The sequence below is a fragment of the Eptesicus fuscus genome, chromosome 1 (genome assembly GCF_027574615.1).
Source record: "Eptesicus fuscus isolate TK198812 chromosome 1, DD_ASM_mEF_20220401, whole genome shotgun sequence".
Lineage (NCBI taxonomy): Eukaryota > Metazoa > Chordata > Mammalia > Chiroptera > Vespertilionidae > Eptesicus > Eptesicus fuscus.
Genome location: NC_072473.1, coordinates 8,101,972 through 8,174,060, shown reverse-complemented (window position 1 = coordinate 8,174,060; position 72,089 = coordinate 8,101,972). Strand labels below are relative to the sequence as shown.

General features: G+C 43.1%; 1 protein-coding gene across 1 annotated transcript; it reads right to left on the bottom strand.

Annotated features, from left to right (window-relative positions):
* Nucleotides 1-42,740: 42,740 nt before the first annotated feature.
* On the bottom strand, nt 42,741-43,569 carry LOC129149000 (claudin-34-like). Its single transcript, XM_054715561.1, has one exon. It carries the CDS (start codon nt 43,553-43,555, stop codon nt 42,911-42,913), a length of 645 nt encoding a protein of 214 aa, XP_054571536.1. The 5' UTR covers nt 43,556-43,569; the 3' UTR covers nt 42,741-42,910.
* Nucleotides 43,570-72,089: the final 28,520 nt, after the last annotated feature.

The window sequence follows — 72,089 nt, the reverse complement described above, 5'->3', positions numbered from 1 at the left end:
CAGGCAGTCAACTGGTTGACCACTTGCTGTGACCTGCACTGACCACCAGGGGGCAGACACTCTGACTAGTAGGTGAGCTTGCTGCTGGGGTACAGCCGATTGGGACTGAGCAAGATGGGCCAGACATGCCCTGGAGCCCTCCCACAGTCCCTCTCTGGCTGGACAACCTCCCGCGTCCCTCCCCGGCCCCAATGGGGTCCCTTGGCCTGGCCTGCGCCCTCTCGCAATCCCAGACCCCTCGGCAGATGTTGGAGAGCCAGTTTTGGCTGGATCCTGCAGGCCAGGCCGAGGGACCCCACTGGTGCACAAACTCATGCACCAGGCTTCTAGTATATTAATAATTTTTAAATAGCAAGGAAGATCTTTATGTTTTTTATTTTCAAGAACTTGAATTTTTTACTTCTGAATGACTACATTAGGTATTCATTTATGTGTGAGGGTAAGAAGCCAATTAAGGCAATGAATAGGCCAGTATGTACTGGGAATGAAATGTGGTTTTACTTTCCCTGTGTGTGTGTGTGGGGGGGTGATGGTGAGAGTTGTGTAGGGGGAGGGAATATAGTGATTGCTTCCTGGAGACCTCATAGAGGACTCTAAATGCAGAAGTCATGTGGTGGGGTGGTAGGAAGGATGTGAGCATGAAAAAAATAGGAGAAATCTTGCAAGGAAAAAGTAAGTTGGGCTTCAAGGGCCTGCCTCCAAACTGGGGGCGCTTGGGGCTCCTCAAACTTTCTTTGCAATGGCAAATGAGGGGTAAAACTAAAGAAGGAACTCTTTGTGATGGTGTAGAAGAAACTTAGCATGTCAAAATTAGCCTCATTGAGTACCTTGCCCAGAGTAAGCATTGACATGTGTACCAGTAAATATGTTATAAACAAACTAGCGTTCCTGTTGCAGGAAAAATCCTGCAATAGGATTTCCTGCTGCACTCTACCCCGTGTCCGTTCCTCCCTTGTCGCCCGCCCCGCCTTCTCGGCCAGCCCGCCTGCTTTTCCCTTCTCCCCCGGCCCTGACTTTGCTCCTCCCTTCTCCTCCCCCCCCCCCCCCCCCGGCTTGCTTGCTTCTTCGAAGCTTTACTCCCTTCTGCAGCTCTTGGCTTCTTTCCACGCTGTCTTGATATGCAAATTAGCCGCCATCTTTGTTGGGATAATTTGCATACTCATCCTGATTGGTTGGTGGGTGTGGCTTGGCTGTGGGCGTGGCTTAGGTGTAGCAAAGGTGCGGTCAATTTGCATATTTGTCTATTATTAGATTAGATTTAACTTAATACCTTTGATGATCTCATTGATTTATTGAGCCATTCATGAGTCAGGCAGCATCCCATCTAGCAAGTAGGAAGGAACTGAGTATAAAATGGAAGGCTTTTATAGGCAGAAATGGGTGAGACAAGGAAGTTATTAGTAAAAGGAAAGATTGTTTCAGGCAAGGTCCCCTTCTTTTGGAGGAAGGATGTGTGTGGGGGTGTCTTTGATTCAGATTACTTTACTATTGCTGATCAGGAACTTCCAGATTGACTGGTTAAAGGTCTCATTCCTGAGAGAGGTTGAAACTTCAATTAAGTCTTGGTTTTGTGAACAAAAAAAAAGGGTTCCATGGAAAGTAACCTCACTGGGTGATCTGATCATAAACTAATTGGGTAGGTCCTGGTCGGTAATCATGATCCAGGCCTATAGCAAAAGGTTTATCTTTGCTTTAGGCAAGCTCTGTCATTGTTTCTGTGCATCTAGGTTAACACACCTTTGAAAAGAGCTATAAGCACCCTCAAGAGAGCACATAATCTTGTTAACTATCCTGTAATCCAATCCCCACCTTGCTTTTTTCCACCTCTATTCGATCTTCTGTTTCCTTCTTAATTTCAAATGCATAAAAAGGAGCTGCAAAACCATTATTGTTGGGAGCATTGCAGTCTTGCTCCCTAACATGTCATCAGTTTGGTTCAAACAAACTCTTATACAAATTCTTTACAGGTTTGGATATTCTTACATTGACAGTTGGCTACTATGGGCTTAGCACAAGTGACTCCATTTGGGGCCCATTGTTGCTTTAAAAAATATATTTTTATTGATTTTCAGAGAGGAAGGGAGAGAGAGAGATAGAAACATCAATGATGAGAGAGAGTCATTGATCAGCTCCCTCCTGCACGCCCCCCACTTGAGCCCACAGCCTGGGCATATGCCCTGACCAGAATTGAACCATGACCTCCTGGTTCATAGGTTGATGTTCAACCACTGAGCCACGCCGGCCAGGCTGTTGTTGCTTTTTAACAGGAGTATTGTGAGAATAAACAAGTCATCTTTTCTGTCAAAGAACAGTTTAGACAGCTGCCATTTTTGGACTGCGTGACTTGGCAGCCGCTATGTTGGCCGCATGACTTGCAGCCCCCCTGGGGCTGCCATCTTGAAACGGCAAAGGCCAACCCCTCCCCTTGAATTAGCCAATCTTGAAAGACTGTGTGCCTGAGCTCCAATCAAGAGTGAGGACAGGTCACGTGCATCAGGATTAAAAAGCCGAGCGTAAAGCTTCATCGGTGTGTGGGTGCTCCCAGACCATGTGTGCAGCCTCCTGCAGGAGGAAAGATATTTGCCTTGCTGCCTGACTCCTGAGTGTGCTTTGTGTTCTACCAGGACCTCTGGTTTGGGGCTAGCCTTATTTCTAACAGTATGAGTGACAGAACCAAAAGGTGGAATCCAGATGGTTTATCAAGATGGGTATGGAGCTAGGAGGATTCTCTAACCCTGGCTGGAAAGTTGGCAGTTTCTATTTTGTGTTAGCAAAGAAGTTGGTTAAATGGTTGCCATGGCATCTTGGGACTCACACCTTATATGTACCGAGACTGAAGTTTTTGGGTAATTGGTAGGAAAATAAGTCAGGGTATTGGGATATGTTAGAGATTATCCTTGGTTCCCAATAGTTCTTACAAGAAAGAGAAAAGCATCTCAACTGGAAGCTATTTCAACTTGACTATTAGAGGTCTTTCTGCCTGCAGCCAGCATCGAAGCTGCCTGAAAGTAAGAACATCATGACCCATGCAGGATTGGAAAAGGTGAATTCTCTGTTAGAAGCTAACGTGAAAAGAGAGAAAGACAGGAAATAGGAGGTAATAAAATTGGAGCCTGGGAAACACTCCATATTCTTGCCCCTCCTGGGCATCTTCTGCAGTATGCTTCCTCCCTGATAAAGTCTTAGAACATGCAGCCTGAGGATACAGAGTAGCTGTGCCTCCCCACTTCTGCTACTGTTTTTCATTTCTCTGAATCAGATGTCAAGATGGAGGCCATTAAGCTGAAGGCTGGAGGCTAGGCAGAGCACAGAGATTTGTTACTGAAAGATAGTAATTCTTAGGTTAAAGTCCAAATTCATGAGCTATGACTTGACAAGATCTCTTCAGTTCCTAGCTCCGAGAATTAACTGGATGAATACAAGCAAAAACTTCTCAAGCTTTTAGGGAGGTTGTATTGCAGGAGAAACCCTAAGTTCGGTGAGCAAAGGTCTGTGATTTCCTGTTTAACCTAAAAGGTTATTTTCAGGCTCCCTATAACTTGCAATAATGGGGATTAAGCTGCTAAAAGGTGCAGCCCCCTAAAAGGAGACTCTTCCACCAATGCCCATCTCAGATGCAGATATGGAGGACAATGAATAAGTGGGCTTCTCCCAGACAGCAAAACCAATTAGGATCTATTGCTCATGATCATTGTGGTTTTTCCCTCCTTTCCATTATTTTCCAAATGAGAGTTGTTTTAATAACAGTGGTCCTGTTTTCCACTCACCTGTCCCCTAGCTTTTGTGTACTGGGTCTGTTGGAGGTGGTTAAATAACCTATCCATAGGCTTTCAGACAACAGCATGTAGACTTGTCTGGGAGATATCGCTCAGAGATCTTGAGTATAATAACGTAATGAGACTTGGCATTGGGGCACATCCTTTTGGGAAGCGGGTGAATGCAATTTGGTGGTACATAGAATAATTGCATATGGTTGGGAGAATACATTTTTAAAACAGTATGTTTGAAAAGAAAGATGTATAGATGTTAAGAAGTCAAGGTGCCCTATCTGGTTTGGCTCAGGGGATAGAGCGTAGGCCTGTGGGCCAAAAGGTCCCAGGTTAGATTCTGGTCAAGGGCACATACATTGGTTGCAGGCTCCTCCCCAGCCCAGAACCTGGTTGGGGTTCGTGCAGGAGGCAACCAGTTGATGTGTTTCTCTCACATCGATGTGTCTCTCTATATTTCCCTCTCTATTCCACTCTCCCTAAAAATCAGGTGAGGGTATAAAAAAAAAAAAAAAAAAGGAAGTCAAGGTGTGGACTGTAGAGAGTCCTGATGCCACTGTTTGATATAACTGTTGCTGAAATGAGAATTCCTCCCTTCTGTAACCAGACAAGCAATGTGTCCATGCTGCTTGTCACTACTTGAGCCAATTCAGCAGAGACAGGGTTGAATCATATGAGCATTTAATCCAATCCTGCCGGCAGGATTGGGGAGCAGCAGGTCATCCAAAAACATCTGCTCTGCCCCCCACCATGAGCCAGCTGCTTATATAGGGTAGAAGGACAAAGGTTACAAGGGGAAGTAGACAAAGGGTATGCCAAATGGGCAGTTTACAGGTAATACAGGCTGGAGATTTGCAAAGGTCTGTGGGTATGCAAAGGCTGGGGGTCTTCAAAGGGCCTGTGATATGCAAAGGAATGGGGGCGGGGTCTTCAAAGGGCTGGCAGCTCTGGTTTCCACAACAAGGTTGTTAATCTTTCCATGATAATAGGCAGCTCCCTGATGGGGAGGATGGGCTGCATTTCCAGGTGAGCTCCCAGCCAGGCTAGCATGTGCCTTCCTTAATCCGAACAAAACAATCACGGTTAACAGAGCATGATGAATATTTCTTACAATTATAGTTGGTGCCCAATATCCTATTTCTGCTCCTATCACTTCTACTTTTCAATTAACCTAGCCGAAAATTTCTCTTTTTAATATAATTGAGGCACTAGCTGGCTTGGCTCAGTGGATAGAGCGTTGGCCTGCAGACTGAGGGGTCCAGGGCCTGTCAAGGGCACACACTTGGGTTTCGTGCTCGATCCCCAGTGGGGAGCACGCAGGAGGCAGCCAATCAACGACTCTCTCATTATTGATGTTTCTATCTCTCTCTCCCTCTCCCTTTCCTCTGAAATCAATAAAAACAATATATTAAAAAATAATATAGCTCTGGCTGGTGTGGCTCAGTGGATAGAGCATCGGCCTGCAGACTGAAGGGTCCCAGGTTCGATTCTGGTTAAGGGCACATGCCGGGGTTGCGGGCTTGATCCCCAGTGTGGGGCGTGCAGGAGGCAGCCAATCCATGGTTCTCTCTCATCATTGATGTTTCTCTCTCTCTCTCCCCTCTCCTTTCCTCTCTAAAGTCAATAAAAATATATTAAAAAAAAAATAAAAAATAATATAAATGAGTTTGAGTTGGTTTTATGATCACTTGCAACCAGAAATGTCCTAATACAACACATATATATTGAATAAATAGTATCTTATATGTGGGTTTTAAACATAAGGGGATCATATAATTTGTTATGCTCTTTAAAAAATTATATTTTATTATTAGTAAATACATTTAGGGGTTACAATCTAATTTTTATGATCATTTAAACTTGCTGGACATAATAGATTAGATCCTTGGCCACGGAAATTTTACAAATAGTTCCCTAAGCTGTGAACCTTTCTTATGCAATTCACAGATGTCTGCAGATATTTTGAATGGCATATTAATGCTGAAAGAAAGATAATTACTTTCACTCATAATTAAATTAACGTTTCTGATAAAGCACAAATATTACTTCTCTGTTCAGGTATTGAAGACTGTTCCACACCACAGACCATTTCATTATAAGTGAAATCTGAAATGTAAAAGATTAGGTTACCTAACTTACTCACTAAAATTCACTATTAATAGTATTATTTTCACCCTGGCTGGTTTGGTTCAGTGGACTGAAGGGTCGTGGGTTAGAATCTGGTAAGGGCACGTGCCTCAGTTGCAGGCTCAATCCTCAGCCCTGGTCAGGGTGCAAGGGGAAGGCAACCAATTGACGTGTCTCTCTCAATCTATGTTTCTCTCTCTCTCTCTCTCCCCCTCCCTTCCACTCTCTCTAAAAATCAATAGAGAGAATATCCTTGGGTGAGGATTAACAACAAAAAAAGTATTCTTTTCAAAGAGTGTCTCAGTACCTTGTTTGGTATTTTCCCCAACTTTCACAATTTTATGTTGTTTTCTCCTCTCCTTTCTCTCCACTTTAAAAAAATCATTCCTTGATAGTTTTAGTGTAGTTTGGGGGAAGGAACAAAATCAGATGTGTTTTTAATCTGTCATTTTAACTTAGAAAGTACCATGATATATTCAAAGCATCTGGCCCAGAATAGGAACACAATAAATTGTAGCTATTATTACTGGGGCTAGTACAGCACTAGGAATTAATGAATATATTTCATTCATTGTTGTTTATATGAGATTGAACTTTTGATAAATTTGGATGAGTCTATTAGTATTCTACCTGGTACATGTAAAATGTACATGGGGGCAACTCACTTTGGGCTACCTCCTTGCCTGCTGCTGGGAGTCTGTCTATTTCTCAATAAACTTTGCTTCCTCTAACAAATAAAATAAAATAAAATAAAATAAAATAAAATGTACATGTTTCTTATGCTTTCATGAATTTTTGAATTCTTTATTTCTTCTTACTTTTGTAATGAGTATTCAATTTCAATTGATCTTGTGAGAAATACAAGAAAGCAGGATCTCCTCAAGCATTGTTGGTATTATGGGGGGTGGTATTTGTGGCATCAGACGTGGTCCCTGCCATTACTTCTGTTTAGTCTCAGTAGATCCCTCATCTGAGTTGTACATTTGCATATTATTTCAAATTCCTTTTTTATCTACTTTTATTTTACTGAATTATTTTCATCTTTGTGGCTTCATGCCATAGTAAAAATATTCCCTGTGGGGCTGGATGAGGCCTCAGTTTGGGTGGATACTAAATTATATGGAATTATGTAGGCATTTATTGTTAAGCATCTTGCAAATGTGAGGCCCTGCAGGAGAAATATCAGTACAAAGATGTGATCCCTGTCTTCTGACGTCTAAAATGTAATTGAAAGGATAAGACAAAATGCACAGGTGACTAAAATAAGGGAAAATATGATAAAATACATACTATTATATAAAGTGCTTATTTTGTGAGTCTCTTTTAAGCACTTTAAAAGAGTTATTATCTTCATTTGCATATGGGGAAACCAAGGCACATAGAGGTTAAGTAATTTGTCCAAGTTACTAAAGTAGTAAGTGGCAGATGTGGGATTTAATCCCAGAGTCCAGTTCTAGAATCAGCATGCTACCCTGTCTGTTAAGCTAAGTGCTATGCGCCTATTCAAATGAGTGAATGATCACGTGTGCACATGCATGACTCTGTGTGTATGTGTGTGAGTATGCACAGGGAACAGAATGGGATTTAAAGAGGATGTGGCCTTTGAGCCATTGAGATATATCTTTCTGGTTTCTTGTGCTTCTATGTTGAATTGATTACATCTTGATTATTTTCTTAATATTCCAATTGTACTCTGTTTGAAACACTTCAAAACCCTTGGACCTCTGATTTTTCTCGTTGGCTACCCAAGTCTAATCAGGTCAGAAGTTTATGACTTTGGACCAATGCCTCCTGCAAACTTTCCAGGGCAAAGGAGAGGTACATTGTGTTTTTCAGAAAAGATGATAGGGTTTCAGACAGGACCAAATGAAAGTCACTGAGTTGATTTAATGATGGGGATTACCAGACCGATTCATCACTGTATCCAAAATCACTTTAGCTCTGATTTTTGAGGTCAATTTAGTAAAGATAGAGAGTGTGGATGATGTGTATGGTCTCCGTTTGATACTAGGTGAAGCGCGGGTCCCTCCTGGCACATAATCTATACTGACTGGTCCTGCAATTCACATACACATGGGAAAGACGATAATGGTGCATCAAAGCTCTCTCAGCAAGAGGGTTTGGGGAAGAATACGATCAAGGGAGCTTAGGGATGATTACGGGAAATGATTTTGGTAAAGACAGCAGGGTACCATCTTGGAGATGCTCTCCAAAATGGCCCCATGGGTTCATGGTTGATATCTGTGTTTGCTGGGACTGCAGACAGCAGATACTAGAGGGGCTTTTCCACAAGGGGTTGATGTGACTCTGGAACACAAACAATACCAGTGTGACAAAGGCAAGGAAAAGGACACTCTTTCCCCTTCATGTGGAGCTCAGTGTGACCTCAGAGTGGTGAGAAACACAGAAAAGGGATGGTGATCTTCCCTGGGGGCAGTGGACAGGGTGCAGAAGTAGCAGGGACCCGACTGCCTTGTTTGCAACATACATGAAACATGTTCAGGGATTTCTGAAATTAACTGAGGAGAGCCTGAGGAGAGAGTGAGGTGTGGCTCACACTCTGCAGAGTACCCACTCGCTATTGCAGCCAGGGATGAGAGATGTAGTAACTTATTTTGTACAGACTAATTCTTGAATTTATTGGAGTTAGTAATGCAATTCAAGTTTGCCATTGTTCTAACTTCATAGAATAGGCTGTTTTCTGAGTGTGGGCTCCCTCAAGAAGAAGACCTTGAGACAAAGATTTTATGCAAACAGTTAACTGGTGAGTTAGTTCTAAGAATCACTGGTAGGAAGTGGAAGTGAGATGGAAAAAGAGGGCAGCCAATAAAGTGTGTATTATTAAGCCAGTTACTACTGTGGGCAACCGGGGTGCAATCTCACTGGGGAAGCCCTGGGAAACTAAGTAGAACATACACCTCGAAGTCAGCTCTCCTGAGAGGCAAAGGAGCTGGGGTATTTATTCGCCTATTCTTGTCAGTCATTGGTGGAGAGTTATTCCCTGGGGATGCTATTCCCCCAGCATTTCCAGCAAGATAGCTGCTCTGGCCCCAGATAATGGCAGGTACTGGCACCTGGAAGCTGATTGGTGTGCATGGAAATGGTAAGAGTGGGGATGTGGTTTGGGTGCAGACAGCATCCGCTACTACTTTGGCATGGAAGAGCTTCCAGCTTGTTAGTTCTATTGTTTGACATTGGTTTGGTCATGTAATTGATTTCCCCACTGACCCCAAAACTTCACTGACTCTTCTGTTCCCACTTTTGTTCTGTGTGATCCTTCCTACTTGTCTTTCCATTTCACTCTGTTTATCACCATTTGGCATCAGAAGCCTGTAGAAAGTTACTTCCTTTTCCAAGTCTCACTTTTGCTAGTGTCTAAAGTGAGGATAATATATTTTTAGGACTGTTGTGTATATTGAGCTATGAGCCAACATATGAAAAAGCACCTCATAATCTGTCCTTGGGAAAGGCTAATTCTTTCTATGGCCCTACTTGTTTTTCCTTTGGCAAAGCCAAAACAGGAGGACCTATCTTTCTGCAACCCCCAAAAGCTGAGATGTGCAAATAAAGGCTGAATTTGTCCTCTAAAAGAAAACTATGCATTTTATTATTTTTCTAATATTTAATATTATTTAATTTGATTATATTTAAATTTTGATATTTAGTGGAACAATGCAAAACATACTTCATTAATATCTAAGCATATTGCATTTATCTTGCTGTGTTTCATCCCTTAGCTTACCCCACAAATAGAAATGGGGCAAAAAATGGAGACTTATCTTATACAAAACCACAGCCATAGCTTTGCTCTGAATTCAGGCCAATCACAGAGCCATTTATTGCCTCAGGAGATTGTGGTCTTTTATATTCCTGGTATTTTGTGTCTTGTGGTGTCTATATTGGTTATTGAGTCGATGGATTATTGCTTTTTGCTTGAAATGATTTAGGATGGAGGGAGGGGAAGGGAAAGGGGGGAAGAACAGGAGAAGGGAGGAAGAAGGGGGCTGCTATTGTTGACTTCTGAATAAGTGGTAATTATTATAATGACACTTTCCTATCTATGCTTGTGCTATACATGATTACAAAGTCCTTTTACATACATTTTAAAATTTAATCCTCATAACAATCCCATTAAATGAGTAGGAAGAAAAGAATCTATTAAGTACAAAGGCTTGTACTAATCCTCTGGAGGAGGCAACTGTGAAGAAAAGGAGACTCAGGAAAAAATAGGATGCTTATATCAAGGCAGTGAAATCACGCTTTTTATTTGTTTGCAGAAGAAAGAATGTGCCCAGGGGGTTTATGTGAAGGTCTTCATTGCTTTATATGCTGGCGAGGTGAAGGGTGGTAGTACTGAGATTGGAACCAGTCTTGGCCCTGGCAGTTCTGAGAAGTCATTTTGAGAAAGGCCTTGGATCACCAGGATTGGTGCCATTCTAATTGGTCATATTTTGTGATAAGTAAAAGAACTTGTGCTAGAATGTATATCAATTTAGTTTTTTCTCTATTTAAGAAAATATATGTATTTAAAAAATATTTTTATTGATTTCAGAGAGGAAGGGAGAGAGATAGAAACATCAATAATGAAAGAGAATCATTGATCGACTGCCTCCTGCACACCCCACACTGGGGACTGAGCCCACAACCCAGGCATGTGCTCTGACTGTGAATCGAACTGTGACCTTCTGGTTCATAGGTCAATGCTCAACCAATTTGATATCTTACTTTCTACTGTGTCCAGAACAAGTTGTAACTTCCTGATCTCTTTATTTTCCCCTATTAATCCTATAAGTTTTTCTTTTAAAATAAGAAAAAATTATGGCTCATTCTGTGAGCAATAAAGTCCTTTTCTCTGATCCAGGGGTCTTATTTCTTCTGCCAGCATCCATGAAACTGGCAGGCTTGTGGGAAATGGCTCACTTGTCTGAATTTCAAAATACGGACTGGGAAATAGAAGCATGGCGAAAATGAGACTTATTAATACTCTCGAGAGTGGGCACTCGTACAGGAACACAAGTTGGGCAGGGAATATAGCCTATTTATTTACTCTCTCATTTGGTTCCTCATTGGCTGAGTACTATTTGGTCACCTGTTTCCTAATATGTCACCTAGGTCTTTCTGTCTTCCATTGGGCCATTTAAAAAATTGGGCTGAGACCTTTCTAGCTGTCTCCACCTCCCTTTATGGAAGGTTTGGAAGTGGGGGGGGGGTGGAGAGGATGAGAGTGGGCTAGAAGGGGTTAATGGGAAAAGGAGGACCTATGTAATATTTTCAACAATAACGTTTTTAAAAACACATTGCAGGTTATTTTAGTGGTGCAGAATTGTTCTTAGACCACAAGATGTGTCTATAACTTGATTGAAGGTTAATCTATCTATGCAAAATGGAGTTTTGTCAGCTGTAGAGGGAGTGGGAGGATAAGGCAGAGTGAACTAAAACTTCTACCCCACACTCCCTTCCTCCATCATCAGAGTCGGAGGTAGGAAGAACACTGAACTTTAGAAAACTACTTCACTGTGGTACCATTCATCATTCATTATCATGGAGAAGTTTCATACTGAAACTCAAGATGTATAAGCAATGACACCCCCCCATGGCTCAGTAGTTGAGCATCGACCTATGAATCTAAAGGTAACTGTTCAATTCCCAGTTGGGGCGTGTGTGTGGGTTGCGGGCTAGATCCCCAGTGTGGGGTGTGCAAGAGGCAGCCAATCAATGATTCTTTTTCATCATTGATGTTTCTGTCTCTCTCTCTCCTTTCCTCTCTGAAATAATAATATATATATATATTAATAAATTTTAAAGATCTATAAGCAATGGATATAGGAACATTAAGGAATAGCTCCAAAGCCATATTGATATTATTACACAAATTTCAAGTAGTCTTTGGAAGGCAATTAATGCCTTAGGATGTGAGTGGCATTTTTTAGGAACCTAGGAGGGAAATCATCTACAGCTTGTCATCTTTTCCCCATCACATTCACAGGACCAGAGCTAGTATCAGCTAAAGTAGAGGGAAAAATTCTTCACTATTGGGAAGTCTGAATTCAAAAGTCTCAAGAAGAGATAGGGACTTTATTACTCTACAGGGAGGGTTAACAATCCCTAGGGAGGTCTTAGAAGGGGCACTCAATGGAGAAGCTCTTAAAGAGAGAGGACTTAAGGAGAGGTGGGAGAGTTCAAGAACAAGGGGACATCCACATGAGACATAGTCCAATGGCTTTAACAATGATGATTTTGCCTCTATGTATAAAACAAAGGACAAGAGAGCCAAACCAGGATCATAATACTTGATCTCAATCCCTCCCCCTCTCATGCCATCCCCCAACTCTATACACTGGGATCATTTCCTCAATCACTGAGTAATAAAGTGCAGTTCTAGCAGCATTGACTCAGTGGATAGAGCGTTGGTCTGTGGACTGAAGGGTCCTGGGCTCGATTCTCATCAAGGGCACATGCCCAGGTTGTGGTCTCAATCCCCAGTGTGGGGCATGCAGGAGGCAGCCTATTAATGATTCTCTCTCATCATTGATGTTTTTATCTCTCCCTCTCTTCTCTGAAATCAACAAAAAAATATTTTAAAAAAGTGCTCACTTCTTCATGAGGGCGCTGTGAGTATTTGGCTTGAGGAAAAACAGAAATGGCAGGACTCAGAATGGACAGATGCTGATTCCACTCCATAGTGGCCTATGGTAGCTCACTTGGTTCCTACACTCCCTGCTGGTGGTGATAAGGTTCCTCACAAAGACTTGCCTTGGACATGACTAGATGGTGCTGAAAGTGTGGACATATTTACCTGGGTTAGTCAGTGGATGATATTTTTACTGCGGTAACCAGAACCAGAATAAACTTGTTCATTTAATTATTAGTTGAAAAAACACTTAGTGGGCACTATAATATGCTAGGTCCTGTGCTAGGATTTGAAGATTTGGAGATAAAATGGGACCTAGGGCTCCTGGTGTGGTGGGGAGACTCACATGCCAGATTTCCAGAAGAATGTTACTATTGTTCATTGAGTGAAGGATTAAGAGAGGAAGAATAAGTATTGGGGGACAATGCATTTCATTTTTAAAATGTTGATTTTGTGAAGTCTGTAGAGCATTCAAGTAGAGATACCTCATGGGCAGTTGGAACCATATATAAATCTTAGGGGAGAAGTTCAAATGGGAAGTCTAGATCTGTGAGTCATCATTTTCAGATGCTAATTGAAGTCATTGACATTGATAAAGTCACACAGATTTTATAGAATAAGGAAGAGAGAAGGATTAGAGCTGAATCCCTGGAGAATCCTTCCATTTCACTGGTGACATCTGATGAATGCTATTGTCTGAATGTGCATTACTCTCACATAATTTAATTTACATTTGAAAAGCATGAATAAACTTGCAAAACACATTCAAAGGAAATATCACAATGAATACAGACAGAGGACATTTCAAAAGTAAAATTTAAAATTTAGGCCAATTATAAAATCCAAAGTATCTTTAGAATCAAAGACAAAGTTGAAGCATTAACTATATTAACTATACCAAGTGTTAGACCGTGGGGTCAGACCAAACCAGGGTTCAGCAACCTCGGTACTTGAGTTCTGGCTAGGAAAGGATTCAGAGCCAAGACTCCAACTATAAGAGAAAATCTATATATATAAAAGGCTAAGTGACTGACTGTAGGTCCATCCAACTGTCCGACCGACCCACTGGCTGGTATATATGACATGCACTGGCAATTTAAAAATAAACATTGACTCGCGCATGCGCAATACATATAAAGCTCTTGCTGGTGCCAATCGCATGTGTGTTTTAATTTTATAAAGCTATATTATACACTGAGTGGCCAGATTATTATGATCTCAGTGTATAACCTATATAATAAAAGGCTAATATGCAAATTGTCCCCCCAACCAGGAGTTCGACCAGCATGCAGGCCGGCCAACCGCCCATGTCCCCTCCCCCTGGCCAGGCTGGCCGGACCCCACCCATGCACGAATTCATGCAATGGGCCTCTAATACACACACACACACACACACACACACACACACACACACACACACACTGAGTGGCCAGATTATTATGCGTTCAGAGATCATAATAATCTGGTGACTCAGTGTATATACTACTAGAGGCCCAGTGCATCACAGTTTTCTAATCCACTGCTGATGGGCATTTAGGCTGTTTCCAAATCTTAGCTATTGTACATTGTGCTGCTATGAACATAGGGGTGCATATATCCTTTCTGATTGGTGTTTCTGGTTTCTTGGGATATATTCCTAGAAGTGGGATTATTGGGTCAAATGGCAGTTCCATTTTTAATTTTTTGAGGAAACGCCATACTGTTTTCCACAGTGGCTGCACCAGTCTGCATTCCTACCGGCAGTGCACCAGGGTTCCTTTTTCTCCGCATCCTCGCCAGCACTTGTCATTTGTTGATTTGTTGATGATAGCCATTCTGACAGGTGTGAGATGGTACCTAATTGTTGTTTTGATTTGCATCTCTCGAATGATTAGTGACTTTGAGCATGTTTTTATATGTCTCTTGGCTTTCTGTATGTCCTCTTTCGAAAAGTGTCTATTTAGGTTCTTTGCCCATTTTTTGATTGGATTGTTTATCTTCCTTTTGTTAAGTTGTATGAGTTCCCTGTATATTTTGGAGATTAAACCCTTATTGGAGATAATATTAGCAAATATGTTCTCCCATGCAGTGGGCTTTCTTGTTGTTTTATTGATGGTTTATTTTGCTGTGCAGAAGCTTTTTGTTCTGATGTAGTCCCATTTGTTTATTTTCTCCTTAGTTTCCATTGCCCTAGGAGCTGTATCAGCAAAGATATTGCTATGACAAATGTCTGCCATTTTGGTGCCTATGGCTTCTTCTAAGATTTTTATTGTTTTCCATCTTAAATTTAAGTCCTTTATCCATTTTGAGTTTATTTTTGTGTGTGGTGTAAGTTGGTGGTCTAGTTTCATTTTTTTTGCAAGTATCTGTCCAATTTTCCCAACACCATTTATTGAAGACACTGTCTTGAATTCATTGTATGTTCTTTCCTCCTTTTTCAAATATTAATTGAGCATAATGGCTTGGGTAGATTTCTGTTCCACTGGTCTATATGTCTGTTCTTGTGCCAGTACCAGGCAGTTTTGAGAACAATGGCTTTGTAGTATAGCTTGATATCTGAGATTGTGATCCCTCCAACATTGTTCTTGTTTCTCAAGATTGCTGCAACTATTTGGGGTCTTTTTTCTTATGCCAGATGAATTTTTGGAGAGTTTGTTTTAGGTCTTTGAAGTATGCCATTGGTATTTTAATGGGGATTGCATTGAATTTATAAATTGCTTTGGCTAGTATGGACATTTTAATGATATTGATTCTACCAATCCATGAACATGGTATATTCTTCCATTTGTTCATGTCTTCTTTTATCTATTTTTTCAGTGTCCTGAAATTTTTTTAGTAAAAGTCCTTTATCTCCTTGGTTAAATTTATTCCTAGGTATCTTAGTTTTTTTGTTGCAATGGTAAATGGGATTGCTTTTTTAGTTTCTCTTTCTGTGAGTTCATTATTGGTGTATAGAAAAGCCATAGAATTCTGGGTGTTAATTTTGTATCCTGCTACATTGCCGAATTCATTTATTAAGTCTAATAATATTTTGATGGAGTCTTTAGGGCTTTCTATGTACAGTATCATGTCATCTGCGAATAAGGACAGTTTTACTTCTTCTTTTCCAATTTGGATGCCTTTTATTTCTTCTTCTTGTTTGATTGCAATGGCTAGTACTTCCAGTACTATGTCGAACAGGAGTGGTGAGAGTGGGCATCCCTGTTTTGTTCCTGTTCTTAGGGGAAATGGTTTTAATTTTTGCTCATTGAGTATGATGTTGGCTGTGGGTTTGTCATATATGGTTTTTATTATGTTGAGGTATGATCCTTCTATTCCCACCTTGCTGAGAGTTTTTATCAAGAAAGGGTGCTGGATTTTGTCAGATGCTTTTTCTGCATCAGTGGATATGATTATATGGTTTTTATCTCTCAGTTTGTTTATGTGGTGTATCACGATTATTGATTTGTGGATATTGTACCATCCTTGCATCCCCAGAATAAATCCCACTTGGTGATGGTGTATGATCTTTCCAATGTAATGCTGGATCTGATTTGCTAGAATGTTGTTGAGAATGTTGGCATCTATGTTCATGAGGGATATTGACCTGTAATTCTCTTTCTTTGTATTGTCTTTATCTGGTTTTGGGATTAGGGTAATGCTGGCTTTGTAGAAAGAGCTTGGAAGTGTTCTTTCCTCTTGAATTTTTTTGGAATTGTCTGAGAAAGATAGATTTTATTTCTTCTTTGAATGTTTGATAAAACTCCACTGTGAAGCCGTCTGGTCCAAGGCTTTTGTTTGTTGGAAGTTTTTTGATTACTGCTTCAATTTCCTCCATAGATATCAGCCTATTCAGATTTTTTTATTACTCCTGGTTGAGTTTTGGAAGGTCGTATTTTTCTATGAATATGTCCATTTTTTCTAGGTTGACCAGTTTGTTGGAATAGAGTTGCTCATAGTATTTTTTTTTTTTTACCATCCTTCATATTTCTGTGGGGTCTGTTGTTATTTTGTCTCTTTTGTTTCTGATTTTGTTTATTTGGGTCCTCTCTCTTTGCTTTTTGGTGAGCCTGGCTAGAAGTTCATCAATCTTGTTCATCCTTTCAAAGAACTAGCGTTTGGTTTTGTTGATCTTTTGTATTGTTTTTTAGTTTTTTTTATTTTGTTTTGTTTTGTTTTGTTTTTTGTCTCTGTCATTTATTTCCTCTCTGATCTTTATTATTTCCTTCCTTTTGCTCATTCTGGGTTTTTCTTGTTGCTCTCTTTCTAATTCTTCAAGTTGCACATTTAGATGATTTATTACCAGTTTTTCTTGTTTTTTTGAGGTAGGCCTGTAAGGCTATGAACTTTCCTCTCAGGACTGCTTTTACTGTGTCCCAAAGATTTTGGATTGTTGTGTGTTCATTGTCTTTTGTTTCCAGGATGTTTTTTATTTCTTCTTTTATCTCTTTGGTAACCCACTCATTGTTTAATAGTATGCTAGTCAGCCTCCAAGTGTTTGAATTTTTGTGATTGTTTTTATTGTAGTTGTTTTCTAATTTTATGCCATTGTGATATGAGAAGATGCTTGATATGATTTCAATCTTCCTGAATTTAGAGAGACTTTGTCTGTGTCCCAATATGTGGTCTATCTTTGAAAATGTCCCATGTGCACTTGAGAAGAATGTATATTTTGTAGTTTTGAGGTAGAATGTTCTAAAGATGTTGATTAAGTCCATATGATCTAGTGAGTCATTTAGGATTGCTGTTTCTTTGCTAACTTTTTGTCTAGAGGATTTATCCAGTGATATTAATGGGGTATTAAAGTCTCCTACTATGATTGTATTGCTGTCAATCTCTCCCCTGATATCTTCCAGAAGTATTTTTTTTTAATGTATTTGGGTGCTCCTGCATTGGGTGCGTATATGTTTACTAGAGTTATATCCTCTTGTTGTATCAATCCCTTTAGAATTATGAAGTGGCCTTCCTTGTCTCTTGTTATGGTCTTCACTTTGAGGTCTATTTTATCATATATAAGTATTGCTACCCCTGTTTTTTTTTTTTTTTTTTCATTTCCATTTGCCTGATAGATATTTTTCTATCCCTTCACTTTCAGTTTGTGTGAGTCCCTTGTTCTGAGGTGGGTCTCCTGTAGACAGCATATATATGGGTCATGTGTTCTTATCCATTCTGTCACCCGATGTCTTTTGATTGGAGCATTTAATCCATTTACATTTAATGTTATTGATAGGTACTTGTTTGTAGCCATTTTTGTGCTTTATGCCTGTGTTCCTTCCTTCCTTTCTATTTCTTCTTTTTACAGCATTCCCTTTAGCATTTCTTGCATTGCTGGCTTGGTAGTGATAAACTCCCTTAGCCTTTTTTTTTTTGTCTGCAAAGCTCCTGATTTCCCCTTCAATTTTGATTGATAGTGTTGCTGGATAGAGTATTCTTGAATTCAGTCCTTTGCTTTGCATCACTTTGTATACCTCCTTTCATTCCCTTCTAGCTTGATGTGTTTCTGTTGAGAAATCATTTGATAATCTGATGGGGGATCCTTTGTAGGTAACTCTCTGTCTCTCTCTTGCAGCCTTTAAGATTCTCTCTTTGTTATTAACTTGCCACTGTAATTACGACATGTCTTGGTGTGGGTCTTTTGGGATTCATCTTGCTTGGGACTCTCTGTACTTGTGTAACTTTTTTCTTCCCCATATCAGGGAAGTTTTTTGTCATTATTTCTTCATAGATTCTCTAATCTTTGCTGCTCTTCTTGTTCGTCTGGCACCCCTATTATACATGTTACTTCGTTTCATGTTGTCCCAAAGCTCCCTTAGGCTCTTCTGATGCTTTTTAATTTTTTTTCCAGTTGGTGTTCAGATTGGGCTTGTTTCTCTACCTTATCTTCTAACTCACTAATTTGGTCCTCCGCTTCTTCTAGTCTACTGTTGAAACCTTCCATAGCATTTTTGATTGTAGTTATATCATTTTGATTTCTTCCTGATTTTTGCATAGGTTGTTAATTTTCTTGTCCATCTGGTTTATGAACTGTATGACCATTACTCTGAATTCTTTTTCTGTCATATTGCATACCTCAGTTTCACTTATTTCCTTTCTTGGCTATTCCTCTTTTTCTTTCCTTTGGGGATTGTTTCATTATCTCCCCATTCTAACTATCACCAGAAGGTCTAAATGCTGAGTTGCAGGGGCCTGAGCAGTGTGCAGTGGGAGCGTCGTGCCACCGAACTGTCACTGAAGAGCTCTGACACTGAGATGTGTGGCTGCCGTGGGTCAGTGGGAGCCATGCACGCTGAGAATCAGAGTCACCAGCACTCAGTGTGGCCTTGTGCGCACACCTAGAATCAGGGGCCCCTCATGTTCTGCACTGAAAAAAAGTTCCTGCAGGCATATGCCGAAAATCAGAGTTCCCTGGCGTGCGCCAGGAGTCAGAGACCCCGTGTGCATGTGCTGAGAATTGAGTATCAGAGTCTGAGTCACTTGGTGCAGCATTGCACCATGAATCAGAGTCCCTGTGTGCATGTGTGCAGAGAATTGGAGTCACAGGTGCTCAGTGTGTGTGCACTGAGAATCAGGGATCCCATGCATGCACGCACAATGAGAAACAGAGTCCCTATGTGTGCATGCTGAGAGTCAAGTCACTGGTGCTCAGTGCTGCCTCTCGTGCAGAGAATCAGGGTCCCTGGTCTGCTCGTGGGTCAGGTTGCACAGCTTCCCTGTGTTGGTGGGAGGCCCACTCCTGCACTGCAGGAAACAGACTCCCTGTGTCGGCACGTCCAGAGTCAAAGGCAGACAGCGTAGCAGCCCTGTGTCAGTGGGACACCCACTCCTTCGCCATGGGAAACAGGTTCCCATGTGCAGGCTCCCAGAGTCAAAGTTAAGTCACACAGCCGCCCTGTGTTGGCAGGAAGCCTGCTTGCGCGGAGCAGGTCTGTCAGGTCCTATGCTGCCGCAGTGGGCTGGTGGAGAGGGGGATGGGCTCCATGACTCACAGTAATCTGCAGCCAGGATGTCTGAAGTCTTGGTGTCCGTGGGTCTGCAGGTCTTTGTCCCGAGTGGTTGTAGGGTTCTGGCTTGTGTCTGAGACCAGATTGGGTGGTGGTGAGGCTAGGGTCCTAGTCGCAAGCAGTCTTATTCTTCAAGATGGTGTGGTCTCTGTGCCCGCTCTGGCTGCCCTGGAGTGTCCACCCCGGAGTGTCCATGGTGGCAGCAGGGTTTCATAGTTCAAGACTGCCCGGTCTGGCAGCTCCCTGGAAGACCTGCAGGATCGTTTAAGGCTTTCTCAAAACAGACCTTTGTCATAAGTTGTTACCCAAGTTTCTATCCTTTTCCTTCTTCTTAGTGTCTGCCAGCTTTCTTTCAGAATCTATCTTAGTCTTCTAATAAAGTTAAAACATTGTTATATTTTTATATTTATGAGAACACCTTCTGCAGTTACATGTATAGGAGTATGGGGGGGGCGGGTGCTGAGACAATAGGAGGAGAAGGGTGGCAGGGCAGATAGTTTTGGGAATTTCATCTATATCATTCATTGGGTGTTCAAGGGTGCTGGGTACCACTGCCCTTCTTTGGATGGGAAGTTAGGTATGTACCTCCATCAGGAACCTGGGGCTTAGCAATAGGTCTTAAGCAGATAAGGGAGGTTTAAAAAAGAATAAGGTGGGATTTGTGAACATTGACATTTTTCCTGGGTGCTAAAGAACAGGCAGGGCTTGGTGCTCACATAACTTAGATGAGGAATTGGGAAGAATGGCCTCTGGATGAAACTATGACATTTCGGCATTCATAGAGTTGGGCATTTTCCTGCCTGCAAAAATTTTTAGGAAAGGTCTTAGTTTAGGAAAGAAAGAAGAGATGGGGGGAGGGGAGAGAGAGAGAGAGAGAGAGAGAGAGAGAGAGAGAGAGAGAGGGAGGGAGGGAGAGAGAGATTGAAAGATGGTATGCCTAAAAATTGGAGAGGAAAGGGGGCTTTAGTAAGAGTTGGGTGTTCTATGTAGTTGGAGCCCCTTACTCAGGGACCGGCATTCCTGTTTGGGAGGTGCTCCTTCAGCAGTAGCACCTCTTAGGTGCACTGCTTCAATGACATTACCTATCTTAGAAAAGTTTGAACTCCAAATCTTTACTTGGAAAAATTGACTCTTTTTGTGCTCTTCTTATCTTCCTGTGGTTTCTTATCTTAATGGTTTGTAATGTAATTTTGGAAAATGTCATTGTTTCCACTCTGCCATGGAAACATCAAGAAAAAGATTTTCTCTGAGTTGCTGTTCAGATAAAGAGTGGAGGGAGAAGGGTTCCTTGGGGGAAAGTATAGGGAACAGAAAGGTGAATACAAAGCTCAGGGGTAAGAGGGTTGGTTTCTTATCACAGTTATCACTTTGCTGCTATTAAATCCCAGACAAGAGCTTTTCTCTGCCTTTGAAGGTTTTATCTGAGTGCTGTTTTCTTTCAGCATTAGTTTTCAACTGGGGTAGGGGAGACCTGTGTAGTTTGGAAGAGTTCCATGTGTGATGCTGATATTCTGTTCCCCTGCCTCTTCCTTCATACCTTACTGTGGAGGACTGCATCATGGATTCTCCAGCAACTACAGAATAATGTTTCAACTCATGCATCAAACATTCATGAACTAGACCATAACTCATTTCCACCTAAGTAAACCCATTACTGTGACCAGGTCAGAGTTTTCTGACCCTCAGGGAACCTTATTCTCTTTAGCCCCATGGCTTAGCACTAATGTGCTTTTCTCTTCTCCATACCTACCTACCAAAGGTTTTCCCATTCTTCAAAATCCCAATCAGGCCCTTCCTTTTTCATGGAGCCTTTCATAAATTCTGTAGCCACACTGATTGGACCTTGTTTCTGAATGGGAGTTAAGTGGGGCCAGCAGTAAGGAGAGGAGGCCATGAATACAGAAAAATAAACATTATTTATATGGAAACCTGCTGATAACTTCCTATATTTGAATTAATCTAATAACATCAATGCTTTGGACACAAATTCTCAGTGGTATAAACACCCACCCCTCCAATGGCTCCTGAAATCTCCTCTGTCTTCCCACCACCATTTTTGAAGTTTCTTTATGAAGGAAATGTGCAAATTGGCCATGTGGCTACCACAGGCAACAACTTATTTATCACTACAAACTTGAAAGTGATTGTTGGTCCCAACAACCTTGGAAAAGTTCATTTCAAAAACTGTTGTGGACTATATCTATAGTAATTATACTACACTACAGATTTGGCTTTCCATTACTTCCATGGCATTGATAAGTATTGTAGAAAATACTGCATGTCCTAAGGCACCTTGTCTTAGATGTCTCAGTATGGTGCAATATGGTACATCTCCAAGGCATCATTTCAATCATTAACATCACTGGATGCTACAAAAGTTCTTTGAGGGTGTTTCATCTTAAAGGGTGTTTGCTGGTTTCTGTTCTGAAAGAGCTGCATTTAATACCAGGCTTTACAGGTACACACATCATGATCTCCACTACTCAAATTGATAATCATTGGGCCTGGTTGTGAAGGATAATGCAGAAAGGATATTCAAGTAGAATCTGCAGACGTTTTGTGATTATTTCTGGTGTTATGTTCTTCATCTTTTATAACCTGATGGCCATTTATGAAAGATATTGGGAGTCACAGGAAATTGCCAAGATCCAACTGGAATTGTCGGGGTGTTTCATTAACAAGGATCAAATTGATACCCCAGAAAAAAAAAAAAAAGAAGAAACTGACAGATACCACCTCAGGATGATCTTAAATTAAACCTGGATGCCTTTGGGCCTTTTTAAAGTATCTTGAGCATTTTTAAATAGAAATAAATTTGGGCTTTACACACACACACACAAAGTTCTTTGACTTTACAACTATATTTTGAATGGCTTACCATACCATGATTCATACAACAATTTTTGAGCATATCACATAGTCAGTGCTTGGAACTATTTTTTTGCAGACATAGATAAACAAGGCACCATCTCTGCTCTTTGCTCAAATGATATCATAATCAGTATTCAAATAGTTGTATATTTCACTGCTTAGATATAAATATAATTTCCCCTACCATTCCCCTATTGGATATTTAGGTTGTTTCCAGTGTTTTCACTTGCATAAAGACACTATAGAGAACTCATATACTTTCGTATGTTATTTTCTACAGCTCATTTTTCTTGTCTCTCCCCCCCCCAACTCCCCACAGCTTGGCTCCATGAGTACAAGCAAGCTATTCAGGATTTCTTTAGGTCCACACTTGCTTAAAAAACCAAACCAAACCCTATAGCTTCATAAATTCATAAATACAGTGGTTGATCAGTAAAAATTGCCAACTTCACTGATTGATAAGGAGTTATCACACTTAAACAGCCATCTCATTACAAGTCTTCTGAATTTCTAGTATTTTGAAAATATGCCAGGCTTATTTCAGGAAGTCAAACTTGATACTAATGGGCTAAATCAGGACAATGAGTGGAAAGGACGAGAAATAGCTGAGTAGGCGGAAAGAGTCAGAATGAGAGGATGCAGTAGACAAAGGGCAACGGTTAACAGCAATTAGTAAATATCAAAAGCAAATAAGGATAAGACATGCTTAATGATTGTGCTAGAGGTAGGGTGGTCAAAGCGAAAGTAAAGGATCCAATTATTCCTCAAGGGCTGCTTGGTCAAGTTAACTGGAAAATATGACAACAGTTTGCTCTATGAACTAAATCATAAAGACAAAGTTCAAAGATGAAAGCTGTGTTTAAAGTTCCCAACAGTTGCGTGGCCAGCAGAGGATGAGTGATCAAACGAATCACCTTGGGCAGTTGATTAATTTTACTTGTCAAAACCTTTAGCTGTGAACTTTATTTAACAATGAGGCAGTCACCTTTAGAAGCTGCTTTTTCAAAATTAAAATCAACCCTAGGTGGCCACTTATTAACTCGAGCAATACTTAACTCTTCTCATAGTTGCAAGACAAAATTCATGGAAAATGAATGAAAGCTTATTCCACAGTTTATCAGTCCAATAGCCCATGGTTCTGGAATACGTGAAAAGCCCCAGACTTTTGTTCTAGTTTTTAAAACATCAAGAGATCATACTGGAGTGGTTAGACATATCTATTTGTCCAATCTCATTTCAGAATTTCTTGGAGCCATCAGAAATATCCAACTTCTTTACATATTAAAAACAGTATGTATATTTTTAACTTATAAACATATTAAATGATTGTTTTTTACAAACTTCAAAAAAACAGGATCACCCCACTATAATCAATCCAGTTATCTGGGGGCCATTTCTGAGTGTTTCCTTCTTGTATTTTAATACATTTTTTAAAACAGAGTTGAGAGAATACAACATGTAACATATAAGATCTACTTTCATTCTAAAGTCATTTTAATTTTCCAACAAAGAGCATCCAGATATTATGAAAACAATGACTTGAACCAAATAGTCTTTGATAACATCAGGCCAGTAACTTCCTGTTTGTCTAATTTGTCTAGGTGCTAATTTACCACTTTCCTTTCTCATCCTGTTTATTAAGCCTTGAATATCCTTAACTCCTTTCTTCCCTACCAACTATCCTACTCCTTGACTATGCCTATCTATATTGACTTATTTTGTTTCCTATTATTACTAAGTTTAAGAATTCATTTATACAATGTCTTCTTTTTAAATTTTTTAATGATCATATGTCTTATCTCACTGTTTGAGGGTAAGGGACATTCATTACACAGTTTTAATTTTTATTTATTATTTATTTAAAATAATAGAGGCCCGTTGCACAATATTCATGCAAGAATAGGCCTTCCTTCCCCTGGCTTCACTCCCAGCTGCCCGGGAGCCGGCAAGTCCCTGTTTCCTGGCCGCCCGGAGCCGGCAAGTCCTCGCTTCTGTCTGGAGCACCACTCCAGTAGCTCCCTCCGCTGCGCCCCCTTCCCCTCATAGCAGGCTTCACGCTGCTCCGCACCTGCATATGCAAATTAACCTCCATCTTTGTTGGGTTAATTTGCATACTCATTCTGATTGGCTGTGGGCGTAGCAGAGTGATGGTTAATTTGCATGTTTCTCTTTTATTAGGTAAGATGACTGGGTTATTTATTTATTTATTTTAAAGAATAGTTTATTGATTTTTTTTTTGAGAGAGGAAGGAAGAAGGAGAGAAAGAAACATCAATGTGAGAGCTAATCATGTATCGGCTGCCTCCTGCAGTCCCCCTCCTGGGGATTGAACCCACAATCCGGGCATATGCTCCTACTGGGAATCAAACTGGCAACATTTTGGTGCATGGAATGATGTCCAACCAACTGAGCCACACTGACCAGGGTTCATTACATAGTTTTTATACCTGCTCTAGTAAGTAGCAAGCAGCCAGGCACAAAATGGGTGCTGAAGAAATATCTAGGGTTAATGCCGTAAGAGTTTTAGCACAGAGTGGCATGGGAACCATAGTGGAACGATCCAGACTTATGCAGAGAAAAAAACAACAACAAAAAAACTATAGCTGCACCATCTAATATGGTAGCCACTAACCATTTGTGGTTATTGAGCACCTGAAATGTGGCTAGTATGAATGGAGACATGCTGTAAATGTAAAATACACACTGGATTTTGAAAACTTAGTATACAAAAAAAAAAAAAGAATAAAAGTATCTAAACATTTTAAAAGTTGATTACTTATTGAAATGATATTTTGGGTATATCGAGTTAAATATGTTATTAAAATGAATTTAATCTGTTAAACTTTTTACCTTTTTAAATATGCTATTAGAAAATGTAAAATTATATATGTGGCTTGATATATGTATATATGGCAGTGCTGACCTATATGACAATAAAATGTAATGTTTGAGGTCATCCTTTCTACAGGGCAGAAATTTATGTTTCTACCAGGTAAAATTAATTTGCATTTCAATTGGTAGCAATTATTTGCACTTCTGACAGTTTTCTACAACTTAACGGCTACCTTTATAGAGTTGTAAAATAGCCTAATGGTGGAATGACAAAGGTGCATGTACCCTTATAGAATTAGATAATCCTGGAAGATTCCATTGGAAAATACCCAGCACTCTACTGGAAAGATATTCAGTAATCTTTTTTGTTTAAATTCTCACCCAAGGATCTGTTCATTGATTTGAGGGGAAGGTAGAAAGAGAGAGAGAGAAACATCAATGTGAGAGAGGATATCAATTGTTTGGGTCCCGTACTTGGGTACACTGGAACAACACTCCAACCAATTGAGCCACACTGGCCAGGGTGACATTCAGTAATCTTTGCCTCCTTACAAGTTTTTGACAATTTTTCCTAAGAGCATCTTTGTATATTCTTTTGTTACTGTCCTAAGAGATAGTAATAAGATCACTTTTGCTTTTCTAGTTAATATGGGCAAACTATATTTGCAAAATGCACACCTAAGCAGGAAACCAATGCACTAAGAATTATAAAGTTCCCAATAATAAGGTAAAATGTTGGGAGAAATGCAAGTACTTTAAGAAAATATCGAATAGCCCAGCTGGCGTGGCTCTGTGGTTGAGTGTAGACCTATGAACCAGGAGGTCAAGGTTTGATTCCTGGTTGGGACATGTGCTCAGGTTGCAGGCTCGATCCCCAGAAGAGGGTGTGCAGGAGGCAGCTGATCAATGACTCTCTCTCATCATTGATGTTTCTTTCTCTCCCTCTCTCTTGCTCTCTGAAATCAATAAACATATATTTAAAAAAATATAGAATGGAATCAAACACATTTGGAATAATTAAAAATATCAGGATTAAGTAATTGCATTTGATCATGATGTCTTCCTTAGCTTATCACACTGCTGTTGATACAATCATAATGGAATGAAAATCAACTTCTTTTTTACTGTTTAATTAGATGGGTGCAAAACTTGGCTGTTGTTTGACTTGATCTAGTATAACTTTTCATCCTCTATTTTTAATTAATCAAAGTGCTATTTCTTTTAAAGGAAATGAATTCTCTTATCTATAATAATAAAAGCTCAATATGCTAATTAGACCACCAGACGTCCTTCCGGATGAAGCTGAGGTGATGGGGTCGAGGCAGAGGCAGTTAGGGGCAATTAGACAGGCAGGCAGGCGAGCAGTTAGGGGCTATCAGGCAGGTAGGCAGAGGTGGTTAGGGGTGATCAGGCAGGCAGGCGAGTGGTTAGGAGCCAGTGGTTCCAGATTGCGAGAGGTTGCAGGCCAGGCTGAGGGACACTGTCCCCATGCACAAATTTCATGCACTGGTCCTCTAGTTGTTTAAATAAAAAGACTTGGGAGACAGACTTGGAAAAAACCATGGCAATTCTGTGTCTGTCCACTTTGCTATGGAGATTGATAAAAATGAATTGGTGGCTGTTCTCTGTGAAATAGAAACCACACCAATGAAGTGGGTAAAAAAATTGAATTTTTGACATTGTCATTTCTAACACTTTAAAAATATATGTAAGAAAAGAAGTTTATTATTATTTTATTATTTAAAATTTTTTTAAAAAAATTATTTTAGAGAGAGAGGAAGGGAGAGGGCAAAAAAGAGAAACTCATTGATCTGAGAAACATCAATTGGTTGCATGGGATAATGCCCAACCAACTGAGTCACACTGGCCAGGGCAGGGAGTTTATGTTAATTATCAATTTTAACATCTGCCTTAATTCAAAAAGGATTAAAATGGATGAAAAGGGATTACAATGATAATTTCTGTTTCAAATATTTTTAAAACATCCAACATTTTTATTTTTTAAAAATAAAGGATATTTTCCCCATTGATTTTCAGAGAGGAAGGAAGGGTAGAGACAGAGAGAGAGAAATACATGGATGTGAGAGAGACACATTGATTGATTGACTCCTGCACACTCCTGGACCAGGGCCAGGAATCAAGCCTGCAACCGAGGTATGTGCCCTTGACCAGAATCGAACCCTGGACCCTTTAGTCCACGGGGCTGATGCTCTATACACTGAGCCAATCCAGCAAAGGCAATAATTATTTTTTAAACAGAAAATTAGTAGTATTAACAATCATTATTATTATTGCAGTATTTCACTCTTATACTAAGAAATATGTATTTGTACATCTTTGAAGGAATTTGTATTTACATCCTTTGCCCATGTTTTAATTGGCATATTTGTCTTTTTCTTATTGAATTGCAAGAATTCTTTACATAGTATTCTGGATACCACCAGTCCCTTATTAGATCAAGGATTTGTAGAAAATACTCTCCTGTTCTGTGAGTTGTCTTTTCACCTTCTTGATGGAAACATTTGCAGCACGAAAGTTTTTAATTTTGATCAAGTCCAATTTATCTATTTTTTCTTTTGTCACATGTGCTTTTGGTGTCAGATCTGTTGCCTAATTAATTAGCTTTTAATGCCTCCTAAGGCCATAGAAGAGGCTGAGTAAGCACTTGCAATAATGATGTAACTGTGTGTGTATGTGTTTTTAGAGTAGACTTTATTTTTTAGAGCAGTTTTAGGTTTACAGCAAAACTGAGTGGAAAGAACAGAGATTTTTCATATACCTCCTGCTCCCACAATATCAACATGCCCCACCAGAGTGGTACATTTGTTACAATAAACGAATCTGCATTGACAAATCATTATCACCCAAAGTTTATAGTTTATATTAGGTTGCTCTTGGTGTTGTTCATTCTATGGGTTTGGACGAATGTATAATGACACATATCCATCATTATAGTACCGTGTAGAGTATTTTCACTGCCTTAAACATCCTCTATGCTCCACCTATTCATCCCTGTCCTTTGCCCCCCAAACCTGGAAACCATTGATCTTTTAACTATCTCCACAGTTTTGCCTTTTCTAGAATGTTATATTGTTGGAATCATATAGTATGCTGCCTTTTCAGATTGGTTTCTTTCACTTAGTAATATGCATTGAAGTTCCTCTATGTCTTTTCATAACAGCTCATTTCTTTTTAGCACTAAATAATATTCCATTGTCTGGATGTACCACAGTTTATTCATTTACTTACTGAAGAACATCTTGGCTGCTTCTAAGTTTTAGCAACTATGAATAAGACTACTATAAATATCTGGATGCAGGTTTGTGTGTAGACATACGTTTTCAAGTACATTAAGTAGATACCAAAGAGCGCAATTTCTGGATTGTATGGAGAGTATGTCTAGTTTTGTAAGAAACTGCCAAACTGTCTTCCAAAGTGACTGAACCATCTTGCATTCCCATCAGCAATGAATGAGAGTTCCTATTGCTTCACATCCTCATCAGCATTTGGTGTTGTAGGTGTTTTGGAAATTGGCCTTTCTAATAAGTATGTGGTGATACTTCATTGTTATTTTAATTTGCATTTTCCTGATCACAAATGATGTGGAGCATCTTTTCATATGCTTATTTGCCATCTGTATATCTTCTTTGGTAAGGTGTCTATTCAGATTTCTATGCGTAATTTTTAATTGTGTTGTTAGAAATAAGGTGATAAGGTGAGCCCCCCAAGTCAGGGGTTCTGGTAGAATACAAAACATACTTGGGAGCCAGGCAGCAAAGCAAACATCTTTACTTCTACGTAGAAGGGTGCACATACATGGTCTGGAAGCACGTGCACACCAAGCAGGAGGGCTGCTTGGGTTTATAATCCCTTACGCACATGACCTGTCCTCACTCTTGATTGGAGCTCAGGCACACAGTCTTTCATGATTGGTTAATTCAAAGGGAGGGGCTGGCCTTTGCTGTTTCAAGATGGCAGCTCCCAGGGGAGCTGCAAGCCATGTGGCCAACATGGCAGCTGCCAAGTCATGCAGTCCAAAATGGCGGCTGTCTAGACTGTTCTTTGACAGAAAAGATGACTTGTTTATTCTCACAGTGTTATTCATTTTAAGGAGTTCTTTGTATATTTAGAATAACAGTGCTTTATCAGATAAATCTTTGCAACTATTTTCACCAAGTCTATGACTTGTATTCTTATTCTCTTTACATGATTGTGTTTTGCTGAATAGTCACTTCACATTTATTTATTGAGCATCTACTATGATCCAGGCTCTCCACAAGATTAAGACATAATCTTGCTCTTAGCATAATGGAGGAGAAAGATGAGTAAACAGGTGATTAGAATGTCCTTCTAAGGTAAGCAGTCTCAGGTTCCTTGGAAGAGGAAGCTGAGACATACTGGTAAAGAAGAAAAAAGGATTTAACAGCAGGCAAAGGTGGACATGGCCTGCCTGGTGCAGAGAATTGTACATCACTCTGATATAAATAAGTTATTGTCAACATGACCATTAGCTATTATTGTTATGGTAGCAATTTGTCTAAATCAGAAATAGGCAAACTATGGCTATGGGCCAAATCTGGCTTTTATAAATAACTAGCGTTCCCGTTGCAGGAAAAATCCTGCAATAGGGTTTCCTGCTGCACTCTCCCCCGGCCCCACCTCTGCTCCTCCCTTGTCCCCCGGCCCGCCTTCTCCACCAGCCCGCCCCGCTCTCCTTTCTTCTCCCCCGGCCCCGCCTCCGCTCCTCCCTTCTCCTCCCCCCGGCTTGCTTTCTTCTCCGAAGCTTTGCTCCCTTCAGCATCTCTTGGCTTCTTTCTAAGCTGCCTTGATATGCAAATTAGCCGCCATCTTTGTTGGGATAATTTGCATACTCGTCCTGATTGGCTGGTGGGCGTGGCTTGGGCATAGTGAAGGTGCGGTAAATTTGCATATTTGTCTATTATTAGGTAGGAAGTTTTATTGAAACATACTCCTGCCCATTCATGTACAGATAGTCTATGGCCACTTTTGTGCTACAATGGCAGACTATTTGTAATAGACAGTCTGGCCCAGAAAGCCTTAAATATTTACTATCAGGCCTTATATAGAAAACATTCGTTGACTGCTCTAAGCAACAATTGACTGGAAAATGCTCAAACCCAGTCCTTTTTTTTTTTTTTAAAGCATTACTAATTTAGGTGCACCTGGCAACTATTTATATGTCTGCAAGTAATTTTGTCTGTTTTTTAAAAAAATTTTCCTTGATCTCTGCTTTTTAAAGTTCAGTTAATTAATTTCATCCAATAGTTTGCATAATTGACTTAAACCACAAATGATAATAAATAACCCGCTCAACCCCTGAAAATAAATTTAAGTATTTGCTTTTTTCTTTTAATGTTTTGCAGTGTTTTTCTTAGTTTCTGTTTCTCTATTTTTAAAATTACAAACAAATTCATGCTCATTTCAGGAAAATCAGATGTCATGGACTAGAAAAAGAAGAACATTAACCTATAATCCCACATAGTTTCTTAGGGTAAAAAAACCTTTTTTGGAGTTTTAGTATGTAACCTTTGAGGTTCTTTTTCGTGTATATTTTGTTATAATTTTTTGCGTAAATGAAACCATGCTATGCTATCACTAAGTATCTTTAACAGGCATACGCTTTCCTCAGTCTTTTGATATATTCATGATTCAGGTGGTCTACTAATGAAAGATGCCAAGGGAGTGTACCCACGCATTCGAATCCTTTCAGGGATAGAGAAAACACTACAAGAAGTGAATTGGTTGGCTGCCCCACAAAACTGTTGAGTGGTCAGGTATTATGAAGCTGTCTTTGGCGTTCTGAATATTCCTTGGATAAGAGCAGAAACAAAAGCTAGGACTTTGTATCAGTTATCTCTTGCCCCAATAGTGCTGCATGACAAACAGGCACAAAGCCTTGGTTTTAGACAACAATATGATCTATAGCTCATACACCGGGGCTGGTAAACTGGGTGGCTCTTCTGCTCTTGGCTGTCACTGCCACGTGAATACATTTTTGTTGTTTAAAGCCATCAAGTTTGTGGTACTTTGCTATAGCAGCCCTAGAAAATGAGTCCACTTTCAAAGTTGGTTCTGGAGCTCTAACCGGACAAACAATGGGTCCGGGCTGCCTGTCACTACTTGAGCCAATTCAGCAGAGACAGGGTTGAATCATATGAGCATTTATTCCAATACTGCCCGTAGTACTGGAGAGCAGCAGGTCATCCACAAAAATCTGCTCTGCACCCCACAATAAGTCAGCTGTTTCTATTGGGCAGAAGGACAAAGATTACATGGGGAAGTAGCCAAAGAGTATGCCAAATGGGCAGTTAACAGGTAAGCAGAGGGCTGGGGATCTTCAAAGGGCTGAGTGACATGCAAAAGGGCTGGGGTCTTCAAAGGGCTGGCGATTCTGGTTTTTGTTCATCTTTCCATGGTAACAGGCAGCTCCAAATGGGGAGAATGGGCTGCATTTCCAGGTGAACTCCCAGGTCCCGTGTGTGTAACTGCCACTCAGTTTAGAATGTGCCTTCTTTAATCAAAACAAAACAATCACGGTTAACAGAGCATGATTAATATTTCTTACAGTTATAGTTGGTTTCCAATATTCTATGTGCCCCTATCAGAGCCACCTAAAGAAATCAGTCTCATTGTTTATAGATATCCTCTCTTGAAGCCTTTGTCAATGATAAACACTGACCAAGCTGCAGACTGGTTTCCAACAAGGAGTCCTCAGATGGCTTTAAGAAGTTGGGATGAGAGTATTGTGTTCACGCAGTGTCTGGTTTTAAGGTCATAGGCAGAAACACCAAGACCAGCACGTGTTTTCGTGTCTCCTGAGTTAAAATGGCTGTGACATTCTGTCTGTGTAGTGACATTTTACACGTTTGCTTTCAAAGGCAGAACGGGAACAGATGCGATTGCTAATAAAAACCCAGGGTGTTTTTATTCATTCGTGTGGGTTAACAAATTAATTCACTTTTATGGACATATGCGGATGATTTGCCTTTCCAAGGGGAAGTTGGTAAATGGTTCAGGGTGAACAAATTTCTTTAACATGAAAGGTTACAGGTTGGTGTCAGACACTCTGAAACTGTCAACCAGCACACTGTCTCTGCATTTGCATCTATTGCCTCCAGAACATATGAATGTTTAAAGAATGTTAAAAAAATTTATAATTCAGCCCCTTGGAAGTCATTTTCATAGGAAGTGGAAATAAAGCTTGTACCTGTGTTTCCCAAGGGACTCATGTAATGCAATTTGTATAAAATAATCATAGGGAGCGAAAAGAAAGAGTAGATCTTTGCATTAAAATAAAATCAGCCCAGAAATCATTCTTTTCAGGGTCTGCCTTTCAGAACCCCATTTAGCTTTTTAAATAGACTCCTTTTTCCGACTTGCTTTAATGAGCCACTCTCATCTCCGTGATTATTCCTGACATTAACTGCTCGTGCAATTAACTGGGGCTGTTCTTTTCTCTTTGAGGACTGTGTGCATCTAATATGCATTTGTAAAGTGTTCCCTTGACTTGGGGAGAGTAGCTGTGGATAAGCAGTTGGGATGATGCCCGGATAATTTACGGTTCGTGATGGAGAACCCAGTCACTTACTCTTAGCAAAGTTGTGAATGGTTATTGGCACATGCTAAGTCTGCCTCCTTTTCTTTCCCTGATTAAGACTCAGGGAGTTACTAGCGAGGCTGGTATTTCTGTCTCATGGAATGAAAAAGGAAATCTGATAAGCTTCTCTAGGGACTGAGGGAGAACTCCATATGTCACCACTGCAGGTGACTGCTCTTTTGGCAAGGTGTTAGGAAATAGGGAAATGACTCTGATAAAGGATTGAATTTCTTTTAAAAAAATATATTTTATTGATTTTTCACAGAGAGGAAGGGAGAGGGATAGAGAGTTAGAAACATCGATGAGAGAGAAACATCGATCAGCTGCCTCCTGCACACTCCCCACTTGGTATGTGCCCACAACCAAGGTACATGCCCTTAACCGGAATCGAACCTGGGACCCTTGAGTCTTCAGGCCGATGCTCTATCCACTGAGCCAAACTGGTTAGGGCAAGGATTGAATTTCTTGAGATGAGATTTTAGATATCAAGATGGGAGACATTTCCCCCCCTTGGAATGGCTGTACCTGGGCTTAAGTCTGGCCCAGAAAGTAGAGAAGGCAGAAAGCTGGGATAGATCAGTGAGACTGTAGCAGAGAAAAAATGCTGCCTACCAAAGGTTCTGCTCCCCTTTGTAGCATAGAGCTATTGTTGGGGTTATATTTCCCAGATTGCTTTGCATCACGGTGGAGCCATGCAACATTTTGTTGTCATTGTTTGTGAATGGAAAGGATGTGTGCTGCTTTTGGTTGGATGTGATTGAGAAGCAGGTGTACTTTCTTCTCCCTCACTCTACTCATCTGCTGGTCATCTTCTGAGAACTCTGCGACCCTGGGAAGGTGGAGCCAGGAGATGGAAGGAACCTATTTCAGAATCACCACATGGAAGGAAACTGACCAGGGCTATTTTGAGAGCCAGAAGTGAAGTTTGATTGATCAAAGTCACTGCTTTGTTTTACCTCCTTAGCTCTTATTAGTACCTAACATTCTATGCATTGCTGATTGTTTCTCCTTCACTAGTATGGAAGTCTCACGAGGGCAGAGATTTTCATCTGTCTTGCTGCTATATCTTCAGGATCTAGAACATTGCCTGGTACATAGTAAGTGCTTGATAATGTATGTTGACAGAATGAATATGGGAATAAATGCAAAGAATGTAGTTGCAATAGAATAGGTTTTAGAGATCTTTATCCTGGTTTTACCATATATCATGATCAGAGAATTTATTCAAGATTCTGTGTGTGTGTGTGTGTGTGTGTGTGTGTGTGTGTGTATAAAAATGAGATGCTACCCCAGAGTTTAGAATCACTTATTCAGAATTACATTTGTAAAAATCTGCATTAGTTATCTATTGCTATGCAACAAATTACCTCAACATTTAGTAACTTAAAACAACAAAAATTTATCATCACATAGTTCCTGAGGGTCAGGAATATGGAAGTAGTTTGGCCAGTGGTTCTGGTTCAAGGTTTCTCATGAGGTTGTAGCCCAGCTGTCAGCTGGGACTATAGTCGTCTGAAGACTTGACTGAGGTTGGAGGATTTGCTTCCAAGATGGCGCACTCACTTGGCTCTTGTTAGGAGGTCTTAGATACTCATGGCTATTGGTCAGAGGCCTCCCTCAGTTCCTGACCACATGGACCTTTCCAAAGGTCAGCTTATGATAGCTGGCTTCCCCAAGAGCAAGTGATCCAAGAGAGGGCTAGACTTCTGCACATTCTATATAGATAACCTGTATTTTTCTGGTAGCTTACATTGCCCACTTATGTGCCCTTATCAATGAAGAAGGCACTAGCTTAAATCAGCATAACAAACCTTACTCTTCTTCTCTGTACTTTTCCTGGTTACTTCCTCATAACTGGCCAACCTCACACCCTCGTTTCTTTTGTCTTTAGATGAAGATGGAATTTAAGCTTAAATTCTAAGCCACCTCAGTGAGTTACTTATTTCCCCCTGGATATATCCCCTGTATACATGAGGTATAGATGCTAATACATTTTTGTTTGTTTTTCTCTTGTTAATTTGTTTTCAGTTATAGGGGCCCCAGTTGAGATCTTGAAAGGGTAGAGAAAAATCATTTCTCCCTCCCTTACACTGTCTAAAAGTGGGATGGAACTGGATTTTTTTTTATTAAGGTATTATATGTGTATATATCTTACCATTGCCCCCCCACCCCACTCCCATATATGCCCTCCACCCCCAGAGTTTTGCGTCCATTGGTTATGCTTATATGCATGCATATAAGTCCTTCGGTTGATCTCTTATCTCCCCCACCTCTCCCTAACCTTCCTGCTGTAATTTGACAGACTGTTTGATGCTTTACTGTCTCTGTATCTATCTTTTTGTTCAAGTTTATAATGTTCTTTATTATCCATAAATGAGTGAGATCATGTGGTATTTTTTTTTCATTGACTGGCTTATTTCACTTAACATAAGGAACTGGATTTTTTTTTATTTATTTATTTATTTATATTTATTTATTTATTTATTTATTTTTACCCGCCCCCCTCCCTGAAACTGGATTTTAAACCCAAGAATGATGTAGGGGCTCTCGCCCCGTGTAGCCCACCTAAGTTCACTCTTTTCTTAGCTGCATTCTGCCCCTTCTAGTGAGCAAATAATAAAACACTGTTTTGAGTCTTTTATTTACTTATTTACTTATTTATTTAATATACTTTTTATTGTTGATAGTATTACAGATATCTCCCATCCCCCCCCCGTTTACCCCTCCTCTTTCCAGCCCCTTCTCACTGCCCCCTGCCCCCCATGTCTTCACTACCCTATTGCCCGTGTCTATAGGCTATGCATATAAGTATATAAGTTCTTTGGTTTATCTCTTCTTGTTTTGAGTCTTATCCATTATTTTTTGCGCTTCTGCTTTCCTCAGGAACTCCCAAAAGGAAATGGATGAGTGGCCAGACAGGATTATGGCATTCCAAAGCCCCTGACCCAAATGCCATAAATTCCAGCTTTTAAATCCCACCCTCTTTCTTTAAAAAAATATAGTTTTATATTTCAGAGAGGAAGGGAGAGGGAGAGAGAGATAGAAACATCAGTGATGAGAGAGAATCATTGATAGACTGCCTCCAGCATACTCTACACTGGGGATCGAGCCTGCAACCCGGGCATGTTGAACTGTGACCTTCTGGTTCATAGGTCTATGCTCAACCACTGAGCCTCGCCGACCAGGCCCATCCTCTTTCTATTGTACTATCAAGGAGCAATTTAAAGCAAAGACTGGGCAAGTAGGAGGAGTTGGGGAATGCAGCAATGGCCAAATGCCATTTGGGGGATATTTTTAGTTGCCTAAATAAACTGTATTTCCATAGTGTCTTCAGAGCTTATGGTTTGTGTGCAGTAAATAAAGAGATGGAAATGCCACGAAGGAGCCCAGCCAGATGACTCCATTTGTGTGCATTCGCTTCAGAGGAGTCCCTGAAACAGCAGACGAGCTCCATGGGATTCAGTGAAGACATGCAAACTGCTCCCCAACACCATTTCTTCTCTCCTATTCAGTTATTTCATGCAGTCTCACCACCCCACAGGGAGTATCCTGTGGGGTGTTAATTATCAGGAGAAACAGCACTGTGATCAAGTGAGTTTTGGATTGCTACTTGAGCAGAGCTCAATGGGGTTCTTTTGCATAGGACGTCTTAGCCCTACTGAAACAGTAATGTGTGTTATCAGGGTGGTTTGTTAAGTAGAGTTTTCCAAACTTATTTGAACACAAAAATTTTTATATGAAAAAGAGCTGCTAGTATCTATGCCCACTATTGATCTCTTGTCTCACAGCTCAAATCCACTCTTTGTTGCCCTGATTGTGATACTGGAATGTTTCTCCATTGCCAGCTGCCACAAGGTTAAGCTTTATCGGTGGAGGGTGCTGGGGAGACTGGAGAAGGAAGGGGCTTCTCTTCCTGGTTTTGGTGCGCTCTGCTTCTTCTTGCTCCTGTGGTACTGGGCTTGCTTATGAGGCAGTGAGTGGAGCTCACCCCACCAGTTTCCCGGCACCACTTCAGGCAGCTTCATGGCAAGTTTTGCAGGTGCCCCAGCTGTGGTGGGTTCATAGATAACCCTCTCCATAGATGCCCCTGCTGGCTTCCCTGTGAGTTCAGAAGCACCCTTGTGAGTTGGCACCCTTGCAGCTTTCTGGAGACTCTGGCCAGGGCCCTTGACAGCTACTCAGCAAATTCAATAGCACCTCTAAGAGCAGATTTCTGACCAATTTCATCAGCACCCCTCAGTGGACAGTTTCCTTCCTATCATCTGCTGGCCCCCAGCTTGCTAGCCCTGGCCCATAGCTCCTGGCCATGCCTTTTGGTTTGTTTCAGAGACCACGTTTGGCCCATGGCAACCTGGCAAACTCCTCAGTCAATGAATGGCCCACAGCCACACCCTCTCCAGCGAGAGCTGAATTCCAGCCTTGGGGAGCCCTCTCCCCCCACCTTATTCCAAGTTCGGGTATTTTTCTCTTAGACCTAGGGTTTCCTTTCCCCCTCCCTCCCTCCCTCCCTCCCTCCCTCCCTCCCTCCCTCCCTCCCTTCCTTCCTCCCTCCCTCCCTCCCTTCCTCCTTCCCTCCTTCCCTTTTTAAATTTGAGTTATAATTTACATACCATAAGATTCATCTTTTTCATAATTTACAATTCAGTGGTTTTCAGTATATTTACAAAGTTATGCAACTATCATTACTACAATCTAATCCAGAAGATTTCATCACCTGGGAAAGAAATTCTATACCCATTAGCAGTCGCTCCCCATTTCCCCCCTCACCACCCCAGCTCCTGATAGCCACTAATATGCTTTTTACATCTGTATATCTACATTTTCTGGATATTTCATATAATCATATGTCTGTGGTCTTTTGGATCAAGCTTCTTCCATTTAGCATAATCAAGGTGGGCAAAAATAGGTTTATAGTTGTATCCATTTTTTAAAAATATGTTTATTGATTTTAGAGGAGAGGAAGGGGTGGAGAGAGAGAGAGAGAGAGAGAGAGAGAGAGAGAGAGAGAGAGAGATCATTGTAAGAGAGAAACATTAATCGGTTGTCTCCCATATGTACTCTGACTGGGGATGGAACCCATAACCTAGCTATGTACCCTGACCGATAATCAAACTCAGAACCTTTGATTTATGGGAGGATACTCCAACCAACTGAACCATCCAGCCATGGCTACAGTTGCATAGACTTTTGAATACAATATTTAATAAACAATAATACAAGAATAAACTCTGATGGGTGAAAAAGGTGAAGGGATTAAGCAAAAAACCCCACAAAACAACCCATAGACACAGTCAACAGTATGGTGATTATTAGAGGGAAAGGGGGGTGGGGGAGGCAGATGAGGGTGAAAGGGGGATAAATGGTGATGGAAGGAGACTTACTTGGGGTGGTAAATACACAATACAATATACAGGTGATGTATTATAGGATTGTATACCTGAAACCTATGTGATTTTATTAACCAATGTTACCCCAATAAATTCAATTAAAAAAAAAGAATAAATTCTGTTTCACAATTAGGTTTACAGTTGTGAGTATGCGAAACACAGTTCATTCTTGTATTATTATTTATTTATTTGTTATTGTATTCAAGAGTGGATAAACTGTAAACCTACTTTTGCCTCAGTCTGCATTTTCATGGTTCATATTGTATCATGTATCGGACTTTCATTGCTTTTTATGGGTGAATAATAATATTCGATTGCTTGGAAATGCCATGTTTCCTTTATCCATGCATCAGTTGTTGGGCATTTGGATTGTTTTCATTGTTTGACTATTGTGAATAATAATGCAATGTATACTCATGTTGCAATTTTTTGTGTGAACATATGCTTTCACTTTTCTTAGGTATAAATCTAGGAGTGGAATTGCTACGTCATATGATGACTGTGTTTAATTTTGGATTTTACCAATAGAGAATATTAGGCCACTAATTGCCTTATTAAAATATTTAACCCAGCCTTATTTTAATTAGCAAGCGGCCTCGGTACATTTAAAACATAATCTACAGTATTATTGTGAAGTATATATAATGTGGGCTTTAGAGTAAGTCCGATGAGTGTCAAATCACCCTGAGAATCTTTATCTGAGATGTGGGCACTCTGAGAGGGGAAAAAAAACCCCGCTTCATCTCCCTGCTCAGAGGTGATGGGCTGGGTTCAAACCCCCTCTCTACGATTATTAGCTGGGACATGGGACATTGTGATGGGTGAAAAATAAGGTCTGATCTCCCCTGCTCAGGGATGGAATCAGAACAGTTCTTTTTCTGTGACTTAATGTGCTAAACTGTGTTAGACTACATGTGAAAATGGGGTCTCCTGGTTAATGAAACATTCTGGCTGAGAGAAATATACCACAAATCCACCATGGCTAGATTGCTTTTGAAAGCAATTAGATCGTGAAAACCACATTCAACACTGAAAGCACAGCAGCATTTTGCGATGGTTTGAAGTAGATTTCCAGAAATTAGCAATGATATAGACTGTCACAATGTGAGGGGCCAGGAAGCAGGACTAGAATAAAAGGTTGAGTAGCTCTGAAGATCATTTAGCCTTTGTAAATTCTCAGCAATTTTCTTTTCCTCAATCAAAGGATTTTCTAGTGGTGAAAGCATACAGTAAATGCATTAAAATGCTTGCTCAGATTTTCCTATTCCGGTTAATGATTTTATTTTCTTCAGAGGCTTATTGACTGAAACGAAAGTGATTTTCATGCAGGAGGCATGATTACACACTTAATTTCTGAGGACTGCCAGCAGCCCAGCTCAGTGCTGTGTCCTCTGAACCCACACGCTATTAGAACCAGAGCAAGTGTGTGATTGAAGCAGGCACATGCACTGATGCTGTTTCTCTAGCTGTGGCAATTTCTAGGATTTATTAACGGCCCATGGAACACAAGTCTGTAAGAAAGCCTGCTTTAACTCTGTAGGTGAAAGAGAAAAATATCACTAATTTTAATTTGCCTGGGGTGGAAGTGCATGTGTAATAATTACACGTAATTATAAATGCTCAGGCAGATCGTGCTGAATGATATCAGAGATTCAGATTACTGTGCAATATGGGAACAATCTAGGGAAAGTCAGGTAGGGTGGATATTCTTACAAGTGTCTTTTCAAATATATATATTTTTTATTATTACTAGGGGCCCAGTGCACGAATTCGTGCACCTTGAAAGGAACCGTGGGCCGTGAGGCTGCGGTAGGCAGAGGGGCGGGTCTTGGCCCATCCTCCATGCCCCGCCAGCCCCTCCCACTGTGGCCCCCAGTCCCCTGTCTGCCGGCAGCCCTCCTCCCGCTGCCACGGCTCCCATGCGCTGATGGCGCCGGCTCTGCTTGCACCCGCTGATGGCGCGGAGCAATTTGGGCCGGCGCCAGCAGTGGGTGTGAGCTGTGGCTGCTGCCTCAAATCGCCCCTCAGGAGCAGAGAGAAGTGGAGAATCCCTCAGGGGCAATCGGGGCCAGCAGCTGCCACTCACATCCCCTGAGTGATTGGGGATGGCACTGGGCGCCAGCACCAGGTGTGAGCAGGGCTTTAGCCAGCTGTGGGTGTGAGAGGTGGCTGTCGGCCCCAATTGCCCCTCAGGAGCAGGGAGAGGTGGAGAAGCCCTGAGGGGCGATCAGGGCGGGCAGCCGCTGCTCGCATCCACTGACTGCGCTGAAAGATGGGGGACACAGGTGGGAGCACCAGGCAGGACCACAGTGGGCAGGAGCAAAGAATTTTCAGTAACCGCCAGAGGCTCCACCTGAGGACAGCGACCGCAGGCCGCCTTGGTCTGGCGCCCCCACTCACCTGCTCCACCATCCCACCGCAGCCAATGCCCACCATGTTTTGCACTCTGCCGCCTGCGATGTTCCGCGCGCGCCCCCTGGTGGTTAGTGCACATCATAGTGACCGGTTGTTCGGTCTATTTGCATATTAGGGTTTTATATATATAGATGTGGGACATCCGAGAGACGCTTCCATTTTAATTCAGTCTGACCCCGAACAGACTTTAGTTGGTTGGCTTGTTCAAGCATAGAAAGGCAGACTCATGATTCTAATCTTTCATTGAAAAAGTTATGGTTACAAGTTTACTCTGCTCGACATCATTGACCCAACAGGGTCATGAAAGTAAATCGAAATTTTGCACAAATTATAAAGTAGTGGTTCTCAACCTTCTAATGCCACGACCCTTTAATACAGTTCCTCATGTTGTGGTGACCCCCAACCATAAAATTATTATTATTATTATTTTTTAAAAATATTTTATTGATTATTTACAGAGAGGAAGAGAGAGGGATAGAGAGTTAGAAACATTGATGAGAGAGAAACATCGATCAGCTGCCTCTTGCACACCCCCTACTGGGGATGCGCCCGCAACCAAGGTACATGCCCTTGACCGGGAATCGAACCTGGGACCTTTCAGTCCGCAGGCCGACGCTCTATCCACTGAGCCAAACCGGTTTCGGCCATAAAATTATTTTTGTTGCTACTTCATAACTGTCATTTTGCTACTGTTAATGAATTGTAATGTAAATATCTGTGTTTTCCGATGGTCTTAGGTGACCCTGCTAGCGGTTCTCAACCTGTGGGTCGCAAGGAAATGTCCTTTTTTTAGAGAATAAATTTGAAGTGCATAGGGATGAAGGAACGTGATGTCTGGGGTTTGCGTTTAAGTTCTTCGGAGAAAGAAAACTAGAGGAAAAGAAGGGAAGGAAGGAGAGAGAAAGCGAATATGGCAAAAGCGCCGTAACTGTTGAGTCTGGTCATGGAAGGGGGATTCCTCCCGCTGTTCTGCTTTTGCACATCTGGGGAATTGCATGTGGTGGAGAGGTGTTAGGGCCATGCCAGGGAAGCTCAGGCCATTTTTTTTTTTAAGTGGGAGTTTGAGAGGGAGCTGTGAGAATCCCAGCAACTCTCATTTCCACACAGTGTATATATATATATATATATATATATATATATATATATATATAGCATTGATTATCCTATATAATAAAGAGGGAATATGCAAATTGACCATAACTCCACCACAAAGAAGGTGGTGCCCACAGCGGAGGCAGGGTTTCCATAACACAAGATGGCTGTGCCACTGCATAGGCCAAGTTCCCATAAAGAGCCTTAAGCAATCAGCAAGACCTGAGGCTGAGTCCCCGTGGGGCTTGACAGGGGACCTCATGGCGGATGCCTGCCATGTTCTGCACGTGCCCCCTAGTGGTTAGTGCACATCATAGTGACCAGTTGTTCGGTCTATTTGCATATTAGGGTTTTATATATATAGATATGGGACATCCAAAAGACACTTTCATTTTAATTCAGTCTGACCCCAAACAGACTTTGGTTGGTTGGCACCAAGCCAGGGGACCTCAGGTCTTATCCCCCACCCGGCAGGGCTTGAAGGGGGACCGCAGGCCACACCCCCACCTGGCGGAGCTGGCCCAGGCTGGGGGACCTCAGGCCATGCCCCCGATATGGCAGGGTTTGATGGAAGACCTCAGGACGCGCCCCCCACCCCGGCCCAGGCTGGGGGACCTCAGGCCATGTCCCGACCCCGGCGCCGAGCCAGGAGTCCTGATGCTGTGTCCCCCCATCCGGCGGGGCTTGACAAAGGTGGGACCAGCCGGGTCTGGATCTAGCCCAATGGGAGGGGGGGCTGGCTGGGTCTGGGTCTCGCACAATTTTGAGGCTCATGTGGGTGGGCGGGGACTTGACTCTGGGTTCCGTGGTATGCCACAGACTCTGACAGGAGGAATATTTTCATATACATTTTACTAATTTTCTTTCATCTCTGATACTTGTATTATAGAGAAAGGGCAAATAGCAATATTAAAATATTTCCTCTAATTAATCCCCTTTTAATGGGCACAAATTTCATGTACCAGGACACGAGTTTACTCAATAATAATTAAAATCCAGATTCAGTAAGACAGGTGGAAAGTGGTTTCTTTGGAAATTTTTAATGAAAATTCCTTAACCAATCAATGAGCCCAATTTGCACATAGCAGGATATGGCCACTTTCTGCCAAGATGACCTTTGTCATGGTCATGAGTTCTTGGATCTGTTTGATAGTTACTTCACCCCCATAAAATGCTCATCGTGGATTTGCAAAGCTATGCAACCGGGAATTTTCACACTTGCAAGACTTGGGGGTTCATTTGGCTGTTGGGGGGCAGCTGGAAAGAGATGGTAAACAGCCCACTCAACAGCATCAGGCATGCAGCCAGAACCGCCAGATACACGGTGCTGCCAATCTCCTGCCTTTCCGGCCTGAACGGGATGTGGAAGGATGGCGGGAAGTGTATGCCCTCTTCATTCTTCACCGTGTAGTAGTTAGAGAGCACGGCAATGAAGATAAATGAACCAGCGACGATGCTCAGGATTCTGGAAATGAGGAACAGATTGCAGGTGGTGTCCTTCTGAAGCTGTCCCGCGTACACTCTCCGCAGGCCCATGACCATGAGCCATTTCCCCAGGAGACCGAGGAGGCTGGAGGCCAGCAGCAGGTTCTGAGAGATGCGGATATCCATTGGCAGGTAGGTGTCAGTGTAGGTGTAGCGGTGACAGGCTATGGGTCTGGTCTGGGGGCTGTTGGGCTGGTAAGTGCAGACCTTCCACATCCCTACACAGGCCAGCCCCCAGGGAGGCTTGGGGCTGCTCTCCATGTACCATACTCGCCAATTAGCCTGGCCCATGCAAACCATGGTCAAGAGCCATCCCAGGATGTTGATGGCTAAACTCGCTGCCTGGAAATTGGCCTTGTCGAACAAGGCCATGGCTATGTATCCAGGGGATCTGCAAACCAATAGAGAATGACATGAGGGTGGGACCCACGGGCTGGAACTGCCCCCCCGGGGGTGAGCAGTGCTATATTGGAGAAGGAAATGCCATATTCGAGAATGGAGACACTTGACCCCCATGCTCTGCTGGCGAAGGGTCCTTGGGCAAGATTTACTGAAAGCCTTAAAGTACACAGACTTTCACCCTGCAGGACAGTTAAGTGGTTAGAGCGTCTTCCCAACAGGCCCAGGTTGCAGAGCTCAATCCCTGGTCAGGGCACATACAAGAATCAACCAATGAATGCATCAGTCAGTGGAACACCACGTCGATGTTTCTCTCTCTCCCTCTCTCTCTGTCTCTAAAGTCAATGAAAATATGCACAAACTTTCAAACCAGCAGTTCCACTTCTGGCCATTTGTTGAAAGACTCAATTAATACCTTAATCAATAAAGTAATTAAAAAAAGACTCAATTAAGATTGGCTACAGCCCAGCAGGCGTGGTTGAGCGTCAACCTAAGAACTAGGAAGTCAGGGTTCGATTCCTGATCAGGGCACATGCCCCTGCTGTACACTTGATCTCCAGTGTAGGGCATGCAGGAGGCAGCCAATCCATGATTATCTCTCATCACTGATGTTTCTCTTCATCTCACTCTAAAATCAAGAAAAACACATTTTTTACAAATCTTATATGAAAGGAAGGACGGAAGCAAAGAAGGAAGGAAGGAAGGAATGAAGGGAAAGAAAGAAAGAAAGAAAGAAAGAAAGAAAGAAAGAAAGAAAGAAAGAAAGAAAGAAAGAAAGAAGAAAGAAGGAAGAAAATAAAGGAAGGAAGAAGTGATGGATGGAAGGAAGGAAGGAATAAAGGAAGGAAGGATGGATGGAAGGAAGGAAGGGGAGATGGAAGAAAGGATGGAAAAAAGAAAGGAATGATGGATGAATGGATGAAAGGAAGGAAGGAATGATGAATAGAAGAAAGGAAGGAAGCAAGAATGGACAGGAAGGAAGGGAGGGAGGGAGGGAAGGAGGAAGGAAGGGAAAGAAAGAATTGAAGGAAGGAAGACTGGATGGAAGGAAGGAATAAAGAAAGGAAGGATGGATGGAAGGAAGCAAGGGAGGAAGGAATGAAGGATGGAAGGAAGGAAGAAAGAAAGGAAGGAAGGAAGAAAGGAAGGAAGGAATGAAGGATGGAAGGAAGGAAGAAAGAAAGGAAGGAAGGAAGAAAGGAAGGAAGTAAGGGAGGGAGGGAAGGAGGAAGGAAGGAAGGAGAGAAAGATGGAAGGATGAAAGGAAGGTTAGAGAGGTGGCAGGAAGGAAGAATGGAAGAAGGAAGAAAGGAAGATAGGAAGTATGAAAGGAAGAAAGGAAAAATTGATGGATAAATGGCAGGAAGGAAGGAAAGAAGAAACAAAGCAAGAAAGAAAGGAAGGGGGTAAGGTAGAAAGAAAGGAAGAAAGGACGGATGCAAGGAAGGAAGGATTGATGGATGGAAGGAAGGAAGGAAATAAGAAACAAAGAAAGAAAGGAATGAGAAGGCAGAAAGGAAGGAAGAATGGAAGGATGGATGGAAAGAAGAAAAGAAAGATGGAAGGAAAACGAAAGGGGGAAGGAAGAAAGGGAGGGAGAGAGGGAAGGAGGAAGGGAGGGAGGAAGGAAGGTTGAAAGGAAAGAAGAGAGTGAAGAAGTTAGAAAGGAATGAAGGAGAGAAGGTAGGAAGGAAAGGAGAGAAGGAAGGAAGTAGAGCAGGTGGGAAGGAAAGAAGGAAGGAAGGCAGGAAGGTGGCTAGGGTTCATCTCTCCTGTAAGAGCACTGATGACAGTTAACCTGTTCACAGAGCAAATAAAAGGATTAAATAAAGTGACGTGCCCCCCCCCGCCCCCCCGTCCCCCCGCCCCAAGAAATCTCAGGGCTTTCTTAACCAGGGAGAAAAATAAAGCGCAATTGTTACTCAACCAATACAAAAAGGCAGGAGGAGGAAGTCTCAGAGGTACCAATGGTAGCCACTGCCAAGCAGTAACAGAAATAAAGAAACTAAACATTCTCATGTTTCCATGGCTCCCAGGGCTGGTCTGCAGGCCTGTGACAGTAGTCTTCTTAAAGGGCCAGAGTCAGGGAGCAGGTCTTCAAGAGGTGAAGTATTGCCCTGGCTGGTTTGGCTCAGTGGATAGAGCATTGGCCTGGGGACTGAAGGTCCCGGTTTCTATTCTGCTCAAGGGCACATGCCTGGGTTGTGAGCTGGATCCCCAATGTGGGGCATGCAGAAGGCAGCCAATCCATGATTCTTTGTCATCATTGATGTTTCTCTCTCTTCCTTTATCTCTAAAATCAAGAAAAACATATTTTTTAAAAGACAAATCTTATATAAAAGAAATGAAGGAAGGAAGGATGGATGGAAGGCAGGAAGGAAGGAAAAAAGAAAGGAAGCAGTGATGGATGGGAGGAAGGAAAGAAGGAAGAATGGATAGATGGCAGGAAGGAAGGAAGGCAGTAAGGAAGAAGAGAAGGAAGAGAGAGAAAGGAAGGAAGAAAGGAAGGAAGGAAAGAAGGAAGGAAGGAAGGAAGGAAGAAAGAAAGAAAAGAAAGAAAAGAAAGAAAGAGAGAAAGAAAGAAAGAAAAAAGGAAAGAAAAGGAAAGAAAAGAAAAAAGAAAAGGAAAGAAAAGAAAAGAAAAAGGATGGCCGAAACCGGTTAGGCTCAGTGGATAGAGCGTTGGTCTGCAGACTGAAGGGTCCCAGGTTCGATTCTGGTCAAGGGCATGTACATTGGTTGCGAGCACGTCCCCTGTGGGGGATGTGCAGGAGGCAGCTGGTGGATGATTCTCTCTCATCGTTGTTTCTAGCTTTCTATCCCTCTCCCTTCCTCTCTGTAAAAAAATCAATAAAATATATTTTAAAAAAAAGAATGAAAAAGGATGGATGGAAGGAAGGAAAGAAGGAAGGATAGATAGATGGCAGGAAGGAAGGAAGGAAGGAGGGAAGGAAGGAAGGAAAGGAAGGAGGGAGGGAGGGAGGGAGGGAAGAAAGGAAGAAAAGGCAGGCAGGCAGGCAGGAAGGAAGGAAGGAAGGAAGGAAGGAAAGAAAGAAAGAAGGAAGGAAGGAAGGAAATGAAGAAATGAAAGAAAGAAAGGAAAGGAGGAAAGGAAAGAAAGCCAAAGCTAAAACTGTAAATGCCTCGAGGTTAAGGCTAAGGATAGCCAGTTGCAAGCAGCCAACTAGTCTTTATACCTGTGGTTCTCAACCTTCCTAATGCCGCGACCCACAGGTTGAGAACCGCTAGCAGGGTCGCCCAAGACCATCGGAAAACACAGATATTTACATTACGATTCATAACAGTAGCAAAATGACAGTTATGAAGTAGCAACGAAAATAATTTTATGTTTTGGGGTCACCACAACATGAGGAACTGTATTAAAGGGTCGCGGCATTAGAAAGGTTGAGAACCACTGGCCTAAATGATTCCAATGGGAAGCCAAGTTAAGAGAACTACTGCATGTAGTCATGAAATAGTGCCAGGTTAACTTCATTTCTTTTTCCTCCTCTTCCTTCTCCTCCTTCCCCTCCTCCTCCTCCTCGTCCTTGTTTCTTAAAGCAATGCAGACTGGTAAGGATGGAAGGAGTTTTAGAAGTAAGGAAGCTGAAACTACAAATACAGGCTTAGTTTAGACCAGAGTCCAGATCTCTTGAGGTCCATCTTGATGTTCTTTAAAAAAAAAAAAAAAAAAAAAAAAATAATATATAATATAAAAATATATATATATATATATATATTTATTGGTTTTTAGAGAGAGAGAGAGAAAAGAAGAGAGAAATAGAAACATTGATGAGAGAGAAACATCAACATTGGCTGCTTCCTGCACGCCCCCTACTAGAGAGCTAGCCCCAAACCTGGGCATGTGTCCTGACCAGCAACCTCTTAGTTTCTGGGTCGACCCTCATCCACTGAGCCACACTAGTTGAGTTTGATGTTCTTTTCATCAGACATTCTACTGGCACTTGGTGGCATCAAAGGTGTAATTGACTGGGAAAGAATTTAATATTTCATCTGAGAGTATAGATTAAGTGGCCTCTAAGTACCTATGAGAGGCCATTGTTCATGAAAAGTCATATTCCATATTCCATGAAAAGAAATAAGGATGTTTATTCCCCTTAAACTGAATTTCCTTTATAGTATCTTATCTCTCCATTAGCCAATATCCTTTTGAAAATCATGTAGGAAATGATTACAAAATTAATTTTTGACTTATTTACTTGAAGTCAAAGTTCATCAAGAAATAAACATCCTTTTTACCATTCTCAGAATGGAAAAGAAAAAATTTACAGGGAGGTGTAAAGGCTGCCGTGAAGACAACTTATAACTGGGTTGGACTACCAAAGAATGCGAGGAGGTGGATATTTCTGCTTGGAGTTTAAAAAGGGGAGAATCTTGATCTTGGCTGCTGTGGATCTTCGGGATAAGGAAGAACAACCAGGATTGCAAGTTCCAGAACTGGAAGAGAGCAGAACTCACAGGAATATAGCACTTTAGATGTAGGAGGACCACAGAGAATGCCCTGGAGGTGATGGAAAGGATCATGGTGGTTAACAGGCACAGCTGGAATGTGCCCAGATCAATGATGCTCAACCAGTGATGGGGGACCACTGTTCACTAGAGACCTTAAAGAGAAATAGCTCAGTGCTGCTTTTGCACTGGAAGCCTGAGAAAGAGCACCAACAAACTGATGCTTTGCTTTCCACCAATACCAATTCAGGCCACCGTTTTGTCCCAGCATGTCAACTGTCCCTATCCTTTACATTCGATAGCTACGACTCAATACAGGGATTATGACTCTATTGTGACACAATGGAAATTAATGAAGTTCAGCCAAAGGTGGTTCTGGCCTAGATGGAGAGCTTGGCTTCACAATTCCTCAAAGTTTCTCCTCTGAAGTGAGAAGCCTCTGGAACAAGAACCAGTAGCAGCAGAATCCCAACCAAGAGCCATTTGGGGAACTTTTACTGAGAAACTCCTCCCTCAAGGCCTAGTTCTGGGCACACTTCATTGCTGCCCCACAGCTTACTTGGAGAAGTCTAGGCAGTGACAGGGAGTAGCCAGCTTAGAGGATGCTAGAGAATGAGGTCCAAGTAGGAAGCTGGGTTCATAATGCTAAGGACTGGGGAAAGACTTTTAGTTCTTTCTTGGATGAGTCTAAATCCCAGAACTGGCCTTGCATCAAGAGGATGACCAGAATAGAGGGCTTTTGGTTCCAAATTCTATTTTGAGCCACACAGCAAACACTGGGAGGTGGGAGGTGGGGGGAGAGGTCGAGTAGAGGGAGGGATGCACCTTCTCCCACAACACTGGCGATATCTCCATCCCATATCTGGGATTCCTGCTAGTCCCCCTCTGCCCTCCAGGGGCTCTGGAGTCCAGAGACGGAGAGGGGGAGGGGGCAGGAAGAAGAGAGAAGATGGAAATAGAGGGCAGGGAGAGGAGGTGTTCAGAAGTCTCAGGATCTGGGAAGAAGTGGAGAAAAGCTTTCAAAGTAAGGCAAAGAGCAGCTGGAGCCGTGGTTCCTTTGCTTCCTTGTTGCTCTCTCTGCCTCACTCTAAAATGAGGAACTTCAGATTCTGAGTGAGGAGGATGTTCCTAGCTACCAGCATAAAGGACCAGAAAAAAGCCAACAGGTAAGGATTAAAGTCCAGGGTTAATAAAAAGCCCCTTTGCTATTGATTCCTTCTGTGAAAATTTCAGAAGTAAATTTCCTAGATAAATTTTAGTTCATCTTTCAAGCTAGGGAAATACCAGCTACTCTCTTCTAATTAGCATTGCTAAAATGCCTGGTAAGATGAGCAACTAGATCAAGGCTTTCATTTCCTGTGGCTTTTGTATGGGAAGCTGCCATAGCAATCAATGTCTGTGTAGCTTTCATTCCCTTGGTTCTTGGTGTTCTCTCTGACAGTAAGAAATTCCTTCCTTCCACAGAATAAATGTCATTTTGTTAAAACTGAATGCCTGTCATTTATTCCTTGCAACTAAGGTACATTTTTATGAAAGAGTTTGGATGGTTCACACAGAAGTCCTACCATGCAATTCTCCATTGGAAGCCATTTTTTATTTCTGAGACTGTTAACTGGATTGCTATAAACACCTTTAAGCACTCCTCTTTTCTGAGAAAATTGCTCTCAGAATCAGTAGGATTGAACATAGATAAAGAGACAGTAAGATCATTTTTTGCATGAAACCAAGCTCCTATTTAGAGCTTAGTTTGTCTATACAAACTGGGGAATTGTGGGAGGCTCCACAAACATTACTGAGATTTCAGATGCATAGAGAAAATTTGGGCTTGTTGCCTAGAGATTGATTCTTCCCAGAACACGTGACTGATCCAGCCATGTAACAACCCTGGGTGGAGCTGTGGGTGCATCCTTAGGACCGACGAGGGCTCACTCTGAGCCCAAGGTAGGGTTTCTCAACCATGTCACTATTGACATTTTGAACCAGATAGTTCTGTGTCATGGGGGCTGTCCTGTACCCTGTGGTAGCATCCTTGGTCTCTCCCCACTAGATGCCAGTACCCTTCCTCCAGTTGTAACAACTAAAAATGTCTAGATACTGCCAAATGTCCCTAAGGGAAATATCGCCCCCTGTTGAAAACTACTGACCTAAAGCACATAATTGTTTCTTCTGGTGCAGTTGTAGAGGCTTTGAACACTTTTCTTCAAAGGGTTGCACAAAGTGAGGGAGCCACTAGAAAGCCAGGAGAAATGCTAATTGAAGCAGCTTTTTTTTTTTTTTTTAAATTTCTTTATTGATTAAGGTGTCCCATATTTGTCCTCATCCCCCCATTCCCATCCCACCCCTCTCCCCACGCATGCCCCAATCCCCTGTTGAACTTAACCGTTGGATAGGCTTATATGCATGCATACAGGTCCTTTGGTTGAACTCTCCCCCTCCCCCACCCTCCCCCTACCCTCCCCTATCCTCCCTCTGAGGCCCGATAGTCCGATCGATGCCTCCTTGCTTCTGGTTCTGTTCTTGTTCCTCAGTCTATGTTGTTCATCATTTCCCCTAGATGAGCGAGATCATATGTCACTAGATATATACTAATAAGAACTGAATGTGAGACGAGCAATAATAGTTATGCTGACAGGCAAATGAATCAATCTGTAGCGAGCTTCCCCCTGGACCAACAGTTCTTTTGAGACCCAATTTCAATGTCCAGTAGTTCCTTATGTGTACATGTCAGCACTGACCCCTCAGCTCTGGATGGTGGACAAATGGTGGTAATGGAGGTCCGACTCCCTCTGGTTTGGTCTTGGCCGAACCCAGGGGCACGGCGTCACCCGGACTAAGGGGCACGTGGCCTCACCCATACCCAAGGGGCGCGTGGTCTCACCCGGGCCTGGGACCCAGCCTCACCCGGATGGATCCAGGGGCGCACGGCCTCACCTGGACCCAGGATCTGGCTTCACCCGTACCCAGGGACGCTTGGCCTCTCCCAGACCCAGGGGCACGTGGCCTCACCCGGGCTTAGTTGCACAAGGCCTCACCTGGATCCAGGGACACATGGTCTCTCCCGGACCCAGGGACGCTTGGCCTCTCCCAGACCCAGGGCCACTTGGGCTCACCCGGGCCTAGGTGCACGAGGCCTCATCCGGATCCAGGGACGCATGGTCTCACCCGGACCCAGGGACGCTTAGCCTCTCCCAGACCCAGGGGCACGTAGCCTCACCCGGGCCTAGGTGCACGAGGCCTCATCCGGATCCAGGGACACATGGTCGCACCCGGACCCAGGGACGCTTGGCCTCTCCCAGACCCAGGGCCACTTGGGCTCACCCGGGCCTAGGTGCACGAGGCCTCATCCGGATCCAGGGACGCATGGTCTCACCCGGACCCAGGGACGCTTGGCCTCTCCCAGACCCAGGGGCACGTGGCCTCACCCGGGCCGAGGTGCACGAGGCCTCACCCGGATCCAGGGACACATGGTCTCACCCGGACCCAGGGACGCTTGGCCTCTCCCAGACCCAGGGCCACTTGGGCTCACCCGGGCCTAGGTGCACGAGGCCTCACCCGGATCCTGGGACACATGGTCTCACCCGGACCCAGGGACGCTTGGCCTCTCCCAGACCCAGGGCCACTTGGGCTCATCCGGGCCTAGGTGCACGAGGCCTCACCCGGATCCAGGGACACATGGTCTCACCCGGACCCAGGGACGCTTGGCCTCTCCCAGACCCAGGGCCACTTGGGCTCACCCGGGCTTAGTTGCACAAGGCCTCACCTGGATCCAGGGACACATGGTCTCTCCTGGACCCAGGGACGCTTGGCCTCTCCCAGACCCAGGGCCACTTGGGCTCACCCGGGCCTAGGTGCACGAGGCCTCATCCGGATCCAGGGACGCATGGTCTCACCCGGACCCAGGGACGCTTGGCCTCTCCCAGACCCAGGGGCACGTGGCCTCACCCGGGCCTAGGTGCACGAGGCCTCATCCGGCTCCAGGGACACATGGTCGCACCCGGACCCAGGGACGCTTGGCCTCTCCCCGACCCAGGGCCACTTGGGCTCACCCGGGTCTAGGTGCACGCGGCCTCACCCGGATCCAGGGACACATGGTCTCACCCGGACCCAGGGACGCTTGGCCTCTCAGACCCCGGGGCACGTGACCTCACCCAGGCCTAGGTGCACGAGGTCTCACCCGGATCCAGGGACACATGGTCTCGCCTGGACCCAGGGGTGTGTGGGCTCTCCCAGACCCAGGGGCGCTTGGCCTCGCCCGGGCACGGGATCCAGCGTCATCCGGGTCCAGGGGCACATGGCCTCACCTGGACCCAGGGGCATGTGGCCTCACCTAGACCCAGGGACGTGAGGCCTCACTTATACCCAGAGGCGTGTGACCACACCCGAGCCCAGAGGCGCGCAACCCCGCCCGCACCCGGGTCTCAGCGGGGCCCCGTCTTCCCGATCCCAATTCCTGCCGGTCAATCCCCCCTCAGCAATTCCCCTGGCCATCCTTCCAGAGCTCCAGTATGGCTGCTGCAGAACTCGTCGGGCGGCGGCTCGGCGAAGCTCCGGTGCGCCTGGTGCATGGCGGTGGGCCGGTCTGGCATCGCTGCGTCGGCCCTTGGGTCTGCATCGGTGGCCGGTCGCCGAGCATGCGCACCTGGCCGCTTCCGGGGCGTTGAGATTCTTGACGGACTCGGAGGTCAGCAAGCGCGGAGTCTCCCACCCCATGTCTCATAGGGGCTCGTCTGTCCGTGCTTGGCTGCCAGTGGAGCCGTCCCCTCAGCCAGAGACCGCCGGGGGAACTGCGCCGAGCACGTTCCAGGCTGCTGTTGTATCGCCTGAGACATAGTTCTTTTGTGTCGCCTGAGCCGTAGTTCTTAAAGTGTGGTCTTTGGGTCACCGGCATCAGCATCATCCCACATACCCCTCTTTTATTCTAGTTGTAGAGCATCTACTCAGCCAGCCCTATGGTGGTCTTGGATGGTGTCTGCTCTGCTCTCTTGTCGTAGTCTCAAAGTTGTTGTGGTAGGCAACAATCAGGCTTCCGCCCTATGCCTCCATCTTGGCCCTCCTTTGTATAGTTAAGTCTTGATTGTTGTTGGTGTCACTGGGGGGGCTCTCTTTGTCTATAAAGGAAGAGTTGCTGTGCAGGAGACACGTTTATGGGCCGGGTCTTGGTGCAGCAAAGCTTTGGCGCTCACTGAATATTCCCGTTGAATGTGTCCCTTATGCACGTGGTTGAAATCTGGTGTCATCTCCCACAGACCACTAGATGCCCTCGTTTCTGGGTCTCCAATGGGGTGTAGATCAGCTACTGCCTTAGGCACTCAGCAAGGATTACAGCAAAAACTGTAGTTTCTTCCTCCTGTCTGAGTGGCCCTGGAGCAGTCCGACTAGAACAGCAGATCATCTGGTCCGCTGCCAGAGGGCAGGCCACCCACGTGCATAAGCCGTCGCTTGGGGCGCAGGTGTGCCTGCAAGACTTGCAGGGCGGGTCTTCAAAACGTGCGGGGCGGGTCCCAGGGCGGGGCGGGGTCTCAGGGCGCCAACAGGCCATGGTGCGGCGAGCCGCGATGGCTGTGAGTCTGGTCCTTCTGCCTTCCACGTATCTAAGTCCCCTCGTTCCGCACTCCAGCGCAGCAAACACTGATTGCTGGGCGCACCTCCGCAAGAGTCCCGCCTCTCCCCGCAGGCATCTGGGTCTCCCGCGGTTCGCCAGAAGATGGATTTCAGGGTGATGGAGAGCTAATCTCCCCTAGGTTTAGAACAAAAGCCCCTTTCCCCCGCCTCCAGCCAGACCCACGCGCCTCCACACCTCATCCCCTCCGATTTCGCTGGGTGCGAGGCAACAGAGCAGCCTTTAACCTCCGCCGCCATCTTTTTCAAACTTCCCAATTTGTACTTCTTAATCCCTTCATTTCAGTCAACTCTACTGAAGTCTAGCGCCACCGGGAGGTGCACGGAAAGGGCGCCCGGGCCTCCGTCCGGTGCCCGGTGCGCGCGTCCCGCGGAACCAGGCGCGCGAGGGCCGCGCGGCGGGGACGGGCGCTGGGCGGCCGCCGAGCTCCAGGCACCGCCATCGCCGCGTTCCGGGCGTCGCCGCCGCGGCGTCCCCCCCAATTTGTACTTCTTAATCCCTTGAATTCAGTCAACTCTACTGAAGTCTAGCGCCGCCGGGAGGTGCACGGAGAGGGCGCCCGGGCCTCCGTCCGGTGTGCGGGGCGCGCGGCCCGCGGCACCAGGCGCGCGGGGGCTGCGCAGCGGAGACGGGTGCTGGGAGGCCGCCGGGCTCCGGGCGCCGCCGCTGCGGCGGTGTCCCCAGCGTCCCGGGCCGGGCGGCCTGCGGGGGCGGCAGAGTTGCGAAAGTGAGTGAGTTTCCCAGGGTTTCGCCCGGAATGGGGTTCAGTGCAATCGGAGCCGGCGCTCAGCGCACTCAGGAGCCTTTATCTCCTTCCTGCCAGTGAACTCCGGCCAGATCATCAGCCGCCCCTTCCTCTCCGGTTCCATCCTCCCCGCAGGCGCGTGTGCTCGTGTCTCCGCCCGTTTCTCCATACCTTAGGCTTTTACGGCTTCCCCGACTGTCCCCGTGGCCTTCTCCTTCCCCCCAGCTGTGGGCATTTCAGTCCACCAACTTTCCTGTGGTTCTGGACGATGTCCGTTCTGACCTCTAGTTGTATTTTTGAAATTGTTGTGCCCGGCTGCAGGTTAGGTGTTTAACCTATGGCGCCATCTTGGTTCCTCCCTGAAGCAGCTTTATAGAGGTGTCTTTTAAAAATCTCTCTCTATATAAAGAGGTAATATGCGAATTGGTTCTAAAGGTGTCCCAGTCACGACCATTCAACAGGCTGTGCATGCACAGGAGCTGGTGGGTGGGGACAGGGGCGGGGACTTGTGCCACCCGGACATGAGGCTGCTGCCGGGATCGCCCCCCCCCCCAACCCCACCCCCCGTGGAGGTGAGTGCAGGCCCGCCGCACCGCCCAGCCCGGAGGGGTTGTCAGGACAGGCTGCAGCGGCCCCCACCAGCAGCGGCCCACCCCCACCCTGGTGGAGGCGCACGCAGGCCCGCTGCGCCGCCTGGCCCAGAGTGGGGCATCAGGACGGGGGTGCCCCCCCCCCCCCCAAGCCGAGGCACATACAGGCCCGCGGCACCACCTGGCCTGGAGGGGGGCATCAGGATGGGGGCGGGGCCTCAGCGGAGAGCTCTCAGCACTCCTGCACCGGGGTCTGAAGGCGTGGAGAGGAAGGGAGAGCAGATGTGCAGTTAGGGGTTTAGGCCAGGAGGGGGAAGCAGATAGGCAGTTAGGGGGATCAGGCCAGGAGGGGAGTGCAGATAGGCAGTTAGGGGGATCAGACAAGTGGGGGAGAGCAGTTAGGGGGATCAGGCTGGCAGGGGAGAGCAGTTAGGCAGATAGGGGGATTAGGCCAGGAGGGGAGAGCAGTTAGGGCCATCAGGCCAGCAGGGGGGCAGTTAGGGACATCAGGCAGGCAGGCAGGTGAGTGCTTAGGAGCCAGTGGTTCTGGATTGCGAGAGGCATCCCAGATTGGAGAGGGTGCAGGCCAGGCTGAGGGACCCCCCCCCCCATGCATGAATTTTGTGCACCGGGCCTCTAGTATATATATTGACAAGAGCAAGTTTTGGGATTCCAAGAGCTTTGGGGAAGTAGCCACCAGTAAGAACACATCCAAGAACTGAGAAGAGCCTGCATTAGGAGGTGACTGTCAAATGATAGGCTCCAGCACCGAGGTGAGATATTCCTCTGAGAGGAAGGATCAGTCAGCCTCTTCCATCTGCTTGATGTAGTGTCTGTCCTTAGTGCAGAGAGGGAAGAGATTGTTGGTTTTATCTTGATTTTTCATGAAGGGGAGACAGTACTAGTATTCAATTCAATAAGCACTTATTATGTACCTATTGTTTATTAGGTTCTGTGTTTGGTTATGGAGATACTGGTAGATTGCATAAAAGACCACAAATTATTTATCCCTCAGTATTTGTGCCTTTTGGTAGTCCTCTCCCACACTGACTCTGGGCTTTGGCAAATGGGTCAGTAGTAAATGTGATATACTAGTGAGCAGAGACCTGAAAAGCTCTTGCTCATTGGGGCTTAACTATTCTTGAGGCTCTTGGGACACCGCCTTATGAAGAACCCCAAGCTAGTCTGTTGAAGAGTTAGAGACCTGTGGCCCAGTGACTCCAATCACCCTAGCTGATAGCCACCCGACTTCCAGAAGCAGACTAGCAGCTAACTGATGTGGCTCAGCTCATCATAGCAGAAGACCAGCAAAAGAAAGACGCAGAGATGCCAACCCACAAAATTGTGATTGAAATAGATGGTTGTGGCTTTTAGGTACCTAAGTTTTAGGGTGGTTTGTTATGTAGCAAAAGCTAATTGGTACAGTAACACAGATGGATGAGATACAGTTCTCGCCTTCAGGACCCCACAGTCTAATACTAGTAGAGCACTAATTTTTTTTCCCCAAAGGAGCCTGCCTATGTAATCGAATGCTCAGAGCCATGGTAGATGGTAATACTAGCCACTCACATTCTTTGTCCTTGGAATACTATTAAAAGCATGAACCCTGACATCAAAGTGCTTGGGTTCAAATCCCAGCTCCATCACTTACTAGTTGTGTGATCCTTGGTAGATTGCTTAATCGTTGTGTGTCTCTTTTCTCACCTGTAAAAGGGAGTAAGATAATAATACCTACCTCTTAGAGTCGTTGAGAGGATTACTATGTACAAAGTTGTTATCACAGGGCCTGCTACTTGGTGTTTTGAAAGTATTAGCTATAACGGTTGGTCTAAAATAAAATCAGCATTAAAGTTTTTTCTTTTTCTTTTTAAACAAGACTGCCCTTCAAATATCATAGCAATATATGTTCTTTGTGGAAAATTGAAAGAAAGTAAAGGATAGATTTAAAGAAGAGAACAAGTGTCACCCTTCGATTTTGTGCCAACTTTAGCAATAACCTACTTTATTGTATATCAAGCTATGGCGATCATCTGTTGGAGAAAGGTCATTCAAGACACTCAGGGAATAAGTGTATTAAGTGCTTAGTTGGGTGGTGCCCTTTATATAGAGTTTACTGTGTACATGCCTCCAGGTAGATTGAAGAGGCTCAAGTAGTTCTTTGTCTTATAGCAACTGGGGATAATTTGCAGATCCCAATGAATTAACTTAAACATTAGGGCAAAGTGCAAATGAAAACTAGCAAGGAAGGCAATAATTAGCAGCTCCGTGGAGCATTTTATTTTATTTTTTAAATTTTTTCTAAAAAATTGATTTCAGAGAGGAAGGGAGAGGGAGAGAGACATAAAAACATCAATGATGAGAGAGAATCTTTGATCAGCTGCCACCTGCTTGCCCCACACTGGGGACTGAGCCCACAACCTGAGCACGTGCCCTGACTGGGAATTGAACCGTGACCTCCTAGGTCATAGGTCCACGTTCAACCACTGAAACACACCAACCGGCCCGTGGAGCATTTTAAATTGAAGAACACATTCCCACATGTCGCCATTCTTGATGTGCAGGGCTGCCCAGTAATTTCAAAAGGACAGTTTTTTTTAACCTGCTTTTGCAGAAGCATGCTGCATCTTAGAATGGTACAGCGGCTCACTGAGGTCACAAGGGTAGTGACTGGTGGAGTTGGCCTCATGCCCAGGGCCACCAACCGAAAAATCCAGGGCTCTCCTCACTTCCCTGTCATATGCAATCTGGAAACAGTGCCTTCTGAGTGAGGAAGACTTGGGGCAAACACTCATTTCAGGGGCTTTACAGCGATGATTTGATACACAAATATATTGTGACATGATTACCATGGTTAACACACACATCACTACATATAACTATTTTTTTATAGTGAGAATATTGAAGATCTACTTTAATTTTTGATTATATATTGAGATGATAATAGTTTGGATAGATTGACTAAAATAAAATATAGTATAAAATTAGTTTATCTTTTTGAAAAATTTTGAGAAAATATGGCTACTAACAAATTTAAAATTACATACATGGCTCCCAATATATTCCCATTGCATAGCACTGTTTTAGAACCATGACCATCAGGAATTTGGATCTTCATCTGTAGAGAAATGGGAAGGCATTAAAAAGTTTTAAGCATGGAGAAATTATGACTGTGTATTTATTTATTATTTTTTAATCCTCCTGAGGATATTTTTTCCATTGATTTTTAGAGAGAGTGGAAGTGAGAGAGAGACAGAGAGAAATAGCGATGTGAGAGAAACACTTCGATTGGTTGCCTCCTGCACGCCCCTGACCAGGGCCCGGGCCGGGGAGGAGCCTGCAACCGAGATATGTGCCCTTGACCAGAATCAAACCTGAGACCCTTCCGTCCGCATGCCGATGCTCTATCCACTGAGCCTAACCGGCTAGGGCATGACTTTTTTTTTTTTTTTTTAAAGAGAGGTTAATTTGAATATACTGTGGAGAATAATTTAAAGGGGACTGAGGTGGCTGTCAAGAAACTGGGTAGGCAGCTTTGCAGGAATCCAGGTGAGAGATTATAGTTGCTTGGTGATGACTGAGAGAAACAGCTTTCTCTTCAGTGTCTCTACTATAATTACAGTTCTGGAGAAAATGTAAAAAATGTACGTAGGAGTGTGTCTGTCAAGGCAAATACCAAATGGAATATCACAAAGGAGCTGCTTAAGATTCTAGGTTCTTCTGTCTCTAAAGTGCAGACCACAGATTACCTGATGCACATACACTTGTTCAGGGAGGAACCACTTAACTGGCAACTCTACACCATGCAAAATGTGGCACTAGACCATGATGAATATTTGGCTTTGACCCTGAGTGAGGGGGACCTCTGGAGGGTTTTAAGTCGCGGTAGTGACATGACTATCAGGTCACGCACTTTAATTAGATGATGCCGGCTATTGTGTTGAGAATAGGCTGAAGCTGGGGAAGATGGCAGAAGAAAGACCCATTTATTTAAACAATTCTTTATTGATAGGTGTTTTTATTGTTTTCAATTTTCTCTAATTTTAGCAACAAAGTAACAACGATGTGGAAAATGTTATTATACCCTTTACTTTTAAAAGATAAATTCCAAGTGGAAGTCCTGGTCAATGAGGACTTTTTTTTATTTTTGGAAATAATAAAATGTAGTATCTTTAATAGATAATATTGGTGATGATCGTGGTGGGTTGGACTGGGAGTGGTTAAGATGTCTTATTTCTTTTTGTTTCTGCAGGTTTCTTATCTTTACTTCCTTCTTTCTTGTCCTCTATTGCTACATCTCCAAGGGACATTTCTCCTTCTCCATTTTTTTTTTTCTGATTTTTTTCCATAGACAGTGATTCTTCAAGGCTGACACCGCTGCCTATTCTAGGTACTTCATATAAGTGGAATCATACAGTATTTCTTTTTTTGTATCTGCTTATTTCTCTCAGAATAATGTTTTCACAGTTCATCCATGTTGTGGCATGCATCAGAATTTCAAGCATTTTTATGGCTGAATAACATTCCATTGTTTGTATGTGGCACATTTTGTTTATCCAGCCATCTGTTGATGGACTCTTGGGTTGTTTCCATGGTGGTTGGGAACACTGCTGCTATGAACATTGGTGTGCAAGCTAACCCCTTCCTGGAAGGTTCCAGTCCAGCTCTGTAGCCTTAAAGTCCAGACACTCAGCTGGGTGGAGGAACAGTGTCTGGCAAATAGAAAAGAACAACAGGCAGCAGGCAAATGGTTAAAAATTTGGTTTGAAATTTTAAAATTTTATAAGCTTAGCTTCCCTCGCTTTATTTTCTTTTTTCAAAAAAATATTTATTATTGAAAGGATTACATATGTCCTCTTTCCTCCCCCATCGACCCCCTCCCCCCACCCCAGGCCCTCACCACCCCACTGTCTGTGTTTTGAAGACATCTATTGCCAAATTGCCTTCCAGGAAGTTGGATCCAATTTATAATGCTGCCAGCTGTGTATAAGAATGCTTGCTTCCCTCTACTTGTGCCAGTCCTTGGCAATATTTCTCTTTCTTAAATTTAATCAAGCAGGAGTTCCAAGTATGCCTTTAAAATAATTCTAATATAAATTAGTTCATTCTCCCCCCCCCCCCTATTAAACACCACTCCCTATTGTCCCCTAGGTCAGCTATTCTATTAAAGTTCAGGCCAATTAGATATTCAATCTTTTCTGGTCAGTGCTGACAATTTATTGTTTTTCCTGTTCCTAAAGGTAGGAGTACTTTATCAAACTGATTACATCTTTTGATTTCTACTTTAAGATTTTTAAAAGAATTAACGACAAACCCAAAATAAGTATAGAAACACAAATCCAAGTATTTTTTTTTTGACCCATTCATTAGATATCAAACTTTTGGTGAATTTTTAATCAAGAATCTCATAATTGCTAGGACTTTAAAGAAAACTCAGTAGAGCAGGCTTAATTATTAGGGCAGAGTAAATTTTATATTTTTTGGTGAATTTTTTTCAAAAGTACTTTATGATTGGGCACTAATCCTTGAGTTTTTCAGAAAAAGGCCTCTTCTCCAAAGATTTTTTTTTTTAAGCTGAAAAGACTTAATAAGCAGTCTAGAATTCTTTGTGGTAGAAGAAACAAAGGCAAATTAACTACAGTATGTGCATAAATTTGCATGCATACATTTAAACGTAAGTTCTATTTCTCTCTGTTCCTTGGAGAATCACTGGGGGAAATTAATTTTAAGAGAATATCTACCAGGCCTCTCAAAGGTTAAATTAAACTGAGGAGTGCTACTGCAATTTGATTATGTTTTGTTCTTTTTGGGTTAGTTATCTAATATAGATTGAAGCCCTATTTTTATACATCTGTATAGGTCACCTGAAAGTCTGCTACAAAATTCTAATGTTTTTTCCTTTATGAACAATTTCCCTCAAAAGGTTACCTTTGTCTTCTTTGGGCATAGAAATAGCAAAGGAAAATGGATTATATTTTGTGTCATTGAGTTGTAAACAGAAATATATACTTCTGTACTCTGCAGGTAATCTTTTCTTTTTCCAAATGTGGAGGTTTAGAAGAGGTTTGAGCTGCTATTATAGTTTTGGGGAGAGGAGAATCAGGGTTTCTGTTATAGGTGGGAGGAAGGATGACCATGGGCATGGTGAGGTTTACAGCTAGTCAAGAACCAAATATATGTTTGTATAGGGTGGGGCCAAAGTAGGTTTACAGTTGTTCATATGGAAAATAATACAATAATTAATAAATAATACAAGAATAAACTCTGTTTAATGTACTCAAAACTGTAAACCTATTTTTGCCCCACCCTGTATATATACACTGAGTGGCCAGATTATTATGATCTCTGAAAGCATAATAATCTGGCCACTCAGTGTGTGTGTGTGTGTGTGTGTGTGTGTGTGTGTGTATTTATGAGGCCAGGTGCATGAATTCGTGCATGGGTGGAGTCCGGCCAGCCTGGCCAGGGGGAGGGGACATGGGCGGTTGGCCGGCCTGCCTGCTGGTAGTACTCCTGGTCAAGGGGACAATTTGCATATTAGCCTTTTATTATATAGGATATACACTGAGTTTATTATTTATTTGATATATTGTAATCTTTATTGTTGAAAGTATTACATATGTCCTTTTTTTCTCCCATTGACCCCCTCTAGCCTGCAACCCCCCCCCCACTTTCCCCCCTAGGCCTTCACCACTCTATTCACATTTCTGATATTGGCCCATTTCTTGTGTTTAATTGCTCCTTAATGATACCCCCAGAAATTTCTTCTGCCCTCCTAAAACCCTCCAGTTATCAGACTTCACCACCTTCTACTCTTTCTTTTTGCAGTCGTCTCCAGATGCCCGGGTCAATCTTCTTCCTTGAAAAGAAAAGTATCTCCAGGCTTTCTGTCATTCTTTCCAGCACTACTTCTGCACAGTTCTTGATGATTTAAACACAGTGATTTTTATTATCTGTGGTAATTATGTTCCATAAAGGAACCTTGAACACTGAATTTGTGAATGTTGAACCATTGCTCCTGGGGGAAATACAGGATCAGACATCAGGCAATGGGTTAACCTTCCCTAGTAAATGGGCCACATCTAGAAATGCAACGGCAATTGGCGTCACCCCTGATGAAGTTTATGTTAATCCACCACCCTCCTCTAAGAAACCTCCATCCTCTGCACAACTGAAAAGTTAAAGTGGGGGTGTACTAAGAATCACCCTCTCTGCATTTCTTAGGAATTTCACGACGACGCTAATTGCTATATTTCCCTCATATACAGTATTGTTCTTCATTTCCCATTTTGAGTGGAAGGGGTAACCTTTATTTATTTATTAAAATAAATAAATCCTTAGCAAACAGGTAAACCATCATGGGCTGAATTCAGTGTCATTATGTCCATTTTAAAATATATATACATTTTTAAAATTTGATTTTAGAGCGGGAGAGGAGAGAGAGAAACATCAATGATTAGAGAGAAAATCATTCATCAGCTGCCTCCTGCACACCCCCTATGTGCCCCTGACTGGAATCAATCTGGGACCTTTCAGTCCACAGGCCGACGCTCTAACCACTGAGTCAAACCAGCGAGGGCTGTCATTATGCCCATTTAAAAGCACACGTGGGCCCTAGCCAGTTTCTCTCAGTGAATAGAGCAACAGCCCATGGACTGAAGGATCCAGGTTCGATTCTGGTCAAGGGCACGTATGTTAATTGCAGGCTTGATCCCTGGTCCAGGTCAGGATGCATGCGGGAATCAACCAATCAATTTGTCTCTCTCACATCCATGTTTCTTTCTGTCTCTCCCTCTGCGTTCCACTCTCTCTAAAAATCAATGGAAAAATATCCTCAGGTGAGGATTAAAAAAAAAAAAAAAAGCACACTAGGACTTGGACTCAACCTCCTTTATCACCTGAATCTTCGAAGCCTCCCCTCTGTTTAGTGAGTGGCAGTGGTGTTAATTCAGATCCAGTGTTCGATAATCTCTAAAAGGCTAGGTGTTTTTCATTGCCCAGTGCAGTTTCTTTGGTAAATAAATATTGACAGGCCCCTTTGGGAAAGGATAGGTGGAAGGTTGATAATTGTGTGTGTGTGTGAAGTAATTTCAGGATTCTTCTTTAAGGCCCCTGGCTTTCCTTCATTAGGGAGCTCAGGGTCTGTGAACTAACATAGGGTCCCTATGTAAGGCAACTATAACAAGGAAAGAGAGTTAGAGTCTCCAGACTGCCCCATCAGATTGTTAGGGGCAAAAATCGGATATTGGGCTCTAGCTATGGTTATAGGAAATATTAATCATGCTCTGTTAACCGTGTTTGCCTTGTTCTGGTTAAAGAAAGGACATTGTAACCTGGCTGGGAGTTGTATGCGGGGGGGGGGGGGGGTGGGGGGGGGGGGAGGGACACCCCCAGTCAACCTTGGAATGCAGTCCATTCTCATTCAAGAACTGCCTATTATCATGGAAAGATTAACCTTATTGACCAAACAATGGAGTCCCACCCCAGCCTGCATGGCCTACTTCCCCATGTAATCTTTGTCCCATCTATATATATATAAAAGCCTAAGCAACAGTTCGACTGTTCCACTGGTAGCTACTGTAAAAGGATCACCAGGGGGCAGACGCTCAATGCACAGGCATGGAAACATGAAACAGACTGATGAATCTCAGAGGGATGGGGGGAGGGGGAGGGCAGGAAGAAATTAACCAAAGATCTTATATGCATACTAGAGGTCTGGTGCACGGATTTGTGCACCGGTGGGGTCCCTCGGCCTGGCCTGCGGGGATCAGGCCAAAACCAGCAGTCCGACATCCCCCGAGGGGTCCTGGATTGTGAGAGGGTGCAGGCCAGGCCGAGGGACCCCACCAGTGCACGAATCCGTGCACCAGACCTCTAGTATGCATATAAGATCTTTGGTGCACCGGGCCTCTAGTCTTATATAAGCAGCTGGCCTATGGGGGGCTGCAGAGCAGATTTTTGTGGATGATCTGCTGCTCTCCCATACTGCCGGCAGTATTGAAATAAACGCTCATATAAGATTCAACCCTGTCTCTGCCTAATTGGTTCAAGTAGTGACAGGCAGCCTGGGCCCATTTGTTGTCCAGTTTCAAGATGTGGGAGAAAGGGTGGCTTGAGCTGTAAACCAAGATCCAGTGGAGTTTGGGATTTGGGTGTTGGAGTTCTTGACATCCTTCCAGTCAACACCACTGCAATTCTCAAGGTAGGCTCTTTATTGATGCCCAACGTTTATAGAAGGGATTTGCTGAGGCTGTGATTCAATCGACATTATAGATTAGCTCTGCATTAAAGTGCAGGTTTGATTTTGGCTAGTTTTATATTGCTGCTACAAAAAACAAATCAGACATTCTTTTTAGCACAGACATAGGAAGTCCCAGCTTCAGTTTTTGCTTTCAGCCAAGAATTAATAATTTGAGTGTGTTATTCTTTTTAAGTTTTAAAATATTAGTCACATCACTCTTCAGTCCTGATTTCTCATCCTACCTAATAAAATAGTAATATGCAAATTGACCGCACCTTCGCTACGCCCAAGCCACGTCCACCAGCCAAAGCCACACCCACCAGCCAATCAGGGCGAGTATGCAAATTACCCAACAAAGATGGCAGTTAATTTGCATACGCTGAGAGAGGGAGGAGTGAAGACTGAAGACAACTTGGAAGAGGGAGGAAAAGCAGAAAGCAAGGTGGCTGCCAGAGGGAAAGCCCGGGCGGGGCAGAGCGGGGTGGAACAGGGTGGAACGGGTGGGGCGGAGCGGGGGTGGAACAGGGTGGAGCAGGGTGGAACAGGGTGGAACGGGTGGGGCGGAGCGGGGGTGGAACAGGGCGGAGCGGGGCGGGCGGCAGTGGCCGAAAAGGCGACGGCAGCGGCAGCGCACGCAGCCGCAACAGCCGCTTTCAGGATTTTCCTGCAAATGGGCTACTAGTGTTGTTATATATGGCAGTACCAGTGTGGTCCCTCAAGGCTTGCTTTTCAACAGATACTCTAAAAATTAGAATTTGATTGGTTGCTTTTCCACTCTTGGCCAGGAGTTACCAAATTTCCATTCTTGAATGCTCACTGCCTTTACTTCAGCTAGGTTATGTAATCAATCCGAGATTCCCCTCAACTCCAGAAGATCTGCTGTCTGAAGCCTTCTCCTGGTAATAATTGCTGATCCAATTAGGGCTCATGACATAAACTGACTGTGTTTATCTTAAGCAGAAAAGGAATATCAAGTGTTTAATGGGATTGATGGGAAAGCTGTTGAAGCAGACTCAGAAAATGCACTGAAATGAAGGGACTCTGGACAGGTAGAACCACAGAAAATATGGGCCAGAAAATATGGGTCTTTGAGCTCCACTGCTCTTCTCAATGGGTACTGAATGCTGTTATAACCGATAATATTGGCAGGGATCTCAAACTTGTTCTGGGCATCCTGATTAGCTGAGCTTAGGTCCTGTACCATATCTTCCCTAGCTGCCCAGGTCCAGGGAAAGCAAGTACTGACTTGGTCTTTGATGTCTGTAGGGAAGGGACTCTACTTGCACCTAATAATAATATAATAACAGATTACTCAGATTTAGAATATGGATACATACACTGAGTGGCTAGATTATTATGATCTCTGAACACATAATAATCTAGCCACTCAGTGTATATCCTATATAATAAAAGGTTATCACCCATGCATGAATTCATGCACCGGGCCTCTAATATATATATACACTGAGTGGCCAGATTATTATTCGTTCAGAGATCATAATAATCTGGCCACTCAGTGTATATATAATGGCATTGACATGACAACTGTGGTTAACTTCAATACTGGGCTGATCCAAGCCTGCCTATACAAATGACCTGAATCCTGTTGCGTTGGAAACTGCAGTAATCAATAAACATGGACTACTGTGCCTGTTCTGTTTGTTGTGAAGCCTTGATCTAGGGGGGCTGCTCCTGGACTGGGGCTGTTGAGCTGGCATGCAGATTTGGGGCCTGTGTCCCGCATGGGTGTGGGAGCAAAAGAAACCATGCACTCAAGGAGCTGTTGAGTGTTGTATTAGTTTCCTATCACTGCTATAACAAACTAGTGCAAACTTAGTGACTTGAAACAACATAAATTACTTGATAGTGTTACTAGAGGCCCTCCATGCACTGGTGGGGTCCCTCAGCGTGGCCTGCGGGGATTGGCTGAAACGGGCAGTCCAATTATCCCCTGAGGGATGTAGCAGTGGGTGAAGCTGCAGGTGGCCAGGGAGGAGCCTGAGCCCAGCCCATTGTGCCTGCCACTGCCCCCACTCGGTAGGCTTGCTGCCGGTCCGCTGCAGGCACCGCTGCAGCTGCGCTCGCCAGCCATGAGTCCGGCATCTGGTGCCCGTCAGTCAGCTGAGCAGTGCTCCTGCTGTGGGAGTGCACTGACCACCAGGGAGTAGCTCCTGCGTTGAGTGTCTACCCCCTAGTGGTCAGTGCGCGTAATAGCGACCAGTCGGCTTTTATATACTACACGGATCTGACACGGATCTCACTGAGCTAGGATCAGGATGTCAGCAGGACTGTGTTCCCTTCTGGAGGCTCTAGTTCAGTGGTTCTCAACCTTTTTAATGCCGCGACCCTTTAATACAGTTCCTCATATTGTGGTGACCCCCAACCATAACATTATTTTCATTGCTACTTCATAACTGTACTTTTGCTACTGTTAATGAATCGTAATGTAAATATCTGTGTTTTCTGATGGTCTTAGGCTCTACAGCAGCGGTTCTCAACCTGTGGGTTGCGACAGATATTTACATTACAATTCATAACAGTAGCAAAATTACAGTTATGAAGTAGCAACGAAAATAATTTTATGGTTGGGGGTCACCACACCATGAGGAACTGTATTAAAGGGTCGCGGCATTAAAAAGGTTGAGAACCACTGCTCTAGCTGAACATCTGTTTCCTCACCTTTTCCAGGTTCTAGAGGCTGCCTGCATTCTTTGGCTTATGGCCCGTTTCCTCCATCTTAAAGTCCACTTTTAAGAACCCCTCTGGTTACTTTAGGTCCATCTGTACCATCCAGAATAACCTCTCTATCTTAAGGTCAGTTGCTTATTAACCTTAATTCTATCTGCAAGCTTAATTCCCTTTTACCATTTAACGTAACATACTCACTGGTTTTGGGGATTAGGATGTGGACATCTTTGGGGGACCATGACCCTGCTTACCACAGGCATCATGATGAAATGAAGGGGTTGTTTCCTGTCCTTTATCCTTCCACCAAGCTATGTAAATGGGGAAGAAAACCTGAAATGTATCTTGAATTTAATTGCCAATTTGAATCTGCAGCCACTGCTTTGTTGATTAGAACAGTTTTGAAAGGGCAGATTTTATCGTGGGCATTTTCACACGTTTGGAGCACAATTTGTTAAGTCTCTACAGGAATCCACTGTTACTCTGAAAATGGACAAATTTCCTAATTGTGTGGTCCCCGGGACATCTTTTCCTTCTAAAACCTCTGAAAATAATTCTAAGATAGGATGCTGGGCAATGAGTTTCTGGGACTCTGGTAACTATTCACACCTTCAAAGCTTTTGATTTTTCTTGGTCAACAGAAAAAATGGAAAGCTACTGGTTTCTTTTAGAAGAAGAGTGTTTTTTAAAAAAACCTGTCTGATATAAAATTTACATGAAGCTAATATACTAGGCTGGGCTGCTGTAAAATTATTTTCATTGTTACATTTATTGTGTCAACCAGATCCAGGCTCCAAATATGCTATTCATGTAAAAATTTCATTTCAACTCTCAGGGTAATCAAAATGTAAAAATTTCATTTCAGCTGTCAGGGTAATCAAAATGGTTTCAAAAGCTTTCCTTGAATACTGACTTGAAATAAAATAATAAAATATGCTATCAAATGCCAGATTCTACTTAAGAAAGGTACCAGATATGGATAGGTTTTACTTTTTTAAAAAGTCAAATTTCAAAATCCTTCACTTTGATATAATTTAAAGTAACTGTTCCTGACAGGTATAATTCTAGAATAAATCAGGTGGCTTTTCAAGCTAAAATTAGATTTGGGAGTGCATAATTAAAGACACAAAATGCAGAACAATATTTCATTTATTTAAATTACCTTTTGATGCCACAGTTTGCAATGTGTATTGGTATTTTCATAATGTTGTTGGATTGCACAGGCAGAGAAATAAAATGATGACTACAAGTTTTATCTTTTAAGATTTTGACACTCCAGCTCTGTATTTCTAAAATACCACAAGCTCCAGATGTCTATAAGCTACATGATCTTATTATTCTTTTACAGAATAAAAATGTTGTTGAGGTTGGGGATGACATAAATATGGAAATGAGAAACAAATTTTAGAGAGGACTCATTGAGTAGTCAAAAGGCTATGCAAAATATTGTTCAAAAAGAGCTTTTGTTTTAAAACAATGCCTCTCTTAGTCAGTGAAAAATGAAAACAACCCTAGAACACAAGGCCCAATCTTTTCAGAGACATGATGGGGATAAAAATGCCAGGTTGGCTATTGTGTGAGTGCCGCTCCAGAGCATCAGGGATGGACAATTTTCATCCTCCTCGTGCCTTTTGTTTATTGAAAGACTCTTGGCAACCTTCCCATCCATCCTCAGGCTTCCATCTCTGTCTGCTGCTGTATTCACATGTCAGAATTCCTTCCTGCTCTTGGTGTTCATTTATCCATCCATCCTTCCATCCAATAACCTTTTGTTGAGCACCACTTTATAGGAAGTTAATTATAGAAGACTCCATAACGGAGAATGGTGTTTATCTGTTACCTAACCACTCAGACATAGGGAAAACTTCAGGGAAAAAGTGAATCGATCCACTCACCAATTTTCAGGGTCTGGGTCTTATCATTATTCATTCTTGCTGACTACCCTTATGAATTTGTCACTGTGTCAGTCATTGGTGGGGAATTAAGATAATAGCAAGTGGGGATCGATCAATTGGAATGAGAATGGGGGATGTGGAGACGGAGAGGGAAGCTAGGAAAAAGTTGTGAGATTGAAAATTTCCATCATCATTTCATATGCTTAATTTCTGTTAGTAGGTGCCCCTCAAATTTCCAGGACATTTTATTGCTCTGTATCTAGTAAAGGCCTCCTCCCTTGCCAACCCCACTCCTGTTCTCCACTGGGGCACCATGGCTGTCTTTATCTCTATAAGAAATGTGCCTTTGATTTGTCTTCATAGAAAAGAGACAGCATGTGGCCAGGCTGCTGCTGAATTTCCCCAGAGCAAACAGGATGTGGGGGTGGGGAGAGAGGATGAGAGCTGTACACGTGGCTGATCCTAGGAAGATTCCCCTCGCCCAGTGGTCGGCAAACTTATTAGTCAACAGAGCCAAATATCAACAGTACAACGATTGAAATTGCTTTTGAGAGCCAAATTTTTTAAACTTAAACTTCTTCTAACGCCACTTCTTCAAAATAGACTCGCCCAGGCCGTGGTATTTTGTGGAAGAGCCACACTCAAGGGGCAAAAGAGCTGCATGTGGCTCACGAGCCACAGTTTGCCGACCATGGCCCTAGCCTAGACAAAGGGAGGTGGAGACAACTAGAGAAGGCCCCATCCCATTTTTTTAAAATAACCCAATGGGAGACAGCAAGACCTAGGCGGCCTATTAGGAAATAGGTGACCAAATAGTCCTTAGCCAATGAGGAACTGGAGGTGGGTCTAAATAAATAGGCTATGGTCCTGGCCCCACGTGTGTTCCTGTACAATGGGCGCCCACTCTGGAGAGTATTATTAAAAGTCTTATTTTCACCATGCTTCTGTCTCCTAGTCCATCATTTGAAATTTGGACAGGTGAGCCATTTCTCACAGTCTCTAATCTCTGGATTCAACTTTTCTGATATGTCTCATCTACATGTGTTATGTCCCACTCTGATATGGCAGAGTCCTGTCCTAAGGGCTAGTTTTCCCACCTGGATATGAAAATACATAAAAGCAGACATTCAGCAATGCAGCAATCCTAGTGGCTTTAATGGAACTTAGCAGACAGGCAAGGCTTTCACTACCAAGCACACATACAATGTACATGGTTACCTATTAGTAGTCTTTTTTTTTTTTTTTTTTAAGGATTAAAATGGTCTCTATTTGCAGATGATGTAATTGTTTACCCAGAAATTCCCAAGGAATCTGTCAAAACCATTCCTAGAAATAATGAGTTCAGCAAAATTACAGGACACAAGACAAACATACAAAATCAATGGCTTTCTCTATACCTAAAATTAGCACAAGGACACCAAAATTAAAAATATAATACTATTGCCTGGCTTGTTGTAGCTCAGTGGTTGAGCATCGACTCATGAACCAAGAGGTCACCAGCTCGATTTCTGGTCAGGGCATGTGCCTTGGTTGCAGGCCCGATCCCTAGGTAAAAAGGGGGTAGGCAGAAGGCAGCCAATTGATGATGTTTCTCTCTCATTGATGTTTCTATCTATCTCCCTTCCTATCTCTCTAAAAGTCAATTAAAATATATTTAAAAAATAAAAATACAATACTATTTACAATTACTTAAAAAAAGGGAGAGAAAACTTCAAAATACCAATGGAAAAATAAATAAAAGCAGATCCAAATAAATGGACAGGCATACTCAACAAATTAGCAATAAAATTCAAGACACATTTCAATTCTCTCCAAATTGATTTACAGTATTAACATAATTCCTACCAAAATTCAAGCACATAATTAGTAAGTGTATACAAGATCATTATAAAATTTATATGGAAAGGTAAAGGACTGAGAATAGCCAAAACAATCCTGAAAAAAAAAAAAAAAGTAGGAGGAATCAGTCCATCCAACCCCAAGACTCACCACATAGCTACAGCAATTAGTCTATGCAACATTGGTAGAGGGATAGACAGATAGACCAAATGGAACAGAACAGAGAAACCAGAAATAGACCCACAAAATATGCTTAACTGATTATTTTTATTGAGGTGAAATTTATGTAACATAAAATTAAACATTTTAAATGAAACAAATCAGTGGCATTTAGTACGCTTACAATGTTGTGCATTGGCCAACTATCTAGTTCCAAAATATTTTTATCATTCCAAAATAAAACCAAATACCCATTAAGTAGTTACTCACCATTCTTCCTTCCAACCACCAATCTGCTTTCTTTCTTTTTTTTGAAAATGCATTTTTTATTGATTTCAGAGAGGAAGGGAGAGGGGAGAGAGAGATAGAAACATCAATGTTGAGAAAGAATCATTGATTCTGCACGCCCCCTACTGAGGATTGAGCCCAAAACCCAGGCATGTGCCCTTGATCTTAATCCAACCAAAGACCCTCAGTCCACAGGCCGACGCCCTATCCACTGAGTCAAACCAGCTAGGGTGGTTTGGGCTATTTAATTAACTGCCTACATCTCTGATTCTTCATTTATAGAATGGAGGCAATAATAGCACTTACTTTATGAAGTTTTTTGGTGAGGATTCAATGAGCTGCTTCAGGGAAGGAGCTTGGCTTACATTGTAAGCGCTCAATAAATGTGAGCTATCTTTGTTATCACATCCACAGTCTTTGAAGCATACACTCTCAATTTCATAGAGCCATTGGAGTTGCTAACATGGTTTGATGACCAGACTACCTTGATATCATTGGAAACTTTTGGGTATTGAAGCTCTCCTAATTTAATGACTGATGTGGTAGTAAGAGGACACAGTTAATGATTCTTTCTTAGCCTCAGGCCCTCTGTAAAGGGGACTGCCACTGAAGCCATCATTTTCTAATTTCCTGCTACATCATCTGGGGAAGCAGTAACTTATTACTCAGGAGAGATGGTATTTTTTCAGGCAAAATCAAGCCATTCTGAGAGAGGGGAAATTACCCATATTTCTTGTCTACTGACCTTTTGGGGAAGTTGCTGCTGTTTGCTTTCTTCTTTATTAAATGGAAGAAAATGCTGTAAAAGCAATTAATGGAAGTATTTAATTCTAACTATATTAAAGCCAAATTTTCTGTCTCTATTGTAGTCAAAATGGCAGATCGAATTCTTGACAGTATGACTGGGGGTTTCCATGGCAACCATTTAGGAATAAGAGAGGAGACCAAGTTCTGGGCCATAGGTACTTTTTCTGACTC

Bases quoted from the DNA above. Each gene is read 5' to 3' on its own strand.
- LOC129149000 (XM_054715561.1), bottom strand. From the start codon at position 43,555: ATGGCCTTGTTCGACAAGGCCAATTTCCAGGCAGCGAGTTTAGCCATC.